Here is a 72,089-nt window from a genome sequence, read left to right on the forward strand (position 1 = left end):
AAGGATTTTTAGTTTTAGTTGGACATGAATGAATGTATAGAAAAATGATATCAAAAGATGGAAAAAATATCTCACAAGAATAAGAAACACAATTTGTTATGGCTCATATGACTTTACTTTTGAGACAGTCTAATGAGAAGTAGCAGCAACAAACATATCATTCCTTCAATTTCCCACTTTTGATCACATTGTATGTAAAGAAAAATGATTTAATGCAGTAGGTAAAAAGGATATGCATATTGCAGGCCCCTATTATATGTAATATCTTTTATAATTTTTGCCTACTGTATTATTCACTAGCAGAGCTTTGATGAAGATCTTTGATGATATGCATAAGTGGTGTTGGTGCAGCTTCTGGTGGAGATTCAGGATGTTGATGGTGATCTTGTTCGAGACTTGGCGGATTGGGATCATTTCTTTAGCGTGTGTGTGTTAGGCCCAATATGGAAAGCTAATGTACTGAGAGGGGAGGGGTGAATCAGTACTTCAAATCCTTTCTTCAACAATAACTTTACTATTAAGCATAAGCCCAAAACTGTTGTAACATAACATAAAGCTAAAACAAATAAATAACAATCATACATGATTCACTCCATAACACATATATTTTGGTTACGTGGAAATTCTTGGTTAGAGAGAAAAACTGCGGTGGGGATGGCACCCACAACTTCACTACTGCAATAATAAAGGTTGCTCGGTTAGAGCTACATGTTTAGCTATTTCTGATAGCTTACCCTGGTAGGAGTATCAAGATCGTTAGATCTACCTTGCTAAAGGATTTTACAGCACTTATTCTAAATGTTGCACCTAGTTAAAGGCTTTACAATTTATAGACTTTGTTAGAGTCTTTTACCCTGTTAAAGGTTTCTCTTACAACTCAAAATATTACAATAAAATCTTTACAAATATCTGCAACTTCACATCTGAAATGTTATAGCAGATTCTATGTGCTCAAAATGAGATTACCTTGCTTATAGCATACCTCGATAATCCATAAAGTAACTCGGTAAACCCTTCTGTTTACTTTGTTCCTTGACTATTCTCTAAAATCCTTCTCAGTGACCTTTGTGTCTCTAACAGTCACAATACTCAGTGCTTCCTTAGCTATTACACATGTCTTGCTTCATATTCCTCTCTGTTTGATCCTTAATTCATGTTGTATAAATAGATCTCTTATGTCAGTGATCTGTTCATTGCTTCGATCTTACAAACATGATTTATCGAATGAATAACCATACAAAATATTTCATTGGATAGATGACCTCAAGATCATACAAAATCTTTAAGGTGCAATTTCCTAAGTGATAATGATTCCCTGCTCCTCGATCTTGTAACACGTTTCCCATGTGTGTCTAGGTTCAATGAATCTGGTAACACATTTCACTCGGTGTGTGTTCACTCAGTATATCATTTTTACTACTTGGTAGACATAGAGTGTTACTCGGTAGATAGCTCGGTGTATACTAGGCTCTGTGACTACTTTCTTCTATAACCGACTGCTCTGTGCTTACTGACTCAATATTTCAGTAGTAGTAACAAACTAGAGTATATAGAATGACTTTGGACATAAAACTAATGGCAACTTAGTAAGTAGTAACAATCTACCCTTTTGACATTAGTTTTGAAATGTTTGACAAAACTCCTTTCAAAGTCATAACTCAAAAAATCTATATACTTACAAAATTTGACTATTTAGATAGTATATACATTTGTCAATAAAATAGTATATTCAGATATACTCCCCTTATCAATATATTGTGCAAAACTCTGATTATGCATGCATTGTGATCAATATTCTGTATTAACTATTCGGTTACACTGCTCGGTTCACTGCTCCCCCTGTCAAAATTAATTGTGCATTTGGATACTTTGTTCTGCTCGGTATACTCCCCCTGTATACTACACTCCCCCTTTGATACTTGGATACTATACTCCCCCTTTTTGACAAACATCAAAACTTAGTTACCATTTGGTGGAGGCAACTGGTCAAAAATGGATTTGTACTTTGTCCTTGCATCAGTAAGAGCAGCAAAGAGGGCATCCCTTACACTATCCATGAGTGAATTCTGAGTTGTAATGTCATCTAACAGTGAAATTAGTCCATCTAAGGTGCTTCCCTCTGGTTGAGTGGATAGGGAGGTGGCCTTGTTGATATGTTCTTGGATGGAGGACAAGTGTGGAATGAATAAGGTTTGAAGAGTCATAATGTCCATCCTTATTTTGTGCTCTTCATTCCTAAGTTCCAATTGTTGAGCCATGAGCTTTTGTAACTTTGTATAGAAATACTGAATAGAATTTGACTCAGTGGTCAACTTATTTGAGAGATCGGTGATCTCTTTCTCAATCACTTCTGTTTTATTTTTTATATCTTTAATGAATAAAGAGAATGTAAAGAGTTTCTGAAATAAATAAAGAATGTGCTTGAGTTGAGGGGACAACTTAGCAATAAATTTGACAAGTTTTACTTTGCCAATAGCAATGGCTTTCTATTCCTCTTCAATCATTTTTGCAGTGAGCTCTTTGTCCTTTAACTTGCTCAAGTATTCAGATGCGTCTACTCCAGATGTCTCGATCTGATTGAGGAGTTCATCCAGTTGAATATGGATGGCTGCATCTTTTGACACTGTAGCTTCAGGTAGCATATCTGTTAATAGTGCTTTCACCTTCTGAAGTACTTTGTTTTTCTTTTGAATAGCCATTTATTTTTCCTGATCTACTTTGGCTTTGCATAGTTCACCAAATTCAATGAGTGCTTGCCCTTTTAATTTGGATATGTCTACATTTGGCAACACTATTGGTTTTGACAAATCTAATTTGAAACTATGCTTTTTCATTTTCTTTTCTTTAGTTTTCATTGGTTGAACTAATACAATGGCTTGGGAGGCTTGTTGACCCTCGATAGGTTGCTCGGTAGAGGCAACACTTTTGTCAATTTCTTGAACCTATGATGTAGCCTTCGGTGAATCCTTGCTTGGGGTCTTAGTTGTAACATTTTTCAGTGCTAGAAGGAGCTTGAGAAGTCTGTTCCCTGGTGGCCTGAGAAGTAGCTTCTCCTTCTGTAGACTTGTGACCCTCTGTTCCTTGTTCAGTATCCTGAGGGGCCTCGGTTGAAACAGGCTGAGTGACCAGAGGATAGGGCTAAACTTGTTCCAAAACTGACTCATTGGATACCAGTTTGGCATATGCATTCCCTTCTATCATTTCCTGTTCTTGTGCCTCGGTGTCCATGATATCCTCATCAATTTGTATAGTGTCAGTAGGGTCTTGCTCGGTGATATCAGGATCTTGCTCGGTGACATCAACTATTTCAACTTCAACTTGCTCACCATCATTCTTGATTCGAAATATTTCCTACCATTTTTCCTTGGTCTCATTCTCTACATCTAGATAAAGGCCATTCATCAATTTCAAGGCTCTTTGCTTGACTAAGATGTTTGTCTGGTGGTTTTTCAGATGTTCATTGATCTCATCTATCGACATGTCTGGAAAGAGATGTACCAGACTTCTTTCTTTCATCTTCTTTTCCGAGTCCATGGCATATTTCCACCTATTATCAATATGCAAATACAATTATTTTGGAAGAGAATTAGTTACTTCTAATGGGGCCAATCGGAATTTCAGAAGAGTGCAGATTACGGCTTCTTCAATTTGTCTCTTTTCTGCATCAGATCTGGAGTCATATTTTACATATCTGAATGCTCCAAATCCACCATATTGCTTCAGATTAGCACAAAAATTATCAACACTATGTACATCTTCCTTTTTACTCTTGATAATCTGAAATTTACTTTTGTCTTCAGATTCGGTGTCACTGGACTCTTTAGTCAAAATGAGTCTCTGAGTAGATTTCTTATAAGTTTTTGTTACCTTTGGTGTGGCAACATACTTTGGTTTCTTACTCGGTGACGCTGCAGATGATCTTGTGTTTGGGTGCTTTACTGAAGGAGTCGGTGATACCTTTGATGTATCCTGTTTATTCCTTTTCAAAATTTTCCCTTTAGGCAACTCAGTGCTCAATGTAATAGCTGCCTCTTGGGCTTCAGATTCCTCCTTAGTAATGACTAGAGTTCCCTTGACAAGTGTGGAGGAAGAACCTTCTCCAAATTTCTCCGTTAATGCCTTGATCATTTTTGTTTCTTTCCTTGTAGCCTTTGGTACTACAATGCTCATCTTAACTTTCTCTTTAACTTCTTCATATGTATCGTATCTCAGCTCGGTAGCATGCCTTGGTAATGTAAGAAAATCATCTATCTGTTGTTGCGTGATGTCAAAATCAATCTCATAACCCATAGGTGGCAAATATTGAGTTCTCGGTTCCACAACATTGACATAGCAGTAGTCGGTGTCCACTTCAAAGCATATATCATCCTTGTATTTCTCTACTAATTTGGGTCGAATTCTATACCTGTTATGCATCTTTTCTTGAAACTTGCTAAAGTAATCATCCATAATATCATTGAAGTTATCACCTAGCCGTTTGATGAAGTCATTGATTTGATGGGTGATTGGTCGGTGTAGCTCCCAAACTACATTACCGACTGATGGAAAGAATTTCTCAAAATAGAAAAACATGCATACCAAAAGTGATCCAAAATTAAGTGTGTTAGCCGAGTTGTTCTTCTTCGGCTTCCTTATGGTGTTTAGATTCTCAAACAGGTTTTTCAACAATACTTCACATAGATCAATTTTCATTCCTTTCTTCACAATTTTATATGCTAAATCGACTGTTGCATAGGGTACATTGTTTTCCCTTGCCGATTGAAAGAAACAATAACCTATTACTCTAATGGCAAACTTCAGCTCTGCATCTGTCACATTGTTCAATTTCAGTCCTCTGCAATTAGATTCAACTCTAGTTAAAGTGATCAATTCCTTTTGTGATATCATTTTCTGAGCTCGGGCATGATCAAAAATAGGGTAACCAGTGATCAAGTGGATGATTTCCTTGGTGATCTTGAATGGTTGCTCCTCTAACCACATGAAGTCATCATGAACTCTTCTCAAAACAAATTTAACCCACTGGGGTTTGAAGACTCACGGGTAGGTTATGGCTTCAGTCAATCCCTTGACTTTAATGTGTTTAAACTTGTTATCTAATTTTCCATCAGTACACAATTCATCATATGTGTCCTTGATTTCAACATGACCTAGTTCCTCAACATGACACTTAGTGAAGAATATGACATCCTCAACTAGTAAAACCCTATCCAGAATGAGTAAAAATGCAGTTTTATCATCCGGTTCAGATGCTACTTTGGGAGTTAGAGAGTATTTCAGTGAGGGCTTTTCAATGTTCTCAACAACAACGGGCTTCTGGATCTTAGGTGCCATTTCAAATTTCAGATAATCACTTAACAAAAGATCCTTAGGGTTTGAAAACTTTTAAACGGCAGATGCTTTCCACTTAACAAATGTAAAACAGATATTCACAACTGATATGATCAGTAAACTAGCTTGACAATGCGTTGTGATTGATGTAAATACCTTGAATTTCACTTTGGAGGAGGTTTGATCGCTTTTGAATCGCTTTGCTCTGCTTTCTTGAAAACTTGATAAGTGTAAAATGACCATGCAAAAGCTTTAAGTACATAATATACCTTATCGGGCTTCATGCAGTTAGGTCAGAAAACATTAAATGCACTCAGTACCACTTCCTTTTTATGATTTTACCGAGTAGCCAGACTTCCTGTATTTACCGACTAGACAGGCTTCCAAAAGACTTGATAAAATTTCAAATTTCCTAATGCATCTTTAGTTATGCAGATTTTGAATTAAGTACATGATAAAATAGGAACTATTAATATTTAAGCTTGAGAGAATGCAGTCCCTTCATACCTTTACCGATTAATTTGGAATAGGTGCACCTAACTCAGTAGATAAGGTGCTTTCTTCATTTGACACAATTTCCTTCTTTTTCCAAATCATCTATAATTTGCCTTTTATTTCCTCAGTGTCTCCTCTAGGTTGATCTCTGCAATCTCTAGCCAAGTGTCCAACTTTGTGACAATGAAAACATGCCATACCAGGATTTCTCCATGATCTTCAGTTGTTCATTCCAAACCTTATAAAGCAATTGGCACTTATATGTCCATATCTTCAATAGCATTCACACCATATCCTTGTATTGTAATCCCATGGTACTGCAGCATATTGTCATTTAGGATCTATGTGAGTTCGATAGCTTCCAGTATTTGCTCGGTGTGCAGACCACATATAGTTCTTTTGCTTAAACCAACACTTCTCGGTACTATGTCCATATCTATTGTAGTTTTTACAAAACCCTTTAAATTTTGCCTTTTGATAATTGCTAGCAGACTTTGTCCTACATTGGTTAGATGTGTGACCATATTTATTGAAATTTTAATAATAACCATTAGACCTTGTGACATTCGGTTGCTTACCTTTTCTGATTTGGCACATGTTGGCAGTATGTCCTTGTTTTCCACAGTAGTTGCAAATAAGTTTCTTTCCTTTGATGTTCTTCTTGTTTCCAGCTTGCTTTGATGATTCTCCTCTCTCGGTAGTGTGGATTCCCTTCTTGGTAGAGTCTTTTCCTTTGTAACTGAGTCTTGCAACTTTGTTGGGTCTTTTTGTATTAAGTTGCTCATCCAACATCTTTGATGCTTCATAACTCTTCTTCAGTGTTTCTTTGGATTTCTTCTTTGTTTCAAGTTCATCGGTCAATCTTGATAGTTCAAGTTTTAATGCTTGATTCTCATCATCTTTCAGATTTGCTTCATGGTGTGCATAACCCAATTGATCTGATAGATTTTGTTGAATCCCAGTCAACCTTGTGATTTAATCATTCTTTTCAGATACTAATGCTTCAAGTTGTTGTTTTTCTCTTTCTAGATCTCTTGCTTTATCCTCGGTTGTCCTTAATGCATCAAGATTTTCAGTCATCTGTGTGCTAAAATGTTCATGTTCTCTTTTCATTTCTTTTAGCTGATCAATCAGTGCTTTGTTCTTTTCTTTTAGTTCTCCAATCATCTCTTCAGTCTCTTCAGATATACTGTTCTTAGATGATGTCTCAATTTGTTCCACTAACTCTTGAGAGTCTTGCAAATCATCAGACAATCTTCTTTTGACTTTCAATGATTTTTGCATTTGTCTTTGCATGTCTGCAATCACTTGATTAGCATGATCCAACTCTTCTTGCAAATACACAATTCTCCAAGATTGTTTATAGCCTTCCATTGATAAGATCTTTTTCTTTAGGTTGTTAATCCCTTTTCCAATATTGAAGCTCTGATACCAATTGTTAGGCCCAATATGGAAAGCTAATGTACTGAGAGGGGAGGGGTGAATCAGTACTTCAAATCCTTTCTTCAACAATAACTTTACTATTAAGCATAAACCAAAAAATGTTGTAACATAACATAAAGCTAAAACAAATAAATAACAATCATACATGATTCACTCCATAACACATATATTTTGGTTACGCAGAAACTCTTGGTTAGAGAGAAAAACTGTGGTGGGGATGGCACCCACAACTTCACTACTGCAATAATAAAGGTTGCTCAGTTAGAGCTACATGTTTAGCTATTTCTGATAGCTTACCTTGTTAGGAGTATCAAGATCATTAGATCTACCTTGCTAAAGGATTTTACAACACTTATTCTAAATGCCACACCTGATTAAAGGCTTTACAATTTATAGACTTTGTTAGAGTCTTTTACCCTGTTAAAGGTTTCTCTTACAACTCAAAATATTACAATAAAATCTTTACAAATATCTGCAACTTCACATCTGAAATGTTATAGCAGATTCTATGTGCTCAAAATGAGATTACCTTGCTTATAGCATACCTCGATAATCCATAAAGTAACTCGGTAAACCCTTCTGTTTACTTTGTTCCTTGACTATTCTCTAAAATCCTTCTCAGTGACCTTTGTGTCTCTAACAGTCACAATACTCAGTGCTTCCTTAGCTATTACACATGTCTTGCTTCATATTCCTCTCTGTTTGATCCTTAATTCATGTTGTATAAATAGATCTCTTATGTCAGTGATCTGTTCATTGCTTCGATCTTACAAACATGATTTATCGAATGAATAACCATACAAAATATTTCATTGGATAGATGACCTCAAGATCATACAAAATCTTTAAGGTGCAATTTCCTAAGTGATAATGATTCCCTGCTCCTCGATCTTGTAACACGTTTCCCATGTGTGTCTAGGTTCAATGAATCTGGTAACACGTTTCACTTGGTGTGTGTTCACTCAGTATATCATTTTTACTACTTGGTAGACATAGAGTGTTACTCGGTAGATAGCTCGGTGTATACTAGGCTCTGTGACTACTTTCTTCTATAACCGACTGCTCTGTGCTTACTGACTCAATATTTCAGTAGTAGTAACAAACTAGAGTATATAGAATGACTTTGGACATAAAACTAATGGCAACTTAGTAAGAAGTAACAGTGTGGACCTAAATTGGGTCCCGGTTTATCTAGGTTATGGACTACCTTAATGTAATGTGTGGATTGGACCTCTCAATGTGTTTCTGAGATGTCTTATGGGTTGGATATTATTTGTTTGGTCTTAGGCCGACATGTTTTGTAATTATGTAATTGGTTTATTGTTTGGTGGCCGACCTAATTGTTTATGGTAGAGGGTTTGTATATATATGATGTAAGATCTCCTTGTAGATCATCAAGATATAGGAAAGGGGATAATGTGAGGATGGCAATGTGCGAACAATGTAACAATCATTCAGGCAAAGGATTTGGTCAATCATTGGAGACCGAGTTGGGTTTATGTAAGAGGATTTAGTCCTCCAGTATTCAGCTTAACCGAAACTATACTCAGGCATAGGAGATGTTATCTTTGCAGTTCATTACTTCTTCTAGATTGTAGTCTAGATTTCTATGTAGTCAGTGAGACTCCTTTTGTGATGAGAAGTGGGCTCTAGGTTGTTGGCCTTCCTACAAGTGGAGGCCCCTCAATTGTAAATCACATACTTGTTGCAGAAGTATTATCTGACTGTGGGTAGGCTTCCCACCGTGGTTTTTCCCTTTACCGGGTTTTCCACATATAAATATTGGTCTCATGTGGATGGTATTTATTCTCTTAATGTTGTTTATGCTTAATTGGTTTATCTGCTATTTCGGTAATTTGTTTAAGCATTCTGGTATTAATGTTTTGGGTTCCAATATTAAAGTTTTAATTGCTTAAGGTTTCAGTAATCTGTGACAACTGATTCACCTGCCCCCTTCTCAGTTGTCTTTCGGTTATTTGAACTATCTAACAATTGGTATCAAAGCTCTGGTCCTCTATATAGAAGCTTAACCGCTTGAGGAAGATCCTATGGGGACTAACAGTTCAAGTTCATCCCCATCTGGAGCTATCTTTCAGAGAGATATTTCTAGGATTGATGGAACAAATTATAGAGTATGGAAGATTCAGATGGAAACTCATCTGAGACGTCTTGGCAAGGAGATTTGGGAGATCATAGAGAATGGTGTTGTTGTCTTGATGATGATTGTAATGTATTCATCATTTGTTGTCATTGATGAACCACTCTCACACACACATATGATTATATTGACTACCGGTGCAAATTCAATTGTTTACTCTGTCAACCAGTATGTTAGAGGTTATACTAAGAGGTTTATCTCTAACTGGTACTTTGTGTCAACCGGTATGTGCATATGAGACCAAGATGGAGATCAAGCGGAGATTTAAGGACAACGGTCCATATGTTTTATTCAAACCAGTATTTGGTTGTTCCAACTGGTATTTGGTAATTTTGTGATGAGTTACCACATTTTGTGATGAGTTTCCACATTTCATGATGAGTTACTTACACCGACTACTTAGCGATAATTTTTGTGATGAGTTATGATCACTTGTCCAGATACACTGCACCTAGGAAATTGTATTATGATTTCTTAAGGCCGACATGAAATCATAAGGTCTATATATTGACATCACAATGATTTATTTGATATAGTGAAAAGTGTTATGTTATGTGCGAAAGGAAAAAGAGTTAAGTTGCAGAGTATGGAGAAGAGCAGTGTTGAATATATTTAGAAGGATTTGGTTAAGAAAGTATTGTGCTACTCAGAATAGGTCAAACCATTCTTGTTGTTTTCTAACCATTAAAACAAAATCAAATCCCCTAACCAGGTAAGCTCTAACAAGCTGTGTGGGAGAAAAAGTGACACTAAGCAAACATGCCCTAATCTCACTTTCAACCACACACTTGTGGAATACGAAAGAGCCTAGAGGTATCACACAATTGGCTACTACTTTTTGTGAAAGAGAGAGCCACGGGCTACCTATTAGGATTTTTATTCCTTTGTTGTAATTGAAAGGTAAGATTATGCAAGTTCAATTCCTAAACCTAGAATGCAAGTATGAACTAATAATAAGATTGCAGAATTGAACTTAAACAATGGAAAGCTGTAAATACAAAGATAAGACAAGAATGCAAATGCATACCCAGAGTCAAAATATGAGTGGAAATGTTCGAGATGGGGGCGCGGGCACCACTGTCCTGATTATGCCTCTGAAACTGCACCTGAAACTGCTGTTTTGCACTCTGGAAAACTGTCGGAAATGTTGTCTGTCAGGAGGACCAGGGTGCCCAGCGCCCCTATCCCAAGGACCAGGGAGCCCAGCGCCCCTATCCTGGCAGGACCAGGGTGCCCCATGCCCCTGTCCTGGTCTTCTACTCTGAAACTTGGTGTGTGGTCCAGCCTCCGTCTGCTTCTTTCGGATCTGCAACTTGCGGCGTCGTCTGAATCCTAAAACCTGCACTTATATCTGAAAAGGTGTTTTGGGCGGCTATATAGGGTTTTGCCTTAGTCAAACCCCCGCTTCGGTGATTTCCACCTCCACGAATAGCCAAGTTTTATTGTAAAAGTAATGTGTGTGCAGACCTTGTGTGTGTGCAAGATCTAAAATGCAAGTAAGCAAACTAGAGCAACCTAGAAAGTAAACCCTAATTGCTTGTAAATGATAATGTAAATGCTCTCAATCAAGATGCAAAGTGATCTAAAGCATGGATAAATGATATATTGAAGCTTATGCAAAGACATGAAAACAACATGAAATCATACCCAACCCCCAAGGGAGGGGTACAAGCCAATCTTCAGTCGGTAATCTCCTATTGTTCTTCAATGTCTTCAAAGCCCTAAATGAATGAAATTGATGAATTCTTGATGGATGGATGTTGAATGTTGTTGAAGTCTTCAAAGATTTGCTCTTTCGCTGCATAGAAGGTCCTTGAAAGACAAAATTCTGGATCCTTTCAAATGAAGAAAGATAGCTCTTATATATGAAACCCTAGGTCTTAATTTCAACTTTTGACCGACCTAGAGATTGAATCTCCCGCCAATTTCTTGGGGTTAAGCTTTATTTTATGATTGGATTGCGCTCCTAAAATTTCGGGAAAAATGTGCGGGACCATGTGCACTCCAGGCGCCATGGTCCTCTCCGGGCGCCATGGTCCCGACAACTTTTCACCAAATTTTCAGGGTTGTCGGATATGATGATTTTAGAGAGAATCCTGAAGCTACAGCTGATTTCGAGATGTTTTGACCCCCGAAATCAAGCCCCCAAGTTCAAAATAGGACCTAATTAGGGTTTTAGGTTAAATGATGTATTGGAAGAATAAAATGAAAGGGGCACACTTTAATGAAAAGGGCCCAACTTTATGATATGGGAGATGATAAAATAGAACCTTAGACCTAATTAATTTGATTAATTAAGTGCTAAAGGGGAAATGCAATGCAAAATGCAAGATGCGCCAAGGCGGGTGCTAAACTAGGTGTGAAATTGTACCACCCTAGCAAGTGCGTACAATTTACAACGCTACATTTAGCCCCCACTTTAGCGGTCATATGAACACTACGTGCATATGCAAGCTAAAGTACAGAAAAGTAAACATTATTTGAAAAAGGATATATCCATAAGTTGTTGGACGAAGCCCCCAGCGGCATCTACAGTACACAGTTAAGAACCGCACCCTACAAAACACACATTAGATCACAAAATCACCTAATGCTTACTAAGGAAGGTGATGAAAATTCGAGGGTAGCTATATGCCCCCCCTGTTTCAGCTTGCTAATTTTAGTGAGTTGAAACAGGGTATCATGTTTACCACTTTGAATTGTTAAAGAATATTGATGACAAATGCTCACAAGAAGATTTGATATGAGATCAAAAATTAATGGAGAATCATTTGGTAAGAAAGAGGACTAAATCTCAATTCCAACACAACAAAGAGTGTGAGGATTTGAGAGTTCTCTAACACAAGATGAAGGATGTAAATGGAAACAAAATGCAAAGAGAAGAAAAGAAAGAAAAAAAGCATGAATACACACATTGGTGATCCATGAGAAGAATAGTGAGAGAGAAAACATGGACTTCTCGCCCCTAGATCTTGTCTAGGTGATCCATGGGAAAAAGGACATGGAAAACTAGCCCCTAGAGTCTGTCTAGGTGATCCATGTAAGGGAGGAGAGTGAGAAAGTCTAGCCTTATGCCACTAGTTCCACTCAACCTCGTGCATGTGTGTGTAAGGGAGGTTAGAAGCACCTCATAGGAGTTTATGCCCGAGTATGCTACAACCTGTATATGTATAGTACAAAAGCGTGACATCTCGCTCTAAGAGTCTGTGCTCTTGTTCCAAGAATGACCCATTGCTCAAAAAGTGTAGTGTTTATGTCATAAGCAAAGTAGAACAAGGATACCTACCTTCATCACAAAAGAAGATACCCCAAAAATGCAACAATGTCATAGATCCAAGCAAGAGAGTTTTGCACTCTTTAAGCAAGGATAAGATAGTTGAAAAGGGATATCTTGTAGTATGTGTAAAGGAGATCCTTAGAGGAGAAGAGATCTTTGTACAAAAGACACCTATCCCTGAGAGGAGTTATCTTAGACAAATATACCATCTTCTAGAATAAGACAAAGAAGAGAATAAGAATGCAATACTTCCATCTTTTGCAAGGTGAAAGTGATTCTTAATGAAGGATGACGCTCTTTTTAACCCAATTGGGAGAGTGAATTCATTATGGATGCATTTTACCAAGTGCAAAAGAGGTTGTAATCAAGGACTTACACCTCTTGTAAGAGAGAATCCTTGAACAAACAACAACAAATGCATACAAGGAATAACATCAAGTAATAAAGTTCACACCATCCACGAAATAGGAAAAAGTGGATCCTTAGATAAAAAAATAAGGAAAGATCATTGCCTCCCAAGGATAAGGACAATGAGAAGGGCTTACACAATCTTCTAAGGAGAGATTTAGACATAAGAAAAATGTACTACATACTCACATGAGTTCATGCAAGCAAGACATTAGTGTATGTAAAATGCTCCTCACAAGAAGTGGGTAAGGTAAGAAAGAGAATACACATCTTCTCCCATATCTAGGAAAAGAGGATTCTAAAGAAAAGATTATCAATATTTCCACACTATTACCCCAAAGGGAAATTTTAATCATAAAAAGAAGAGATGTATGAAATCACTCTTGTCCCCATAGGAACAAAAGATAACATAGAAAATTAGGCTATTATGTTGCTTCAAAAATATGATTGCACTTGAAATTGTACCATCATGAATGACAATGAGCCCCCAGTAAATGAGCTACCAATGTCACATAATGATGAGCAACATAATAGCCATTAATGTTATTTAAAGACATGATAGATTGAATGAGGTATTTGAATATGACATGCTAAATGCTCAACTATAAGTGAGATCAAAAACATGTATAAAATGATAAAAATTGAAGAAGAAATGTCACAAGAAATCTTAGAAGAGGGATGAGTGTAATTTATTAGAGCCTTATCCCTGGAGGAAAGGACTTTATGATGAATAGGAGATAAAGATTCATAAGTGGATTTAGAAATTTGAGGGGATTCATAAAGATATTTGTTCATCGCCAAGATTTCCTTATGAGGGGAATGAGAGCTGATAGAAGTAGAAGACGATTTAGTTGAAGTGAGATCATCATCACTACTAAATATAGCATTCACATTGAGAGATGGTCTTTTAGATGCTTTGGTGGGCTTAGAAAGATTATATCCAAGTCCAAATGAATATTCATGCATGTTATGTTCTAAAGGAACTTTAATTCCTTGTTCATTTGCGCCACAACCATTTCCACTACAGCCACTCTTAGCCAAAATATGGAAACCACGACCATAACGATTAGCCATTTCAGAAAGAAAAGGTGGTTTTTCATAAGGCAAAGAATCAAATTCTTCAGAATTAGAGGTGTGAGGAGAAGAAGTTTGAGAAGCAGCCACAAAATTATTGCTCATAGGTTCAGGTAAGACTGATTGATCTCTAGTTTCTTCCTTCTTTTTAACTTTAAGCTCTCTAGGAGGAACCCTATACTCACCTACAAAGGTGGGATTGAAATCAAGAGATCCCCAATCATCTTCTGTGAGAACCTTCTCAGGATAAAAAGCCTTTTCATGTGTAGATTCAAGTTGAGAAGAATCTTCTTCAGGAACTTCAGACTCATCCAAAGAATTTTGATTATCAAAGGGTGATGATTCATCCATAGGTATCTTGTTTAATGAGTCATCACTAGAAGAGGAAGGCTTAGAAGAACTCCCTTTGGAAGTGGATGTTTGCAAACAAGCTTGAGAATTAGTATCACCTATCAAGGTATATGTCTTATTGTTATAAATAAATTTAACTTGTCTATGCAATGTAGAGGGGATAGCTTGCATACTGTGAATCCAAGGTCTCCCTAATAACAAGTTGTATGTTAGATTTCCTGACATAACATGGATAGGAGTAGGAAAAGTAATGGGTCCCACTGTGATGGGTAAGGTGATAATACCTAATGAAGACTTAGCCACATTATCAAAGCCTTGAATGGGATGAGAGTCAGGCTCAATAAGGGATGTATCCACATTCATCTTATGCAATAGATTAATGCTACACACATTAAGGCCAGAACCATTATCTATCAGTGTTCGTCTTATAGTAGTGTCATTTATGATAACCACAATCATCAAGGGATCATATTGATGTTGAATTTCACTAGTAGGCAACTCATCTTGAGTAAACACAATTTGAGCTTTAGGATTCATCACAGAGTTAACCAAAGATACTATATTACTAGATGTATTAGGTGGAGGAACATTCAAATCGTTCAAGGCATCTTGTAACATTCCATGATGAGCAGAAGAAGTTTGGATCAAATCCCAAAGGGATATCTTTGCAGGGGTAGCTTTAAGTTGTTCTATGAGATCATATTCCTTACCAAGAACTTGTGAAATCCGTGGAGCTTGCGGAAGAATTGGTTGGGAAGGAGGAAGTGAAGTTGGGATAACTGGAGGAGGATTAGGTTGCCTATTGTTTCTAGTATTATAAGTATGGGCAACCGCATGATAACTCTCTCTAGTCATTTGCTTAGCATACTCATAAGGGCTCTTAGTAGAATAACCTCCTTGCACAGTAATAATAGGTTTCTTAGGAGTGCAAAAAGAATCATTAGCATAACCGCCTTGAACCACTAAGATAGGCTTATTTAAAGGTTGAGAATTTTGAGAAGGACAAGCACCTTGGACAGTGAAGAGAGGTTTGTTAGGTGTTTCATTCACATGTACCAAATTGATTGAGGATGGTTTAGAGGAATGAACAAAATTGTTGGAAGAATTATTGATAGTCTTCTCTTGCACTAAAATCTTATCACGGATTAAATCAATTTTAGGAGAGAGACAAGGGGTAGGCATTGATGTTCTAGTAGGAAAAGTAATACTAGGAAAGGTCATATCATCCTCTATCATCAAAGGATCTACATGGGGAATAAACTCTCTAGGAGAAGGATCAACATTACTCCCTAAAGTCTCACTTTTGAGAGGGAGATCTTTGAAAGAGATGTCAACCATCTTGCTTTGAACTAGGGTATCCTTATGAGTAGAACCAAGTTGAGGAGAGGGAGATGCTTTATTTTCAGAGGCAGAATAATTGAGATTCAAGGAAGGTGAGAAACTATCAAGGGAGTTTTTAATCTTGATTTCATCCCCTTTGACTAGGGTTCTCTCACAGGGTAGAGAATAATCTACACCTTCTTCTAATGGTTCATCCCAAATAGTGAAGTTGTTGAAAGGAATGTTTGAAGCATTGTCAATTTCGGGAGAGGAGATAACATTGTTTATTAATTCCTCATCCTTAGGAGGGAGAGCATCAATAGATGTGTTAAACTCATCCTCTTTCCTCAAAATATGTTCAATATGATCTTTAGGGGAGAGAGAATTAAAGAAATTGCTTATTATTTCATCTTCTTTCTCTAAGGGATGCTTATGGGTAAGACAAACTTTAGGAGAAGGGTAAGCATTTATCATTAATTCATCATCTCTAGTGGGAATTTTGTTGGAAAAGGAAATGCCATCACTAGGAAATGTAGGGATAATGTCATCTTCTTGCACAAAAGGATCCACATGAAGGGAGCATTTTTTAGGAGCCACAAAGTCATCAAGGGCATCATCCAATAAAGCATGATCATAAAAAGGTTTATCTTTTGATTCAAAAGGAGATATCTCTTCATAGAGGGGATCATTGAAAACAACCATGTTACTAGATTTAGTGGAAGAGTTGATAGGAATGTACCCTTGAGAGGAATCATTCGACTTATCTTTCTCATCACAATGAAATGGCATAGTAACAATGTTTATGAGTTTTTGGTAAAATGAAGGTTTGGTATCTTTAGGTTTCAAAAACTCATCTAAAGCTTCATCTAACTCATAATCATCACAAATATGAACATCTTGCAAATAAAAATCTGACATGTTCAAATAAAAATTGCACACAATGCAAAGAAACAAAACACACTCTTTCTTTTCCTTCTTTTTTTCTTTTGAAAATGAAACTTAAATGAAACACGCTAAATCTAGATTTAGATCTAACAAATGTAATGCAAAAGAAAGCAATAATAAGATTCACGTCGGGTTCACCAAAATGTGTTGGAGAAAAAGTGACACTAAGCAAACATGCCCTAATCTCACTTTCAACCACACACTTGTGGAATACGAAAGAGCCTAGAGGTATCACACAATTGGCTACTTCTTTTTGTGAAAGAGAGAGTCACGGGCTACCTATTAGGATTTCTATTCCTTTGTTGTAATTGAAAGGTAAGATTATGCAAGTTCAATTCCTAACCCTAGAATGCAAGTATGAACTAATAATAAGATTGCAGAATTGAAATTAAACAATGGAAAGCTGTAAATACAAAGATAAGACAAGAATGAAAATGCGTACCCAGAGTCAAAATCTGAGTGGAAATGTTCGGGACGGCGGCGCGAGCGCCACTGTCCTGATTCTGCCTCTGAAACTGCACCTGAAACTGCTGTTTTGCACTCTGGAAAACTGTCAGAAATGTTGTCTGTTAGGAGGACCAGGGCACCCAGCACCCCTGTCCCAGGGACCAGGGCACCTAGTGCCCCTGTCCTGGCAGGACCAGGGCACCCCACGCCCCTGTCCTGGTCTTCTGCTCTGAAACTTGGTGTGTGGTCCCGCCTCCGTCTGCTTCTTTCGAATCTGCAACTTGTGGCGTCGTCCGAATCCTGAAACCTGCACTTATATCTGAAAAGGTGTTTTGGGCGGCTATATAGGGTTTTGCCTTAGTCAAACCCCCGCTTCGGTGATTTCCACCTCCACGAATAGCCAAGTTTTATTGTAAAAGTAATGTGTGTGCAGACCTTGTGTGTGTGCAAGATCTAAAATGCAAGTAAGCAAACTAGAGCAACCTAGAAAGTAAACCCTAATTGCTTGTAAATGATCATGTAAATGCTCTAAATCAAGATGCAAAGTGATCTAAAGCATGGATAAATGATATATTGAAGATTATGCAAAGACATGAAAACAACATGAAATCATACCCAACCCCCAAGGGAGGGGTACAAGCCAATCTTCAGTCGGTAATCTCCTGTTGTTCTTCAATGTCTTCAAAGCCCTAAATGAATGAAATTGATGAATGCTTGATGGATGGATGTTGAATTTTGTTGAAGTCTTCAAAGATCTGCTCTTTCGCTGCATAGAAGGTCCTTGAAAGCCAAAATTCTGGATCCTTTCAAATGAAGAAAGATAGCTCTTATATATGAAACCCTAGGTCTTAATTTCAACTTTTGACCGACCTAGAGATTGAATCTCCCGCCAATTTCTTGGGGTTAAGCTTTATTTTATGATTGGATTGCGCTCCTAAAATTTTGGGAAAAATGTGCGGGACCATGTGCACTCCGGGCGCCATGGTCCTCTCCGGGCGCCATGGTCCCGACAACTTTTCACCAAATTTTCAGGGCCGTCGGATATGATGATTTTAGAGAGAATCCTGAAGTTACAGCTGATTTCGAGATGTTTTGACCCCCGAAATCAAGCCCCCAAGTTCAAAATAGGACCTAATTAGCGTTTTAGGTTAAATGATGTATTGGAAGAATAAAATGAAAGGGGCACACTTTAATGAAAAGGGCCCAACTTTATGATATGGGAGATGATAAAATAGAACCTTAGACCTAATTAATTTGATTAATTAAGTGCTAAAGGGGAAATGCAATGCAAAATGCAAGATGCGCCAAGGCGGGTGCTAAACTAGGTGTGAAATTGTACCACCCTAGCAAGTGCATACAATTTACGACGCTACACAAGCTTCAATGTATAAATCCTTTAACAGGGTGATCCATTAGTTTGGATTTAGAAATCCTCCATCGAGGTTACTCCTAATAGGGTACTACCTTTAACAGTGTATAAGCTTCTAATCAAGCTTTGGGATCTCTAACAAGATTCGCTCCTACCAAAGCACTTTGTAGACCTTAACCGGTCAGTTATCTATTACTACAGATTGTTAACTTGTGAGTTCCATCTCACTGTGGTTTTTACCTATTTGGGTTTTCCACATACAAACACGTGTTATGGTGGATGTTTTACTTTTTGTGGATGTTGTTATATCATTTTGGATTTCATGCATTGTGTTTAAAAGCTTTGTTAAGTTCATCTACCGATTAGTGTTTAAAGTAGTTTTAGTTTTGGTGTCACTAATTCACCCCCCCCCCGCCTCTCAGTGCTTTTCAAATCCATCAATTGGTATCAAAGCCTAACTTCTTTGAAGCCTAATCACTTAGAAGGGAGCCTTTAAACCACCATGGGGGACATGAGCTACTTAGAAATGGATAGAGAGCTAGAAGACAGCAAAAATGAACTTGAAACCCTTAGGGTCAAACTGAAAGCTTCACAAGTCAAAAGGAGAGAGATAACTGAATAACTATTAGAGATATCTAATAATAGTTCTTCAAATGAAGCCAATATTAATGCTTTAGCGGAGGAAGTTGAAAAGTTAAAGTGTGAGAAACTGAATCTGAGGAGAGAGCTAGAAGGTCTCACTATCCACATGAGTCGGGAACTGGAATCCAAAAGAGTTGTTGAAGATCTTATCAAGGAAAGAGATCAAGAGATTACAAAGATCAAATGGGAAAGTGTCACTATGCATGAGCATTTGATTGCTGAAAGAGAAGAAAAGGAGAACCTGCAGGTATATCTTGAACTGGCATCATCTCTGAGAGAGAACCTATCAAAGCATAATGAATATCTCACCAAACAACTTACTGAAGCCAATGAGAAATTAGAGAAGTTCAGCAAAAGTTATACCATGCTAAAAGAACAAATTCAATCACAAATAATGAAGGGTGATATCTCTGGACTTGGTTTTCACACAACTGAAAAAGATGAATCCTCTGGTACAAAGAGCAACAATCCTAAGAGAAAATCTTCTCCTAAGATCAATAAGCCTACCGGTAAGAAGGTCTTTAAACCTATTTGTTTTGTTTGCCATAAATCTGGTCACACTGCAAATGTTTGTAGAGACAAACCTAATAGAAATGCAAGTTACAATACTAATGCTAGGTATGTGTACAAGAAATTTGAAGGTCATTGCTTCACATGTGGAATGTATGGACATAGATCTATTGAGTGCAGATATGGAGCAAATAATCTTGTACCACACATGCATCCAAGATCAAATGGTGACCGGATGGGGAACTTTAACAACTGGGTAAACCTGAACTGGCAAAGACCCTACAGCAACCGGTTTAGTCCATTTGAGATGGAAAAGGTAGCAAATGTTATTTGCACCATCTGTAACAACTTTGGTCATGTGGCTATGAACTAGAGAAGAAGAACAGGAAGAGAAAATGTAGGACCTTGGAGATCATCTGGTATGGCCTGTTATCACTGTAACAAACTGGGGTACTTAGCAAAATTTTGTAGATCTAGAAATAGCAAACTGGTCAATTCTTCTAAGGTTTAGAAAGGAAAGTAGAAAGTTAATGTTGAAGAAACCAGAGAGGAAATGAATCAGATTTGGAAGAAGAAAAGTGATGACTCACCTGGAGAAGAAATTGTTCCTTCACCCAGTGAAGAGAACCCTGCACCGATGACTTAAGCCTTTTTTAATATGGCTAAGGGGATCTCAATGGTTAAAATACCTCCGAACCCCTTGTGAAAAATGAGTGGGAAAAGAATTTTGAAACATGAAATTTTGGTAACTTTTTGTCAATATGTTATCAACCGGTTTTCCCCTTGAGCGGTGAAATTAAGGTTTGTAACCCTAACGGGTGAGCATTTAATGCAGTAGGTAAAAAGGATAAAATTGATTTTTACTTTGTCATTTTTATCCTAATGCATTCTAGAAAGAAATTTGGAGAGCTTGCTGAGCTGAGAAAGATTGTTTTGCTGTTATTTGCCGAATTGTTTCATGATTTGTGAAATTAAGTTGAATTGAAGGTTGCAGAAGGTCGAACTGGTGTGGACTTGGGAATTTCAATCGGTAAATAGGGCAACGTGTGCCAAACAAGCTATTGCTTTGAACATACTACTTTGAATATTGTTCATCTGAAATGGCATCAACTTCAAAGACTGTAGAGAGGTTAATGATTACTTCTGAGCCTATGGAAGTTGTAAAGGCATAACAGATTGTGTCATATAATGCATTGTCACAAGTTCCAAGTGGAGTTTTGGTCAAAGGTGATTTGTCTAGTTACATTAACTACAAGATAGAAGATTTAGGATCTCTATACATTTACACACAGATGAAATCACTTTGTGATGAGAACGGTAAGATTAAGACAAAGTATGCTAGGATTTTTGAAAAGGGTTTTCATAATGCCGCTTATTTTATTGAAGATTTCGAAGAAGCGCATATCAGAATCATTTTGAGTTGAGTTCATGGAGAAAACATCTATTTAGAAAGAACTCACACAATTACAAAGGAAGCCATTCAGGTTGTGACTGGTTATTTCTCAACCGGTGAAGTACCTGAGTCAAGGAGAATTTCTAAGGATGTTGTCTTCAACTTAACTGGTTCTACATCTGATGGGCGTGCTTTTTTTGTTAACAACATTAAAGACCCTGCAGTAAAACTAGCAGCAATGGTAATAGGCTACCAAGTATTTTACTCTAGTAGACTTAACAGTGTCCCTTCAGCAGCAGTTCATACAGCTCACAGAATGATTGTTGATGATGCAAATTATGATCTCTCTGAAGCTATCAGGAGTCAATTGTTCTTGAATTTACAATCTATCAAGAAGGATAGAAATTTGAAATTCAAGTTTGGTCAGCTATTAGTTGGACTATTCTTTTATTTTCAGAACTTTCTACCAGGAATTGGAGACATTGAGTGGTCAAAGGACTCACCAGTCTCAACACAAATTAAGAACAACATCAAGGCTATAAAGAATACTTTCCCTGCTGCCATGAATAAGTATTTTAACGAGTTCCAAAAGAAAATGAGCATGAGAATGATACTACCTGAAGAAGTGGTAAAGCACTTTGAAAAGGATATAATCTTCACTGTTACCACTGATTTTTGCCTAATGCAAGCAATTGAGCCAAGAGAGGAAGAAATGGAAGACATAAGTTATGAGGTAAACTATGATCTACTGGTTGGTTATGCTAATACCCTATTAGCATCACCTAAAGATAAAAAGAAGGCAAAATTGGATATTGTGGCAGTCCAAGATGCACCTACACAAACCAGTACTGCACCTGCTAAAAGTGCAAGAGGAAAGAATAAAAAATCTGATGAAGCATCTACAGCAAAAAAGAGTACTAGGGTTACCTGGAGTGTCCTAACCAAAAAGGAACTGGAACCTAAAGTATATATTAAGAAGGAGACAAAGAAGAGAGCCAAGAAATTAATTTTGCAATCAGAGTCTCAGGGAATGGATTCTGATGAAGAACCAAAGAAGGCAAAAACAACAAGCAGAATATCCAAGAAGGTTTAGGAAGTGCCAAAGGCAACTATGCCTATTGATATAGCATCTTTCAAGCTAGAAACCCATTTTGAAAGAACAATGAAGACACTAAGGAGGAATAAGTTTGACAATGTAAAAAAGCATTTTGATTCCTTCACTGAAAATGAGAAAGAGCAAGTGATTCAACAGGTAATTACTCATTTGTGTCATTACAGTAGATATCCACATGAACTAGAAAAGGATATATCAAATTATTTGTACACTATTCTTTTGAATAAATGGAAGGAATCTATTAAATTAGAAAAAGAAATCATTGATGAGGTATTTGTACAATATTTCTTTGAATTTTCTAAAGATGATATTAGTGCCTTAGTTGCTCAATACAAATCTCAGTTTACAATCAAAGCAAGAAAACTGAAGTTACTCAGTGGAAAGAAGGCAATTGTTGAAACTGAGACCCATCAAATAGCCTATGAAATCAGAAAAATGGAAGAACTCATCCAATCCTCTATGAATGAGGATAATGTTGTTGATGATGTTAATCAATCGAAAATGGATGAAGAAGAGATTATTTAACCTAATGAGGTCTATCCTCTCAAGAAAAAGGATAACTCCATTATTCATGTTGTTGATGATGTTCAGGACACAATTGACCTATCTGGAGATAACACTGCACCAGATATGGAGCCTCCTGTAAATGTTGATGTACAAGTTACCTTAGTTGAGCAACCGGCAACTCAACTAAAAGTGGACAATCCACCGGCAACAGAACAACTGGAGAAACCCCAATCTCCACCGGTCATTCAAGTTATTCAGAAGGAGCCTACTAAAATTGTTGTCACACAGTCCTCTGAAGAGGAAACAGAGAAGAATATAGAGAAAACAAGCATTAAGGTTGTATCCTCTAAACCAGCAAAGCAGAAACAACTTGATGAAGATGATGATGATTTTCTAAGTATCTTAGGACCTATTGATATGAATAATTTAAGCACATCAGAAATAATGAAGATTGCAAATGTCATGCAATCTAGAGCGCATAAGAATAGATTGAAAGAGCAAAGGATTGAAGATGAAACAATTCAGATTGCAGTAGATATTTTATCTGGTCTACTACTGGAAACATGTACAACATATCTATCTACACCTATTAGCAAACTTGGTCAGTTAGTTGCAGATGCATCTAATCAAATCAACTCACTAGAAGATGTTGCTCAACTATATGTTGAAAAGATTTACAAGAAGAAATATGGAGAAAATTTGGCAAAGGATATTGATAGTGACAAAATGACTCTATCACAAAATAAAAGTATGTTGAGTAAAGCTATTGAAACAAGAGGAAAGTATCTTGCTTCTACCTCCAATGTTACTTTTTTTATTTTGACATTTCAAAAAGTCAAATTGAAATAGAGCAAGAACTTGAAAGGATATGCAAGGCATATGTCCCACTCCAGGACTCTATACTTTCCTTTAGCAAATCTGTAGATGATTTGCATACGGGACTGGACATCTATGATAATGAAAAGGAAAAGAGACTTCAATCTCTTAAAGAACTCAAAAGTCAGCTCACATCATAGGTAGACATACTTCAGAGAGCCCACTCCAATGCAGAAGCTATTCTTGCAACCCCTAAAACCTGCACACTGAACTCAATGGAAGAATTTCATTCATAGCTACTGTCTACATTTGAGTATACTAAGAACATATTGGAATCATGGGAAAATGTTTTGCCACCGAAGAAGAAGAGCTACAATGATATTTTTATGAGATTAGCTAATGCATGAACTTTTAAGTTATTGTTGTATATGCTGGATACAAATTTTCTATATATATATATATATATATATATTACTTTTTCAATTTGGCATTGTTGTCAAAGGGGGAGTAGAAATATGTATGTGTGTTTTTGAAAATTTTGTATAATGTATGCATTAAGGGGGAGCATGACTAAATGTGTAAATTTGTTGTGTATGCACACTTAGCGGTATTACTGTAAAATTTTCTAAGTGTTGCCATCAATGCCAAAGGGGGAGATTGTTGGCTTGATGATGATTGTAATGTATTCATCATTTGTTGTCATTGATGAAATGCTCTCACACACATATGATTATATTGACTACCGATGCAACTTAAATTGTTTACTCTGTCAACCGGTATGTTAGAGGTTATACTAAGAGGTTTATCTCTAATTGGTACTTTGTGTCAACCGGTATGTGCATATGAGACAGTGTGTGATTATACTAAGTCGGCATCAAGATGAAGATCAAGATGGAGATCAAGCAAATATTTAAGGACAACGGTTCATATGTTTTATTCAAACCGGTATTTGATTGTTCCAACTGGTATTTGGTACTTTTGTGATGAGTTACCATATTTTGTGATGAGTTACTTGCACCAACTTCTTAGCGGCAATTTTTGTGATGAGTTATGATCACTTGTCCAGATACACTACACCTAGGAAATTGTGTTATGATTTCTTAAGGCCAACATGAAATCATAAGGTCTATATATTGACATAGCAATGATTTATTTGATATAGTGAAAAGTGTTATGTTATGTACAAAAGGAAAAAGAGTTAAGTTGCAGAGTATGCAGAAGAGAAGTGTTGAATGTGTTTAGAAGGATTTGATTAAGCATGTATTGTGCTACTCAAAATAGATCAAACCATTCTTGTTGTTTTCAATCCACTACAACAAAATAAAATCCCCTAACCGGGTAAGCTCTAACAAGCTTCAATGTATAAATCCTTTAACAGGGTGATCCATTAGTTTGGATTCAGAAATCCTCCATCGAGGTTACTCCTAACAGGGTACTACCTTTAACGGGGTATAAGACTCTAATCAAGCTTTGGGATCTCTAACAAGATTCTCTCCTAGAAGAGCACTTTGTAGACCTTAACCGATCAGTTATCTATTACTGCAAATAGTTAACTTGTGAGTTCCATCTCACCATGGTTTTTACCTATTTGGGTTTTCCACGTACAAACACTTGTGTTATGGTGGATGTTTTACTTTTTGTGGATGTTGTTATATCATTTTGGATTGCATGTATTGTGTTTAAAAGCTTTGTTAAGTTCATCTACCGGTTAGTGTTTAAAGTAGTTTTAGTTTTGGTGTCACTGATTCAACCCCCCCCCCCCTCTCAGTTCTTTTCAATTCCATCAGGTGTTACACCTCATAATCCGGCATCTAGAAATCCTCCTCTGGAAAAATTGGATAAGGAGCTTGAGAATCATTGTAGAGCAAGAGAAGCCCTCTTGTGTGCACTTTCAAATCAACAAATAATGGGATTAACTGGGAAATCATCTGCAAATGCTATATGGGATAAGTTGGAGACTCTTAATGAAGGTGACCTTACTATGAAGATTGCTAAACTTGATGGTTATCGAGTGAGATATAAAAACTTGAAGATGGAAGAGGATGAAAGGATTACTGCATTCATGGAAAGGGTAAATGAGATTGGTATGGGAATTCAATGTTGTGGTGGAACTCTGAGTGAAGATGAAATAGTTCTAAAGTTCTGAGAACTTTACAACCAACTTACAAGATGAAGGCTACTGCTATTAATGAATTGAGAACGGTGGCTAATACTTCTATCAATAGAGATACCTTGGTTGGGAAATTATTTGCTTTTGAGCTTGAAGAATTTGGACCTTCTGGAGTTGTGAATTCTAAACCTACTTTTCATGCATTTGCATCATCAAACAATAAGAAAGATTGGAAAACTTTATATGCAAAGGAATTGGATGATATTGTTGACTCTTAATTTTACCTTAAACGTGAACAACCTTATGGAAAATTCAATGATGAGGGACCTATTGTGCAAAACTCATTGAATGACCTCTAGGTTTGAGAAGTCAGTTCTTCATATAATTGGGGGAGAAAAGGGGGAGGATCAAACTTTAAAACAAATGATCTACACTACGTAGGCGATATGCCAGAGCATTTCAGAAAAGCATTAATAACGTATAAAACCTAGAGACATGTGGTTTTAAAGCTCATTCAACAATTTACATGCTCAAAACCGTTTGAGAGAATAATTCAACATAAAATGAAATTTAACCATTCATCCAATAGATAACAAGTCTCAGAACATAGTTTAATCCGTGAAGTCTCACAACAAATATCATAGAAGTTATTGAGCTTGAAAATAGCACATAAGTCAATATATTAAGCTTCAAATAAAACCATCATAAAGGCCGCAAGCACAATCTGACATGTCTATCATTCACCAAATTTAATTAACATAAAGGCCTCTTAATGAACCAAAGTCTAGAAAAACTCTCTAAAAGTCTGAACCCTCTAAACAAGAAAAACATAAGAATAAATAGAGCTCTTGGCTCTTAACTAATAGCTCGCAGCATCAGCAACATCCTAGCAACCACTTCTGACAAGAAAACCTAGTGTGGCACAACGTGAGATCCTACCCAGCAAAAACACCTCCAAAGTTGTTATCTCCAGTGTATCTTGGCGATCCCTACACCTGACCAACAAGAAAATCATGATGCAAACCGTAGCCTGGTTCATGAACTACCATGGAAGACATGTGATGGCTCGGGGGACATCCGAAGTCAAGTGCAAAGAGAGAACCAAATCATGCAACGCAGGGACACCAAGTGTCTTTACCTTCACATGATGGATGGTGAGGCCGAGAAGAGTGCAACATCATGAAAACCTGAGCCACATGGCAGCTCCATGTTTTCTCAACTTCAAATGAGAAAAGCGAGTGATCAAAGGCAACACCAAGAAGCTACCTGTCTTGCACACTAGTGAACAGGAAGCATAGCTAAAAAATCAAAAGGAATGAGTGCCACTTGATCAAAATGCCACCTACAGAAAATCTCAAAATAATGTTAACATTTCTTGGCGACTAAATGGGGAATTATGCTTGCGGAATGTTAGAATCCAAAGTTGTTGGTTTGGAGACCAAACTTCATGCTAGAACAGGGTGGAGCAGATCAAAGACCTACTCCAATGGAAACCATTCATCCTTGGAGGGCAACACCTGCACTTCCAGATTCTAGTAGTGTTTATCTAAACAAATTACTTCATCAAACAGTAAGTTTGTTGGTTCATCATGGACCAGTTTCAAGAGCATGTAGAGCTGGGCTAGGGGATGCAAGAGACGCTCGACCTCTTCTGTCGAAATAGGATTGTTCAGGCATTGTAGAAAGGTCCTATCTTGCTGTAACTACTCTATCTAGCTTAACACTTGCTCGATCCCTAACACAGAACCATCCGCAGGAAAAGGAGAAGGTAGACCCAAGGAAACAAACCTTTCTATGCACTCCTTGATGTATGGAACAGAAATCTGTAAAGGCTTAAGCGTTGTTGATACATGCATAATCACCCTGTGCTAGTTGATGGAGACATTAGTCCTCCCGATTAATCACTTGCGGTCTGCAATCCCTTTTTCTCTCAACTCTTCATCTTGAGCTGCATACAACATCTGAATTAAGTCCTGGGCTACGAGGAGCTTGGGACCAATAATAAGCATAGAGTTGTTAATAAGGGCACCCACCTCAGCACAAAGAGATTGCGCTTCTCTGAGAAATCTCAGCACAGGTTGCAACAAAGGGTTATACTGCTTAATTCTTTCCCAATGGGAAACATACAACTCCACCAAAATTGGAGAAAAATCTTGAGAGACTTCCACAAGGGGAGAATAATCGACAACTGTGAGACTTCCTCGTCCTTTGTTGTTATCTCATGTTGCAGCTCCCTGCACTTGTCTTGTTCAAGGGCTACTGGACTCTCGAGAGTGAGGATCCTGGCGCTTCCATCTTGCACAGTTTGTTAGAGTCGCGACATGTGATCTTGTTCTTGCTACAACAAACCTTCCATATCCAGGAGTTTCTTTTCAGCTTGCTCCAGGCTACCCCTTTTTTCACGCAACTCTAATTTAAAATTTTCTTTCTCCTCTGAAAGCATGACCTATGCATCACTCAGTTACTGAGCATACTCTTCTTTTAGGCAGATGTCCTCACGTAGCTATGCATGCATTTGGGTAGCATCTCTGGAAGCTGCCTTTAGCTACTGAATTTCTTAGTCCTTCTCCTGCAATTATTTCAAGGCCACATTCCTTGTTGCATCTTGCCCTTTCAATTGATAACTCACATTGTTCAAGGTGGACTGCAACTTTCCTTTTTCAGAGTTAGCTTATGACAATAGTCCCTGAAAGCGGTTGATTTTAGCATTCCTAGCTTTGTCTTCTTTTCTCTGTTGGTCCAAATATTCTCATAGATTCGCATTCTCCGCTTGCATTTTCTCCAGACGACAGCTCTTTTTGATGAAATCTGAAGTCACAGCCTTCGAAGTTTCTTCCATCATTTCAACCTTGTCAGACATCGTAGCATTCAGGAGGTTGACCCCGATAGCGTGCAAAGTGTAATTGTTGGGTATCATTTGGGCCTTTGGCTTGTCACCCTTTGGTAACATGGTCGCAAAGAAAAGAATATCCTTCTCCTCGTTGAAGTGTGTATGTACGTGTGGACGAGCTGGGATGGCACCATCTTTCTCCTTTCTCTTACCGGTCTTGCCAATATGTGCAGTCTTGGAATAGGTAACTTGTTGTTGATAAGCATCTGGGTTGGCAATAGCTTGGCTTGCAAATGTTGCACTAGGAGGGATTGCAAAGGGGAATTGGGAAATAGGGCCACCAAAAGAGGTCTGAATGGGGCGTGCAAGCGTGGTTGGAGAAAATAATGGTACAAAAGGAGAGGCTCCTAAAGAAAATGGATTAGTGGACGTTGCCCCAACATTTGGGGGACGAGTGGATTCTCGAAAGCCAAGCCTACGCGAGATAGTGGCTACCTCAGACATCTGCGAGGAAAATGTTACAAGAATAAAATCAGGGGCAGGGAGTGAAATGGAGACCTGCGGAAATGCTTCTTGATGGTCATATGGTGCCCCGGCGAGCGCTAATGTGAGAGCGATGTGTTAGGACCCGGAGGCAACTGAGAGGGGGGGGTGAACTAGTTGTCTATTAATTTCAACCCAATTATAACTTAATCAAACTTGATACATAATACCGGTAAACCAAACTTAATGTCAGTTAACAGATTAATAGTTAATATCAATATCGGTGAAACTTAATGCATGAAATAGAAAGAGAAACAACATCCACAATACATAACACAAAGATTTGTACATGGAAACCCTGTAAGGGGAAAAACCATAGTGGGAAACCTTACCCATAATTAGATGATACTACTACAGATAGTATGTGAATACAAATGGGGTCTGCACATGCAAAAAGGCCAACTGCCTAGAGCTCATTGCTCAATCACAAAATAGGAGTCACACTGACTAGAATTGGATTATTAAATCCAATGATAATGTACTACTCAAAGTAGCATCTCCAATGCTAGATTCAATACCGGTTAAGCTTTGATTATCTCCTTCAAACCTTCCTTGAACCTTATCTATGGTATGCTCATATGATCTTCAATATTTGCACATACCATGTTACAATGCCATAACCTTACATACCATGTTCTTACATCTCACAAATGAGATCTTACATATATACCAAAACCTAAGACCAAATGTGCAGGCTGGCTCACTAAGAATATTATAATAAAATCATTTACAAGTAAGTCAAGATGTGATGCATCATTTCGTCTCAACAATAATACCAATTGATTAAATCATCTCCATAATGTGTCATTCTGATCTGGAATAGATAATGCATGTCGGTCCATAACCTAGACCAATTTGTCGGTAACAACAAATATGTCAACCCGATTAGACCAATAACCAAATCACCAAAGCCAAGTGTCCAAACCATGTCTTAGACATAACCAAGTGATCTCCAGATGATAACAAGTCATCCTCAGTGTCGGTGAACAATATAACCTACCAGTGAACCAAATACTGGTGACTATGCATAAGTCACTGAACTTGTCGATTTACATAACTAGAAGGATAAGTGTTGATAAGTGTTGACATCAATGACAAAAACAATGCAGCATATCAATAATACCAACAATCTCCCCCTTTGGAATTGATAGAAACACAAGATGGAAAAACCATCTAAGTGCCAAAGCAGAAATGCCAAAAACCAAAAACCAACAATCTCCCGAATAGATCAATACCAGAAATCAAAATACAAATGCAGAGAGTAAAAAAACTCTCCCCCAATGAATAATCTCTCCCCAAAGGATAATGTTTTTCCATAGATATCTCTCCCCCTTTGACATCAAATGCCAAAGCAATATAAATATAGGATACAACCAGTTCATATAACCAATTACAAATACCAACTGTTATAACCAACTACTCCCCTTGAGAAGTAGCTCTCCTCCATCAAAGCCGGAAAAAGGTTTCACTATAAATTATGTCAGTTTGATCCCAAGCATCAACTATCTTAAGTCTCTACCGATGAGGGTATAACCCCAAGCTACTCTCTGAGATATTCAAAATTTTCCTTAGGCAAAGGCTTAGTAAAGATATCTGCAATCTACTCTTTAGTATTCACATAAACCAATCTCACTTCTTTTGCTTCAACATTGTCTTTCAGAAAATTGTATTTGATAGAAACATGTTTAGTTTTAGAGTGAAATACTAGATTCTTAGATATATCAATTGTTGTTGAATTATCACAATAGATGATTATAGGTTCTTTGCATTTTACCTTTATGTCCTTTGATATTTGCTTAGTCCATAATACCTGAGTACAATTAGTTGTTGCTGCAACATATTCTCATTCTGCTGTTGATAATGATGTACAACTTTGTTTCTTGCTCAGCCATGAAATCAATCTACTACCAAGAAAGAATGCCCCGTTGGTGGTGCTCTTTCTGTCATCTACATCTCCTGCCCAATTTGCATTGGTGTATGCACATAAATGAAAACTTTCATCTTTAGGATACCATAAACCAAGATTTGTTGTGCCTTGTAAATACCAGAAAATCCTTTTCACTGCTGATTCATGATTTTCTCTAGGATTACTCTGAAATCTTGAAATAATACACACTGCATTCATTATATCAGGTCTTGTTTGTGTCAAATATAGTAAACCTCCAATCATAGATTTGTATCTTGTCAGATTAACAAGAGCTGAATCATCCTTCAATGATAGTTTATCAGTTGTAGTCATAGGAGTACTTACCAGTTTAGAGTTTTCCATACCAAATTTCTTCAGTAATTCCTTCAAGTACTTTGATTGACATATGAATATACCTTTATCAATCTGTGAAATCTGCAATCCTAAAAAGAATTTTATCTCCCCAATCATAGACATTTCAAATTCTTCCTACATCTTATTAGAAAAGTCTTTACACAATCCATCTTCTCCTCCAAAAAATGATCTCATCAACAAAAACTTCAATAACCAAGATGTCTTCATTACTCACTTTGAAATATAAGTTGTTAGCATTACCTTTAGTGTAACCAAGCTTCAAAAGATATTTGTCCAATCTAGCATACCAAGCTCTAGGAGCTTGCTTCAATCCATATAAAGCTTTCCTTAACCTGCAAACCATATCTTTATCATTTGTCAATGAAAATTCATCAAGTTGTTCAATGTAGACTTCTTCTTCAAGATCACCATTCAAAAATGTACATTTTACATCCATTTGATATACTTTATAGTTCTTGTGTGCTGCAAATGCAAGAAATAATCTTGCTTTGTTTATGATTACCTTACCATCTTCATTAAATTTATTTCTGAATACCCATTTAGTTCCAATTACATTTTATCTTTAGGTCAGGGAACCAATGTCCACATATTGTTCTTTTCAATTTGTTCTAATTCATCTTCCATAGCTTTAATCCAATGTTTATCTTCACATGCCTCAATAACATATGTTGGTTTAATTTGAGAAATTAAACATACCTCTTCATTTTCCAGTCTTCCTCTTGTCATAACTCCTTGATACTTATTTCCAATTATCTGACTTTCAAAGTGATTCAGTCTTACATACCTAGGTGTGTTCACTTGTTGTTGTTCTTCAATCATTGTGGAATTATTAGATGATGCCGGTGTGACTGGATCTACATTTTGTACCAGTGCATTCTGTATAGGTTCATTTGTGATTATCTCAACTATCGGTTTAGAATCCATAGACCTTGAATTTCTTCTAAAGTGTTCATCTATCTTCACATTTGCACTCTCAATGATTTTTTGCAATCTTTTATTAAAACATCTATATGCTTTGCTCTTAGATGAATAACCAAGAAATATTCCTTCATCACTTATAAGATCAAATTTACCAATATACTCATCTCTCCTAATGTAGCATTTGCTTCCAAATATTCTGAAGTACTTAAGAGTAGGAATATTACCAAACCATAATTCATAGGGTGTCTTACTGGTTTCACCTTTGATGTGAACTCTATTGAAAGTGTGAACCGTTGTATTCACTGCTTCTCTCCAATACACATGAGGTAGATTTTCTTCTAATATCATACCTCTAGCTGCATCCAGAATAGTTCTATTCTTCCTTTCCACAACTCCATTTTGCTAAGGTGTCTAGGGTGCTGATAGTTGTCTTCTAATTCCATTCACTTCACATAATGTATTGAACTCCTTAGATGTAAATTCACCTCCTTGATTTGATCTTAAACATTTGATTTTCTTACCGGTTTCATTCTCTACAAGTGCCTTGAATAATTTGAATTTCCCAAAAGCTTATGATTTCTCCCTGAGAAAAGTAACCCAACACATTCTAGAATAATCATCAATGATTGGCATAAAGTATCTATCTCCCTGTAGACTTCTTGTTCTTGCCGGACCACATAAGTCAGTATGAATTAAATCAAGAACATCATTGGATTTCTCAGAAATACTCTTGAAAGTTGTTCTAACTTGCTTTCCCATTTGATATTCCTTACATACCGGATTATGAGGTTTTATAATCTTAGGTAAATCCCCTACTACCTTAGATGAGCTAATTTTTACAATGCAATCAAAATTCACATGACAGAGTCTTTTATGCCATAACCAACTTTCATCAATATGTGCAATCAAGCATGTCTTTTCATTGTTATTCAAATGAAAGATATTACCTCTAGTCTGATTACTGGTTGCAATTTCCAAACCAGTTTTGTTCATGATTTTGTATTTACCATTCTTGAACTGTAACTAAAATCCCTTTTCAACTAATTGACCAACACTCAAAAGATTATGCTTCAAATATTCAACATAATAAACGTTGTCAGTATTGTGCTTACCATCAAAAGATATAGTGCCTTTTCCTCTGATCAAACAAGCTTTATCATCTCCAAATCTTACTAGACCTCCATTGTATTCCTAAAAAGATAAGAATCTACTTTTATCACCAGTCATGTGATGTGAACATCCAGGATCTATAATCCATTCATCCTTTTCTTCAATTTTAGCTTCCAGGGCCTGCTCTACCGGTGGAATAGTAGGTGTCGGTTGATCTTCTTTTATTGCAACAAAAGCCCATCCATTGTCTGTCGGTTATTCATCAAAATCATCAGTAACTCCTTCATCAGCATAATAACATGATTTGTCTCTATTCTTCTTAAATCTGTATCTCTAATATTCAGGGTTAGGCTTGTATGTTCTTTTAACTTCTTCTCTCAATCTTGCATGTTTGTCAGGACATCTAGATGCCATATGACCAATTTTATTGCAATGAAAACATTTAAAGGGTGCTTTACCTTCATACTTACTTTCAATAGGACCTTTAGGCATTTTCCTTGCAAATAGTGCTTCAAGCTCTTCAAGTTCTTCATTTTCCCTCCTGATGTCTTCAAGTTATCTTGCATAAAGTGCTTTCCAATCAGATTGATCAACTGATGATGAATATGTTGCAGATGATGATGCTTTGAAGGCTAAATCTATCTTGATTGTAGCAATAGGACCAAATTCCTCAAGCTCAAATGCTGAAAGTTTTCCACCCAAGGTATCTCTAGATGCTGATGTATTAGGCATTGCTCTCAACTCATTAATAGTAGTTACTTTCATTTTGTATGTCGGTGGAAATGCTCTTAAAACTTTAGAAACAATTTCATCTTCACTTAAGGAACCTCCACAACATTGTATTCTTAAAACAATTTCATTAACCCTTTCCATAAAAGCAAAAATTATTTCATCTTCTTCCATTTTTAGATTTTCATACCTGACCCGGAAGCATTCCAGTTTTGCAATTTTGACAGTGGTATCTCCTTCATTTAATGTCTCTAATTTATCCCAAATAGCTTTAGCAATAGATCGCTCTGATAATCCCATGATTTGCTGATCTGACAAGGCACTCAAAAGTGATTCTCTTGCTTTGCAATCATTCTCTTGATCCTTACTTAATGTAGGTGGATTAGATTAACCCGATGTAGGACCAACATAGTCATTCTGTGTAACATCTCATATGTCTTTTCCAATACAATTCAGATGTGTCTCCATTCTGATCTTCCATATACCATAGTTAGTTCCATCAAGTTTTGGACTGTCCTTCCTGAAAAAGTTAGTTGCCATAGAATCTCCTCAAGTTGTTAAACTTCTGCAAAAGAAGGACTTAGCTCTGATACCAATTGTTAGGACCCGGAGGCAACTGAGAGGGGGGGTGAATCAGTTGTCTATTAATTTCAACCCAATTATAACTTAATCAAAATTAATACATAATACTGGTAAACCAAACTTAATGTCGGTTAACAGATTAACAATTAATATCAATACCAGTGAAACTTAATGCATGAAACAAAAAGAGAAATAACATCCACAACACATAACACAGAGATTTGTACGTGGAAACCCTGTAAGGGGAAAAACCATGATGGGAAACCTTACCCACAATCAAATGATACTACTACAGATTGTATGTGTATACAAATGGGGTCTGCACATGCAGAAAGACCAGCTGCCTAGAGCTCACTACTACACTAATTACAATTAGATAATTAAATCCAATGATAATGTACTTCTCAAAGTAGCATCTCCAATGCTGGATTCAGTACCAGTTAAGCTCTGATTATCTCCTTCAAACCTTCCTTGAACCTTCTCTATGGTCTGCTCATATGATCTTCAATATTCACACATACCATGTTACAATGCCATAACCTTACATACCATGTTCTTACATCTCACAAATGAGATCTTACATATATACCAAAACCTAAGATCAAATGTCTAGGTTGACTCACTATGAATATTACAATAAAATCATTTACAAGTAATTCAAGATGCGATGCATCATTTCGGCTCAACAATAATACCAATTGATTAAATCATCTCCATAACATGTCATGTTGGTCTGGAATAGATAACACATGTCAGTCCATAACCTAGATAGTTTTGTCGGTAATAGCAAATATGTCAACCCGATTAGACCAATAACCAAATCACCAAAACCAAGTGTCCAAACCATGTCTTCAACATAACCAAGTGATCTCCAGATGATAACAAGTCATTCTCAGTGCCAGTGAACAATATAACCTGTCGGTGAACCAAATACTGGTGACTGTGCATAAGTCACTAAACTTGCTGCTGAACATAACCAGAAGGATAAGTGTTGATAAGTGTTGACATCAATGACAAAACCAATGCAACATATCCATAATACCAACACGGTGGGAATTTGGGTAGGCATAGATGTGGGATGGGGAGCAATAAAAGGAATAGCTTGAGCAGAGAGAAAAGGCAAAGAAGGGCATACCTGAACCGTGGAAGTCGTCGATCATTGAGGAACTAAGGGAACCTCTGGGGCTCAAGAAGATGAATCTTTCTTTGCATAACCTAGATACTGCTTCTTACTAAAAGGGGAGTCAAGCACTTGCTTCTCATCTTGTCTCTTGGTAGTTTGGGAATGGGGTGTTCAAATTGAGCCGATGAGAGAAAGAAGAATATTAGGCTCGCTCTCTTGCTCTTCTATACTTGTAACCTCTATCTCTTGCTGCTAGGCCACCTCGGGGATGACTTACCACATGGGGAGTCATTGCCTGTCTCTTTATCAGACTTGTTGTACTAGCACCATTCAATCTTGAAATGCTCGTCCAAAGGAGCATTTTTTATGTTAGCTCTGGGTTGATTCACTTATTGGCAGTAGATCCAGAAATCCTCCCTCTTTTTCTTAGGCCACAAATCTAACGTCATTGCTTCTAGCATACTTTGGGGAATGGACTTTGCTGAATTGTACTTTTGCATGATAGAGTAAAAATTCAACCACGAGGGTCATTTTAGAATAGAAAAATCATTGAGACCCACATAGAGATTTGGGTCATCCACTTGTGGGTAAGTGCGCCCTTCCCATGAGCTTTGTGGCTCATGATTCATTACATTCTTTATCCTAGACAAACACCCATCTGGGTCATAATTCCACATCATCAATCACTACTAAGCCAAGTTGCACCAATAGCTTTGTGGTCCTTTGTAATGGAGGTATCATGCTTCCCTGCCCCTATGGCTCTTTTTATTTTCACCAACTATCATGAAATTTTAAGGACGAGGGTCCTTTCTGTGACATAGGTAGGTAGGAAGAAGGGCCCTTCTGAGAAGTCATACACTCAGATAAAGGAAAAGTCACTACCTAAAAACCAGTCACAAGGAGGGCGCTCATTGTACATCCAATTCATCTAAATTTGAGAAAAATTGGTAAGAGGCTTCTCGGGGATTGAACCGAGGTCTCTAAGGACGAGAGTTAAGAAACAGTCCAAAAACTGGTAGGCGTCATAAGAAACCAACAGAATGGGTGTCCAGGCCGATACTGACATCTTGTTCCTTGACTCATCATAGGTAGCCAATCGCATGAATTGGCTGAAAAAAACATCATTTTGATGCAAGAAAAGGTGAACAAGGACTGAGGCGAACCTGAACTGCCAAAAATGCTAGAATTCAGCTAGCTTCTTTGCCATTTCTCTGGCTATAAAAATAGAGAAGTCAAAATGAAAAGGCCCTTTCTGCTTTTGACATTTGAACAGGAAGCCCATCATGGTGGCAGTGATCTCTCAGTCATTGTCACGACTGCATAGCCATGCAAGAGTTGAGAAAATATCAGTTGAGATGATCGTGCCTCAATTCACTTAAAGATAGAGGGAGCCTTGGGAGTCTGGCTGACGGACTTCGATTCAGCGCACTGTGACAGAAAGAGACAACATCTCTTTTGGTACTCCAATATTCCTCCATGGCAATTTCTGTGAACACCTTTGTCTTGTCCAAAATGGGACAACACATCATGTCCCTCACAGCCTCTAGGTTTATCGCCACTTTCAAAAAAGAGCCCTTAATTGAACAAGAGATGGGGTCGAACCCGTTAGCGCATGCAACCACGAACTTTGGAAAGTGTGGGACCATGGGGACCACAAACTAAGGGGCACCACTATTCTAGAAATTAACTGTTGTGGATTGTGGCTTCGTTCTGTGATGAATCATCTTGTTGCAGGCGACCTCTCTGAGGTTCTTGGGTTTCTTATGGAGCTCGGGCTCAATAAAATTCTCCAGAGAATCTATCACCGCAACTGGGTTGTGGGTGGCCGTCTTATATTTATCTCTAGTTCTCGGATATTCTGGCTTTGGTGGAATGACGTGAGAAGAATATGAGATCTCCCCAAAAACATCCACTCATAATATTCCCTAGACAGAACCTAAGGGTGTTGCTTTTGTCTCCATCCTCTGCAAGAGAACTTTTCTCTCTGACACTTCTAAAGTTTTTTGGAACTTTAGGTTGTAAAATGAGCAATATGATGGACATTTGGTGACCTTCTTCTTTAAATGAGTTGCATGCCTAGATCTTCGTGAATGAAGGCATTTAATGACGAGTACCAATTTTCATGTATGTTAGTTCATTTTCCAGTCGTAATTAATTATAAGGAGGATGAGTGTCATCATCTACGATTCCCAAGAGAATACTTATTCAGTCCACCGTTAATTGGAGCCACTCAAGGCGATTTGTGTCCCGACAAATCTCCCCATTAAGGAGAATATCGGCAGCCAACGGAGCTCACACAAGTTAAAAAAGACCTGCGGGGATTATGGTTTAAACATGATGTACCTATTCATACGTGTGGCATCTGAGGACATCACCTCTCTTCTCGAGGTACAGGGCATGACATTTGCCACCTTTGGGCTAGAATTCACCTACTTGCACGAATTGATGAGGGAAGACAGATGTATCAAAAATCGGGAGCACTGGCCTTTTACTTCAATTATCACCTGGAGCTGAGAATTCCCTATAAATATGTCTTTTCAAACATTCATTTTCCATAGTATCCAGCTTCAATGATGGAGTTTCTTGAGGAAATGGATACCCCAGTTAGGCTCACTAGCAATAAGGCTTAGGTTGCTTTCTTAAGAAATATTTCAGACTAGAGGCTACAAGGGATGGCATGACATAAAAATCCATTGATCATTTCTGCCATCAAATGGGTTCTTGGAGAGGATAATTATCGACGACGTGGACAAATACCATGTAAACACAGATATCTGCTCACGTTTTGTAGCTTTGTTACTAGATACTGGGATGACTGGTTACCTGACCTCATAGCTAACTAAAGCACTCTTCTCCTGGGATTATCTAGGGGGCTTAGAATATGTCGTGGCATACCACGTCCCTTTCAGAGGCTTACCTTTGGCCTCAAATTTACGACGTTTCATCACTTCTAGTGAGGAAGTGACCTGACACTTGCTTATCGACAATCTGAAGACCATGTCATTGTCATCTCATCGCTTTCGAGCAGAGCTTGTTGTAGAGTTCCTCCTCCTAGTCCATCTGATAGTGCTTGTTCTAGTTGGCACTGAATGGTACAGTGATTTCAAGGACTATATATTCCTGCGGATCTTGACGCTGCATGTCCAACCCAACCTGGTTCTCGTGTCAATAGCTCAGGATCCTGGTGACGATCCCAACCATGAGTGGTCGGAGGGAGAAGATGTTGAAGATGATGCTGATGACTTCGATTTCCAGATGGATGATGATGAAGATGAAGAAGATCCTTGAGCTAGCACCATCCTATCTTTACAAAGCTTTGTCTCCCTCTTTTTCTTAAAAATTAGGTTGCAGGCCTTCTATGTATATTGTAACAAGATACGCACAATATAATGATTTCTTTTTTTGGTTGGTCAAGGTGTATCTTGTGATTTCATTTTTACTTCGGGAATTCATGAGGAAATATAAATAAATAAGGCACATGGAAAAAATTTATTTACATTATGTACATTTAGGAAAAAGCTACTAGTGGAAAGGTTTAAGGTGGAACCCATTGACCGGGATTCCGAGAGAAACTCCCTACATATCTTCAAGATCAAAAGTATTGAAACCTTTGCAATTTGTAATGTGGAAGGCCCCCTCCCCAAAATCATCAAATTTGACATGTTGATCAGGCTTGGCTGCCCTCTCATTGTATTTCAAAACAAGGTTGCCTTGTTTGAAACCTGGGTTAGAACTTTTCTTATTATCAAACCACCTTTTGACAGTTCACTGACAGTTTTGAAGGGACAAAAATGCTGCTTCCCTTGCTTCCTCTAGTTCCATAATTTCCACTAGTCTCACTTCCATGGGACCATTTTTTGCCACCTCGATAGATTTGAGTAATTGTAAGGCAAGGATCTCCAAAGACACATGGAATAATGTGTCCTTGTCATAGACCAACTTATATGGATAATTATTTAGGACCTGTTTGGGTGTTATCTCATATGCCCATAATGCGCTCCTCAAGTGGTGATGCCACTCCCTTTAATTCTCAGATCCCATCCTTTTAATGGGCCTTATGAGATTCTTGTTAGTAGACTCAACTAGGCCACTTCCCTATGGATAATAGTTTGAGGAGGTCTTCGAGTAGATTCCTCTATTAAGCACAAACTGGGTGACCTGTGAGCTTATGAATGCTTGCGCATTATCCGATATTATGGTCTTTGGTGGACCATATCGACACACTAAGTCTTCCAGAAATGTTAATATTTTAGCCTCTGATGAATTGCTTAGGGGGACATCCTCGAACCATCTGGTGAAGTATTCAATCATAGTCAAGATCCACTTGTGTCCAATTGAGCTTGGGGGGTTGATCATCCCTATGAAATCGAGGCCCCACTAAGTGAAGGGCTCTTCCACCATTATGGGCCTGAGTGGCATTGTCGCCTTTCTAGTTCTACCACTGTAGTACTAGCATTCTTTGCACTCTCTACAGAGGGCCAGAAATACCCAGCACGAGTGATCTTAATGATGGTGGTTTGCGCTGAATAGTGGCCTCTTGATAGATGATGATGGAATTCATGTACAATTTTCCTGGCTTGGTCTTGGTCCATGCAACAGAGCAAGACTCTGTCAAAATTTCTTTTAAACAACACTCCTTCGACCAGACAGAAACCACTGTTTTGTATCCTGTAGAATCTCCTCTTTTCATGAGGGAGACTTTCTGGAAAAATCCCACTCCTCATAAAATGTTTCTGAGCCTTCACCCAACATGCCTCTGTTGAATTGGAAGTAACCATTACAAATTCCCCTATTTCAACCTCAGCTTATTGGGGTTCAAGCTCCTGGGCTATGTACTCACATAAACCTTTTTCGTGGATTACCTTAGTGGCCCTGACATGAATGTCATATTCTAGGATTTTAGTAATTCAGTTCGCTCTCTTCTCTGTAATTTTGCCTTCCATTATACAATCCCTGATTGAATGGTGGGTGAAATATATGGTAGTCTTATTACGGGTGATAAAATGCCTGAACTTTTTAAGCCCCTTGACGATGGCTAAAGCTTTATTTTCAACAAAATTGTACTTAGCCTCATATTCCTTCAGAGTTTTGGAATGGAAAGCTATGGGGTGTTCACTTCTTTTTTCTACATCCTTTTGGGTTAGAACCATAGTATTGTTGTAATTACTAGAGAAAACATACATTATAAAGTCCTTAGACATATCTGGGTTGGAGAGCATGGGAGTTGTAGAAATGGCATCTTTGATCTTCTCGAAAGCCCCTTTAGCTTCAGGAGTCCATTTAAAATGTGTCTCTTTCTTAAGCATTAGAGTGATAGGCCTTACCATCCCAACAAAGTCTGAGATAAATCCGCTAACGAAGTTAACCTTGCCTAGGAAGGATTGAACGCCCTTTTTGTTGACAGGAAGATGAAGCTCCTTTATTTCCTTCACTCGATCAGGATTGATGGAGACCCCTTCCTTTGACACTACGTGCCCTAGTAATTTTCCTTGTGGGACCCCAAAGATGCATTTCTTCAAGTTTAACGAGATGCCAAATTCCAAGCACTTCTAGAACATCAATTCAAGATGGTCGAAGTGATCTTCTTTGTGTTTTGAAAACACGGTCAAGTCATCCAAATATATGAGGATGATTTTGTTAATGAGCTCCCTAAAAGCCAGATCCATAGCTCTCTGAAAAAGTTTCATCGGTGTTTGACAACCCAAAAGGTATTTTCTGGTAAGCAAATGTTCCCCATTTGGTCATAAAGGTTGTCTTATGTTGATCTTTCGGTTTTACCAACACCTGGTTATAACCTAAGAAACCATCCAACATTGAGAACATCTCTAACCCTCCCACCATGCTCAACAATTGTTCCATTGGTGGCAACGGATAATGGTCATGTATAGATGTTTGGTTCAGATCCCGGAAGTCTACACAAAGTCGGATATCTCCATTTTTCTTCCTGACTGGAACCAAATTAGATACCCATGTACTGTGTTTGATAGGATAGATGATTTTTATTCTATCAACTTCTTCAATTCCTGAGCCATAAGTGACTCGATCTTGGGATTGATAGATCTCTTCTTTTGCCAAACCGACTTTGCCCCATCATCAAGCTCAATAGTGTTTTGAATTATGCTAGAATTATAGCCTTTCAAATCTTCATATGACCATGCTAGACCACCCACATATTCATCACAATATCGGGATAATCTCTCTGTCTCTTGAAGGAACTTCCTTCCCGACTTTGAGTATTATCCCATTCCCTAATGATATTTTGGCATAATCACCCTTATCAGTCATAAGTTTTCATTTGTCACTCTTAGCATCGTCATGGTGGAACAAATTTTCTAGGGTGATCAATCCATTTGGGAGCTTGTTGGATTTCAGTTGAATCATCTGATCTCCATAAGCTTCCTTTAATTTAGGTTGTAATTGGTCAGCAATCTCCCTTGAGTTTTGAATGAACAAATCGATTTGCTCGTCGCTCTCAAAAACTTGCCAGTGGGTATAATTATCAGGAATAGTTGGTCACACGATCACACCAATCACTTGGGGATTGACAAGAAAGTCCACAGCAAGATCGAATTGTGATCCAATAATGACCATCCAATCAGCAAATGCATTTGTCTTTCGAGGAATCCTCTGGATGTTGAAAGCATCGAATATTTCAATTAGATCCCATGTCCTATGGTGGTAGGATCTCATACAGACGTGTTTGGCACAGGATATTCCTCGGACCTGATGTACTATCATCTCGGAGTCAACCAAAACTTTCAACTGCTTTATAACCAACCTTTCTACCAAGCTTAGGCCTTGGATCAACCCTTCATATTATGCTTCATTGTTAGAGCAAGCAAACTGTAGGCGAAAAGACCTCAAAATCTATTCACCTAAAGGTGAAGTAAGGAAAATCCCAGCACCTGAACCTACTTTGCATCTTGCACCATCAAAGTGTAAGGTTCAAAGCGCAGAGGACAAATCTTCTTGGGTCAAGGGGTCTTTAACTAGTTTTGGGATAACCTGACCTTTGTAAAAAATGCAATAAGTAACAAGACTTGTGGCATGATAGTTGGAGTATGGATCAGAATCTATGAATTCATTGAGAAAAACCTCCTATTCTAGTGGGATATCTCCAGTTACCTCTTCATCTTCGAGAAACTCTATCATCTTTCTCTCTTTATTAGAGATGGAGGTATGAGTGGGCTCAAAGTTGAGCATGGCCTAATCCGCTACATGTTCGGTGTGAAGGGGTTCTGAAAGGATTTTGAGTTTTTCACCACGTTGAGTACAAAGGATAAGGTGAGACCAGTCTAAGGATAGGTAACCTCCTATTTTGGCAGTGAAGTCTTGAGAAAGGCAGAGGCCAAAAATGGGGGGAATGTCAATAATTACTACCTCTTGAGGCACAATGATACTAGGACACACAAACAACATTAGAGGAAGGCTCTTGATAAGACCCACGGTCTGAACCTTATTCCCATCTAGTTGCATAGCACTCCAATTTAAAGGCTCGTGTTTGATATTCAAAACCTCAACAATTTCCTTAGGCATGATGATAGCACTGGCACTAGAATCTATCATAGAGTTCTGTAAAATCTTATCTCCTACTATGAGGGTCAAATAGAAAGGATTGGGCTTAGGCTTACCCTCTTCTTGGGACTTAGGAGGTATGGCCTCATTCATCAACACCGTCAGTGAGCGCGATCTATCTATGGGAGGCTGAAATATTTCTTCACTGACCTATGAAGAATTAGCAGCATTTTTGTCAAAGGGTTTACCCACTTCCGACAAAGCTTCTTTCAAACAATTCTTTTGCTTCAGGATACTAAGAATATCCCATAAAGAGACATTGGCCAAGGCTTTTCTTAACTGCTCCACCATGTCTAATACTGATGGCACCAACGTCTTTATCTCTCTCGGCTTATAGGGGATAAATTCCTTCCTTGGATATGTAGCAGCGACTACGAATTGTTCAGGAACTTTATCTAGGAAGAATCTCCCTTGCATGCCTACATTCTCTCCCGTGAAGTGCCTCTTCGACCGGAGGTTGTAATTTGATTGCACTCGAGGAGCCCTTGAGCTTGATGAGGTTGTGCCATTGGTAAGCATGACATCTTCATCCTCCATCCAAGAGAATAGTGCATGGTCTGGAGCTATCTTTGTTTCCTTCTCCATTGACATGCCTTTCATCTGTGTAATGAACAACGCATTGTCCATGCTAGGGGGTGTGTAAACCAAGTCATCTGAAGCCATGCCTTGGCTATGTTGATCTACAACTTTTTGTTGTAAATTGCCTCTCACAAAATTTCTTGGGGTGTGGGCGTTGTTACATGGAAAACACCAAGAATTGGCATCATTCGCTAGATTATTTTGTCCCACTGCCAACTCTTTACTGGTGTTAGGGTACACAGTCTACAAAGGATTGGGTACCAGAACTATCTGGCCATTCGGCTGACTTGGGGAAGTTTGGCTATTTTTATATTGGTTTTGCTGATAAGCAGGCCTATTCCCTTGGAAATTTTGTTGGAAAGGGGGTCTAGCTGGTGGGATTTGGGACCTTTTCGGATTGGCAATTTCATTCGAGAAAGATCTCAATAATTTTTTCATATCGCTACCTCTGTGGCCAAGGATGAGGGAGGAGGCAGACTTTCTTGTTGGGGACCGGGATACACGTACATGGATTGGGAAGAAGATGAGATAGGCGCAGCTAGTTATGGGATCTGATTCGATAGCTCAGGAAATACTAGCATGAGCAGTCATGGCGTGAGCTTCCTAGCATCGATCAGATTATTTTCTACTTTGACTGCCAAATCAAGCACTTGTGGGAGGGTATTGCCTCCTAGAGATTGAATCATCACTGATATGTCAGAGTTGAAGGCCTTCAGATAGAAAACAAATGCCATATTAGCAGGGGGATGGGCAGACAATGGTATTCTTTTCCAAGTCCTCTGAAATCTTAAATTGAATTCTATCACTGCTTCCCGAGGGGCTATTTTTATAGTAATAAATTGATGCATCAAGGATGACCTATCAGCCTTGTTGGAGAATCTCTAAAAAAAGTGATCACCCAGCTAATCCCAATCGTCAATAGAACTTGGACCAAGGGATCTGTACCAGTCTAGAGCTCTCCCTTTGAATGATGCTAGGAGAAATCTCAAAGCTATATTTTTCTTAGTGATATTATGGACAGTGCAGACATTGGCTACATCTTGTAGGTGCTCCCTAGGGGTCTTGGGATATTCTTTGGTGAATTTAGGGACAACTTTCAGCATGGTAGAGGGAATCGGTCCCCATACTATAGGTGGAACAAGAGGAATGAGAGGGCTTCCAGTATTCCATGTCACAAAATTTCTAAGAGGAATCTGAGCCATTATTATTATAGGAAAAACCGTAGGGAAGATAGGTGGGTTCTGGGAAGAAGAGGCTGCAGGCTGATGGACGTTTACCAAGGGTGAAATAAGAAAACTGGGATTCAAAGTTGTCTGACTCCTGGTAATGGGTCTGTGGCTCATAAACTAGCTTAGGATTATTCAAAATTTGAGTACCACCAGACGTGCCAGAAAAAGGGCGTACATAAAAAGAACTGTTGACTCTTAATTTTACCTTAAACGTGAACAACCTTATGGGAAATTCAGTGATGGGGGACCTATTGCGTGAAACTCACTGAATGACCTCCGGGTTTGAGAAGTCGACTCTTCATATAATTGGGGGAGAAAAGGGGGAGGAGAAAACTTTAAAACAAATAATCTACACTACTTAGGCGATACATCAGAACATTTCAGAAAAGCATTAACAACATATAATACCTAGAGATATGTGGTTTTAAAGCTCATTCAATGATTTACATGCTCAGAACCGTTTGAGAGAATAATTCAACAAAACTCATTCAACATAAAATGACATTTAACCATTCATCCAACAGATAACAAGTCTCAAAACATAGTTTAATCCATAGAGTCTCACATCAAATATCATAGAAGTTATTGAACTTGAAAACAACACAGAAGTCAATATATTAAGCTTCAAATAAAACCATCACAAAGGTCATAGGCACAATCCGACATGTCTATCATTCACCAAATTTAATTAACATAAAGGCCTCTTAATGAGACAAAGTCTAGAAAAACTCTCTAAAAGTCTGAACCCTTTAAACAAGGAAAACATAAGCATAAATAGATCTCTCGGCTCTTAACTAACAGCTCCCAGCATCAGCAATATCCTAGCAACTGTTTCTGACAAGAAAACCTGGCATGGCACACTGTGAGATCCTACCCAGCAAAACCACCCCCAAATTTGTTATCTCCACCGTATCGTGGCAATCCCTGCACCTGCCCAACAAGAAAATCGCAATGCAAATCACAGCCTGGTTCATGAACTACCATGGAAGACACATGGTGGCTCGGGGGACATTCGAAGTCAAGCGCAGAGAGAGAACCAGATCATGAAACGTGGGGACACCAAGTGTCTTTACCTTCACGTGATGGATGGTGGGGATAAGAAGAGTACAACGTCATAAAAACCCGAGCCATGCGGCAGCTCTGCGTTCTCTCAACTTTGAATGAGAAAAGCGAGCGATCAGAGGCAACGCTGAGATGCCACCTATCTTGCACACTAGTGAATGGGAAGCATAGCTGAAAAATCAAGAGGAACGGTTGCCACTTGATCAAAATGCCACCTACGGATGATCCCAAAATAATGTTAATACATATGAAGAGAGAAGATGAAGAATTTGAGCAACTTGAAGCCCTATTTGCTAGAAGAGTACCTAAAGGACCGATAGAAAGTAAGTATCAAGGAAAATAACCTTTTAAATGTTTTGCATGTAATAAGATAGGTCATTTTGTATCTAGATGTCCTGAAAGGAATTCAAGATTTGAAGAGAGAGCTAGAAGATCTTTTAAGCCTAACGCTAGATATCAGAACAAGTATAAGTACAGGAAAATAGAGACAAATCATGCTACATAGCAGATGAGGAAGGTGTTACTAATTTTGATGATGAACCGACATAAGACTCTGCTAGTGGTTTTGGCAATGGCAAGGAATGGGTGTTAATGGCTATCAAGGAAGATGTTTTGGTAATGGAAGAGAATGCACCTAAAGAGAGGGCACTTGTGAAGGATGAATGGGTAATTGACAATGGTTGTTCACATCATATGACTGGATATAAACGGAAGTTTCTATCTTTGTAAGAATTTGATGGCGGTTTGGTTAGATTTGGAGATGACAAAGCATGTATGATCAAGGGAAAGGAACTATATCATTGGATGGTAAGAACAATACTGATAATGTTTATTTTGTTGAAGGTTTGAAGCATAATCTTTTGAGTGTGGGACAATTGGTGCATAAGGGATTTTAGTTACAGTTCAAGGATGGAAAATGCAAAATCATTAATAGATCTGGTTTGGAGATTGCAACCGGTACACAAACAAAAGGTAATATATTTCATTTGAATTCCAGTGAGAAGACATGTTTGATTGCACAAATTGATGAGAGTTAGCTATGGCATAAAAGGCTATGTCATGTGAATTTTGATTGCATTGTAAAGATCAATTCAACTAAGGCAGTTAGAGATATACCTAAGATTGTGAAGCCCCATAATCTGGTATGTAAAGAATATCAAATGGGAAAACAGGTCAGAACCTATTTTAAGAGTATACAAGATTAATCTAATGATGTTCTTGATCTTATTCATACTGATTTGTGTGGCCCTGCTAGAGTTAAAAGTTTTCAAGGTGGTAGATATTTTATGCTAATCATTGATGTTTATTCTAGAATGATGTGGGTTACTTTTCTAAGGGAGAAATTTGAGGCTTTTAAAAAGTTTAAAATATTTAAGGCTAAAGTAGAAACTGAGATAGGGTTGAAGATTAAATGTTTGAGGTCAGATCATGGTGGAGAATTCACATCTGATGAGTTTAATAACTTTTGTGAGAGGCATAGTATAAGGAGACAATTTTCTGCTCCACGGACACCTCAACAGAATGGAGTTGTAGAAAGGAAGAACATAACTATCTTGGATGCTGCTAGAACAATGATGATGGAAGCTAATCTACCTCATATCTATTGGAGAGAAGCAGTGAGCACATCAGTTTATACATTCAATAGAGTACATATCAAAGGAGAAACCGGTAAGACACCTTATGAATTATGGTTTAACAATACACCTACAGTTGAGTATTTCAAAATCATTGGTAGTAAATGTTATATCAGGAGAGATGATATCATTGGAAAATTTGATCCTAGATGTGATGAAGGCATATTTCTTGGTTATTTTAATGAAAGCAAAGAATATAGATGTTATAACAAGAGATTGCAGAGAATTGTGGAGAGTGCTAATGTTAAGGTGGATGAGCTGAATAAAGGTCAAATCAGAGTTTATGAGCAAGAACCGACAGTGAAAATGATCATAACTGAATCGGTAACATCTTTACTGGAACAACTAGTTACTCCAATAGTATTAGAAAATTCAACAGTAACTGAAGAACAGACAAGAGGAACGAAGAGTCAGAAGACTCCTAGGTATGTGAGATTGATTCATTCCGAAGATCAGATCATTGGGAATAAGAACAATGGAGTGATGACAAGAAGGAGATTGGCATCTAATGAGGTATGTTTAATTTGTCAAGTTGAACCGGTATCAGTAATTGAAGCATGTAAAGATGAATGTTGGTTGAAAGCTATGGAAGAATAATTAGATCAGTTGAGAAGAATAACACATGGACTTTAGTTCCCTAGCCTAAAAATAAGAATGTTATTGGAACTAAATGGGTTTTTATGAATAAATTGAATGAAGATGGTCAAGTTGTAAGAAATAAAGCTAGATTGGTTTGTAAAGGATATTCTTAGAAGGAAGGAATTGATTATGGTGAAACTTTTGCACCTGTAGCTAGGATTGAAGTTGTAAGATTATTTCTTGCCTATGATGCACATAAAAATTATAAGCTTTATCGGATGGATGTTAAGTGTGCATTTTTTAATAGGGATCTTGATGAGGAATTTTATATTGAGCAACCTAATGGTTTTTCAATTTCAGATGATAAAAACATGGTTTGCAGGTTAAGGAAAGCTTTATATGGATTGAAACAGACACCTAGAGCCTGATATGCAAGATTAGATAAATATCTTTTGAAGCTTGGTTTTACTATGGGTAATGCTGACAGTAATCTATATTATAAGGTCACTAATAATGATATACTATATATTGAGGTATTTGTTGATGACATTATTTTTGGAGGTGAAGATAAGTTGTGCATGGAATTTTCTAAGAATATGGAGAAAGAATTTGAAATGTCTATGATTGGGGAAATGAATTTTTTCTTAGGTTTGTAGATTACTCAGACTGACAAAGGTATTTTCATCTATCAAACTAAGTATGCTAGGGAATTGTTGAAGATATTTGGTATGGTATATTCTAAACCAGTAAGTACTCCTATGGTTACAAGTGATAAATTGACAAGGAAAGATGTTTCTACACCGGTAAATCCTACAAGATACAAATCGATGATTGGAGGTCTGCTTTATTTGACTCAAATTAGGCCTGACATAATGAATGTTGTTTGTATTGCATCTAGATATCAGAGTGATCCTAGAGAAAATCATGAGAGTGCGGTGAAAAGAATTTTTAGATACTTGCAAGGTACATCAGGATATGGTTTGTGGTACCCTAAGGATGATGAATTTACTTTATGTGCATACACAGATGTTGATTGGGCTGGAGATGTTGATGACCAGAAAATTACTTCCAGTGGAGCTTTCTTTCTTGGAAATAAGTTGGTTTCATGGATCAACAAGAAACAGTCATGTACTTCTTTATCTACTATTGAAGTTGTGTATGTTGTTGCTGCTACTAACTGTACACAAGTCTTATGGATGAAGCAAATGTTGAAGGATATTAAAGTGCATTACATTGGACCAATAGTTATTCATTGTGATAACTCTGCTACTATAGACATATCAAATAATCTGGTATTTCACTCTAAGACAAAGTACATATCTATCAAGTATAACTTTTTGAACGAGAAGGTGGAAGAAAATGAAGTCAGATTGGTTTATGTGAACACTAAAGAGCAGATTGCAGATATTTTCAATAAAACTTTGCCTAAAGAATCATTTGAGTACCTCAGGGATGGGTTAGGGGTTTCTGCCCCTCCGACATAGAACTTATTGTTGTTATTTGGCATCAGTCTGGTATGCATTATCAGAGATATTATTCATTCTGGCACGGATGTGGGGATGCTACTGCTCAACGGGAGTAGTTAGCCTTGTGATTTAGTGGTTTTCATTTTTGCTTTGATATTTTTGTCAGATTTATAGCATTGATGTCAAAGGGGGAGAGATATATGTGAAAAATAGGGCTTTACAGAAATATCATTCACGGGGGGAGTTTGATCTTTGTTGTAGAACTTCATTGTTGTATCTTTGAGTGGGAGATTGTTGGTTGTCTTCCATTGGGGGAGACTTGTTTGGCAATTCTTGGTACTTAGATATTTTTCACAACTAGTGTTTCCATCAATGCCAAAGGGGGAAATTGTTGGCCATTTGGAGGAATTGATTATGTGTTGCATTGATGTTTTGTCATTGATGTCAACACTAGCTGTTTTGGTTGCTTTACCGGTATCCTTCTGGTCCCGATAGGTTGTGTAGTTTCTGGTTGGATTGGATCTGGTATGATCCGGTATGCTCTAGTATGATTTGGTTATGTAATTGGCTTATTCATGCTACTCAGGTTTATGTTCAGTCGGTTGGTTTTGATCTAGTGATCGGATGCTATCCTGTTTTTCTAGAAAGCTTGGTTTGTGGTTCCGGCGAGGGTTTGACCGGTAGAGCTTTGATGAAGATCTTTGATGATATGCATAAGTGGTGTTGGTGCAGCTTCTAGTAGAGATTCAAGATGTTGATGATGATCTTGTTCGAGTCTTGGTGGATTGGGATCATTGCTTTAGTGTGTGTGGACGTAAAGTTGGTCCCGGTTTATCTAGGTTATGGACCGACTTAATGTAACGTGTGGATTGGACCTCTCGATGTGTTTCTGGGATGTCTTATGGGTTAGATATTATTTGTTTAGTCTTAGGCCGACATGTTTTGTAATTATGTAACTGGTTTATTGTCTAGTGGTCGACCTAATTGTTTATGGTCGAGGGTTTCTATATATATGATGTAAGATCTCCTTTGTAGATCATCAAGATATAGGAAAGGGGATATATGTGAGGATGACAATGTATGAATAATGTAATAATCATTCAGGTAGAGGATTTGATTGATCATTGGAGATCGAGTTGGGTTTATGTAAGATGATTTAGTCCTTCGGTATTGAGCTTAACCGCAACTGTACTCAAGCATAGGAGATGTTATCTTTGCAATTCATTCCTTCTTCCGGATTGTAGTCTGAATTTCTCTATAGTCAGTGAGACTCCTTTTGTGACAATCAGTGTGCTCTAGGCTATTGGCCTTCCTGCAAGTCTAGGCCCCTCAATTTTAATTCACATACTTACTGCAAAATTATTATCAGACTGTGGGTAGGCTTCCCACCGTGGTTTTTCTCTTTACTAGGTTTTCCACATATAAATCTTGGTGTCATGTGGATGGTATTTATTCTCTGATTATTGTTTATGTTTATTTGGTTTATCTGCTATTTCGGTAATTGGTTTAAACATTTTGGTATTAATGTTTTGGGTTCCGATAATCTATTACAACTGATTCACCACCCCCCCCCCTCTTAGTTGTCTTCTGGTTATTTGAATTGTCTAACATCCTTCCCTACCTACCTCTATTTCTCTAAATAAGTCTCCCTCCCACCATCTCTCATTTTTCCTACATCCCTCCTTTCCTCTCTCTACCTCTCTACTTATCCATATATTTGTACTCTCCATACCCTCACTCCCTTTCTCTATTTATCTCATCTCTCTCTCTATCCATCTATCTTCCCTCCTACTCTCTTTATCTCCCCTCTCCCTCTCTCTACCTACCTCTCTTTACATTCCTCTACTTTTATCTCCCCTAACTCTCTACCTCCTCCCCCCACCCCCCTCTCTCTCTCTCTCCCTACTTACCTCTCCATATTGTCTCTCTAACTACTTACTCTATCTGCCCTCCCTCTCTTTGAATACCTCTCCTTCCCTCCCTCGCTCCAATTCTCCCTTCTACTTCTGTCTATCTCGCCTATCTATCAATCTCCTCTCTCCACCTCTCTCGAACTATTCCCCCCTCTCAACATCAATATCTCTCATCTCCCTCTCTTTCTCTCTATATATCTCCCTCTCTTTCTCTCTCTCTCTCTATATCTCCCTCCTTGCAAGACCTCTATTTCTATCTTTCCTTCTATCTCCTAAACCTTACCTTGCCACTTCTATCAATCTCACCTTTCTCTGCACTCTCCCTCTCTATTATCTCTTTCTCAACCTACATCTATTTTGTTCCCTACCTATTTCTCTACCTTTCTCTCTTTCCTTTTCTCTCTACTTATCTATATCTACCTACCTCACTTGCACTCTCCATGTGCTATTTTTATCTAAATACCTAGAAAGATAGAGAGAGGTGAGATAGATAGAAGTGAAGGGGAGAGTTGGAATGGGGGAGGGAAGGAGAGGTATTCAAAGAGAGGGAGGGTAGATAGATACAAGTAGTTAGAGAGAGAGAGAGTATGAAGAGGGAAGGAGGGAGGGAGAGAGAAGAGAGAGAAAGGGATGGAGAGCTAGTGAGAGATAGATAATGGGGTGAGATAAATAGTGGTATGGAGGGAAGGAGATAGAGAGTTAGAGGAGATAAAAAGTAGATAGGGATGGGAAGAGAGATAGGTAGAGAGAGGGAGAGGGGAGATAAAGAGAGTGAGATAAAGAGAAATAGGGAGGGAGAGAGGTAGAGGTATGTGGAGAGAGGGAGAGGGGAGATAGAGGTAAGTAGAGAGGGAGAGAGTGGGAGTGAGATAAGTAGAAAGGGAGCATGGGAGGGATCAACACACACACACACACACACACACAAAGGGGGGGTGTATGTAAGGAGTGGGAGAGAAGAGGTAGAGAGAGGGAAGGAGAGGGAGTTGGGGAGGGGGAGAGAGAGGTGAGATAGAGAGGAAACAATGTGTGTGAGGTAGGTAGAGAAGAGAGGGGAGATACAAAGAAGGGTGAGAGAGATAGGTTTAAAGCTTGGAAAGAGGAGAGAGTGAGATGAAGAGATGGGGGAGAGAAGGGGAGAGAGAGATAGGAAGAAAGATAGGTCTAGAGATCGAGGGACACAAAGAGAGTGAAATAGTAATAGATAGAGAATGATAATAGGAACTTAGTGATTATGGGAATTTGAATGTCTAAGAAATTATATGATCTATATCTTGGGGAGAGAGGAGAGAGTGAGATAAAGAGAGCTAGCGAGGGAGGAGAAAGAGAGAGATAGGAAAACAGATAGGTCTAAAGCTTGGGGAGACAGAGCGTAAGATAGATAGATAGATAGATAAAAAGAGAATGATGATAGAAGCCCACTGATTATTTAAATTTGACTAAGTTTGAAAAATTATAAGATCTCCTAAAATCTAGAATCTGCATTATGACTCCTAGAGATCTGAAGCCATTCTCAAACATCCTACCAATATATACATAAAATATAACTTAAAGTATAAACAGAAAAGAGAAAATATAACTTATATCATGATGAAAATGTTATATAATTTTATGTATATGTCTTGATAAAAAAAAACTAATGGAAGGCAAAAAGAATTAGCATCTAAGGCCATGTTCCCTTTCTAGCTTAATGTCAGCAAAACACATACATGTTTTGCTTGTTTACCATAACATGTACATGTGCGTGTTTTTTTCTCATAAAAGAACATACACATTTTTATTTTAAATAACAAGTACATGTTTATAATTCAAAGAACATGTACATGTTTTGGCTCGGATTTTCCAAGCCTTAACACGTACATGATTTTTGAATTTATCAAAAACACGCTCGGGTTTCGTTCGTTTTAGGCATTTTTTTTGCTAGTGGCCACTTTTTTGTTCACCATCTTGGTGCACGTCTCTTTGTTCATCAAACAAAAAGTACTTTTGGGCATTTTTTGAGGAAAATTTGTATATGAAATATATTCCCCTTGGTCATATTTGTCTTCAAATGTTCTAAAGTAATGGATGACTCTTCATTGAAAAATTATGTCGACTTTTAAATTGGGATATGTTCCTTTGCACAAAATCAACCTATCATCATTCCTTGAGTTGGGTAGCTTGGACCCACCAGTGTTTTCATGTCTTATTATATGTCCCTTGTTGGTTTTTATCCCCTATGGCATGGGTTAGTACATGTGTTTAGCATTGTAAGCATTTGCTTGTGCCACCTTGAAAAAGACAACCTTGATGTCTTGTGTGTGTGTATGTGTGTGTTATTGTGCATTGCAACATGGTATTGTCATGTTGTATTTGTGTTACAAGTATTGTGTTTTTAAAATAAAATATATATTTTCCTAGCTAATGTCCCGTGTATCCTTGTTAGGGCATAACACTCCTCTTCCTAATAATTGATTACTAAGTGTAATATGAAATAATTAAAAAATATATCAATTTAAAACCTATAACAATGATACAACATATATGATCCAAAGTGTGAGTTGAATGTGTGTTGGCAAAAATTTCCTCATAGACCATGTTGTTTTGTTTTTGCTTCTTCTTTCAAATAGAGTATTCTCCATTATAGGTGGAAGAGGACCAAAAAAAATACTAGATACTTGGCTGTGAAAGAGACCAAAAATATTTGTAACTAAGATTAGAAATTGTAGATTGTTAAAAAAGAGCTTAGATGTTGCAAGTCAATGATAAAGTGTGTTCAAAACTATGTAGAAATTCATAGTTTGCAATTTTCGGATTCAATTGTGTGAGAGTTTTTGCATCAATGTTTCAGATCACACTCTGTAATCTATCATCAGAATTTGAGAGTGCATAAAACAAAGAAATGATAAATTACAAACCAAAACACATTTTAAAAAAAGAACAAAACACACAAGGAAGGGATGAAAGAAAAGAAGGAAGGAGACACATGTATGTAGAAGTTGTAGATGTTTATAGATGTAGTGCTTTTCTTTTGAGACCAAACCTACTAAAGGCTAATGGTTATTGAGAGGTCAAAGAATTTTAAGAACAGGCTTAGAGAGAGAGAGAGAGACAGCTCTCAAAGTTGCATTTGGAGTTGGCTCCACCGACAAGTGTCACATCACGACAGTTTACCTGGAACAGGAGCCCCCTACTTGTCCCATTCTGGAAAAGCAAAGGTGAGATTAAGTTTCAGTCCTCCAAACAGCAAGATTGGTGGTGTCTTCACACCATTCTAAGTTGAAACTCGCTGTGGACCCATTTCCTTATCATTTCTGGATTAATGCTATCCACAAATGAAGAAAGTAACTCTGATCTGCTTTCTCATTCACCTAAACCCCACCAAATAATATATTCTGATTAAGTTTTTGGCTTACAGATCATCTGAATATAGTAATGATAATCCCAAGATGGTCGTACTTGTGAGTGGGATAATATTAACTTGTCCCTCTGTCTTTCTTCTTTCTTTATCAAGAATTGAAATGCGCGCTTGCGGCGAAGGAGGGTTGAGACAGCATGCGGAATATAGTGTTTTTAAAAGAATTATTGAAAATTTGGTAAAAGTGCATCCAGCACGCTGGACAGTCACAGGTGAACCAAATTCCATATGAACAGCATATCTTTAAAGAGAAGTGCATGTACAAATTTTCTATACACAAGACATTGCCATGTCAAAAATTAGGGTTCTCTTCACATGTCAACATAACAGAGCATTCAAAAATAATCAATAGCCCATCGCTTCACTTTTTTTTGTATCTATTTATTTTTTCATTATTATCAAAATTTCCGGTACCTCTCTTCTCTAGAAAGTTTATTCATATAGGGGAAGAGCACCACTAGTCATTATAGTTTCAATAATTGTTCACACCTTGTGCACCCAACCCTCCAATTACTAAGTTTAAAGAAAGAAAAAAAGTGATAACTAAAATTTCATTAATAAATTTCACTTGTACAAATAGCCGCTCACTTTTTAGTTTTTTGGATCATAATTGGCCCATTTGTGCACAACTATTGGAGCATTTGTGCACAACTACTGGGCCATTTGTGCATAAGTATTGGCAATTTTAAGTGCATGGTTATTGGGGCATCTTTAAGTAGGTATCGAGCAACACTTTGAAATGCGTACTTTTTAACCCTTGCGCACATAACAGATCCCTTACTGTGTGTCATTATTACCCAGAACCCAGTACAATAGTTGTAAGCAGTTTTTTTTGTTTATTTTAGGTAAGTGCTATCTTTATGGGGATAGCTCCCTATATTATAAGCCAAATGCCCATAAGAGTACAAAGAGATGCACTGCCTATCCAAAACAAAATGGCAGTGATATCTAACTATCCACACCCACCCTAAAGATTCATCAACATAAAAAACAGTCCAACCCTCAAATCTACTCCTCTACCCACCATTCTAAACTATGCCATATCTAAAGTACATAAGATCAAATTTCTATAAAAGAATGCAATGCCTTTGCCAAGCAATAACAGTTTCCTTGCTTGGTTTGCAGAAAAGGGGGTTTTGTCAGTGAAAATGGCTTTACAGAGCTCGTTGTTCAAACTCCTGTCGTTGAATGCACCCCTAAAATATCCTCCAAGTAGCTTATGTCGCAAACTCTCCACTCCTCGATTCTAAACTTCATCACCTTCTCCCTGTCGATCCGACTCTTCATTTTCTTCTATCGAATGGCCAAAAAACAAAGATAAAGGCCTTCTCAGATTACCTAATCCGATTTCAAAAATTTGATCTGCCACTTTGGGCCAGAAAGCTTGGGCTACAAATTTGTTCCCCACTAGATAACCCATGTCTGCAAATTCAATGGCTTGCACTATCGCATGGAAGAAGACACTAAACACCTCCCCATCATGATGATGGCCAACACCCATACACAAATCCATAATCATTTGTAAGGCTTTAAGCATATGGTCATCACCTATCATAAAGAGCCTTCTATATTGATCCTATTGAGACTCTTCTTCGCATCTACAACCAAAAGCATCAAAGGCCATCTCCGCATCTGTCAAACTCTCTCCCTTGGGAAAAACCTACATCGAAGCTAGCCTTATATCTTCATCCTCCTCCAATCCTTATCTCAAAAAATCAGACCGCGAAGGTACTGCTTGCGAAACTCCTGTCGGTCGCCTACTAAAATCATGTTGTTAACAACATTACCTTTCGGCCATACCTACTCTGCCGACCTAGACAAGATCCTATGGAGGATATTTTTAGGAATGAGTTCTTATCCAACCCCTTGTCTTGGGAGCGATGAACTAGCCCCTCCCTCTATTTCAATAATTTTTTGTAATTGTACCCACAAATTGTCACCTCAAATAATGACTTCTTCCTCTTGAGTGTCCACCCCTCGATTTGCTAAAAGATCTGCTTCCTTATTACCTTCCCTATATGTATGGCCTAAACTATAGTCTGAGATTCTATCAAGCCAAATCTAATATTTTGTCCATCCACTGCCTCATCTTCCAACTACCGAGTCACCCTTTACTGATCGCATAAATATAAACCTGTGAGTCTCCTTCTATCTCTACTCTTGAGTAGCCCTTGGAGATGCATAGCTTAATACCTCTCAACATAACGTCCATCTCTGCATTATTATTAGTAGATACCCCCAAATAACCAAATGATTCCCATAAACAATTTCCTGTCACATCTCTAATCACACTTCTGAACCCGGACTCTCATGGATTTCCCTTGGCCACACCATCAAAATTGAGTTTCACCCATCCCTCTCTTGGCCTCATCCATCACACTTCATTCCTCTCATGCTTCTTTGAAAGTGTAAAGCCTACTAGGATTAAAAGATATTCCCATGCTTTTTGAATATGTTCATCCCACTTAGAAATGAAGTTCACTTTTTTGGATTAGACTTTCGCAACCACTACTTCGCATATACTTTTCTTCATGTCTTCAATAACTGGTGCAGGAGCACCAGGACATGTGTCCACATCATTTTTATTCATGGTTGTATTGGGAATAGAATGTGTGCGTGTGTGTTTGAAGGCCTATTGATTAGGCCTAGGCAATGTAATAAGCCCTAAGGCTCCAAGGTGTGTCAACTTGGTCAAAGGCCTTGTATGAGAATTCTATAGGTATTTTTTTGTTCTTTAGGGGTCTACAATGTGTAGTATGTTCATTCTTGACCTTTGGTGTGAAGGCAAGATCAATTTGTAAAAGGTTGTCAAAAGTTGCAATTGTTGTCAAGCAACTTTTTTTTGCAACATTTTCAAATATGGTTACTCCAACGGTTGGTTGGTTTCTTGTATGTGTTGAGGTATTTGGAGGAGTTCCTTGGAGTGATATAAGCCTGGAGGAACGATGCCTTCTAGTTAGAGAAGTTGGAGAAGTAATTTTGAACGAAATCTTTGTCTTCAAACAAAACGGTTACTAAGTTTTTCTGCATTTTCCTTGAATTCCAGTCCTTGCATGAATCCTAACGATTGGTGGGCATGAATTGAGCATTTGAAAAGTTTTAGTAGAGGTTTACCAATCATCTGGAGCTGATTTTACACCTTGAAACATTCGGGCTTGAAAGAAAGAGAATTTTCAATCCCACTGGTTTGGTAAAACCCTCAAACCAAGGGTTTGAATGCTAATAGGGGCACAAATCAACATCTCTTTATGGGATCGATCTAAAACCTGAGAGTATGTTGATTTGGCATGTATAGTAAATTTTTCTACTGGTTGTGAAGATGGGAGGTATCATTTGACTATCCTAAGATGAGGCCCTAGGCTTGACATTGGTCATGTGGCAATCCTAAGCAATAGAATAAGGAGATAGAAAACCTGAACAGTAGATTGGTGGATGGTCAAACTAGGCATGTGAAGGACCCTTTGTTATGTGCAAACCTTTTTCAAGTGTCATTCTTGCATTCCTTATTGACTGATGAATCTTTTGAGAGCTCAAACCCCAATACCGGCTAGAAGAGGCAAAATAGGGTTAGTAGGGTTTGACCATCCGTACTCAAAACCCAGATGCAGAAGTTTGGAATATTATAGAAGGCCCAAAAGGGTATCCAAATATAAAATTTATTCAAGGGGTTGTTTAGGTATATTGTGATGCAAATTGGGAAAATTATGAATGGAGGGCTAATTGCTTGTAGCCCTATTTCCTAGGTCTAATAGGGGAAACGTCACAAGAGGCTAATAAACACCCATCTGAGGGGTCAGAATCCATGAAAATGCCATATAACATATGTGTGAACATTCACATAGGCCAAATTCCACCTTGTGAGTAAAGATCCTATTGCTAAGGGGTGTGGATTGTTAGGTGTCTTTGGTTTGAGGGTTGGAACCTAAAGGGGTAGGAGACTCCTTGTCAATTGTGAGTTGTCCTAAGTGGAGAGATCCTTGGAAAGGATCTAGGGAAGACTCTAATAACCTTGGAAGGTTAAGGACATTTGTCCATTGGGTGATACCTAGTGGAGACCCTTAATGAGTAAAAACCAAAGAAGTGATTGAACATCCCATATCCCTCTGCATCAATAACACCCTGGACTGAGCGAGCCTTTTCTCTAAACACTCGGTTGTTTCTTTCTTTCCAAATTTTCCAAAAAATCATAGATGGGCTCATAATCCAAATATATCCCCAAAGCGAGTGTTTTCTCAATGACGACCAACCACTGAGAAAATTGAACAAACTTTGTTGCTTAACTGTCTACCATCCGACCGATTCTAGAAACCAATCCCAGCATAAGGTTGCAAAGTGACATTTAAATAACAAATTATTATTGTTTTCCTCTGCATTAATGTGCATTAATGCCTAATGGACAAATTCTAGGGCATGCTATACCAATCTTTTTTAATCTCTCCTCAGTAAGAATTCTATCAGGTAGAGCCACCCACAGAAATGCTCCAGCCCTTGGCGCCACCTTTTTGTTCCAACATAAATCTGTTGGCCACCCTGTTCTTGATCTCCTCTTCATAATCTCATATCCAATCTTGACATTGTATTTGTTGGTATTTTGGTATGGTTTTGTCATTGATGTCAACATCTACTAACACTTATCAACTCTGGCACTTAGAAGAATCGGCAATGTTCACCGGCAAGCAAGTGACTTATGCACAGTCACCGGTATCTGGTACACCGGCAGGATATAATGATCACCGGCACTTGGAATGATATGGAAAACACCTAGTTATGTCGAAGACATCGTTTGGACACTTTGTCTTGGAGATTTGTTCATTGGCATATTCGTATTTGCATATTTGTTGTTACCGGCAAATAGGTCCAGGTTATGCACCGACATGCTTATCTATTCTAGATCAGCACGCCATGCTTTGGAGATGATTTTATTGTTATTGTAAATGCATTAAGCTAACATGTTGAATCAGATATTGCATCAGCTATTGATTTACTTGTAATTGTTTTATTATAATATCTTTTAGAGCCGACCTACTAAAATTGGTCTTAGGTTATGGTATATATGTAAGATCTTATTTGTAAGATCGATATGCGATAAGGATAAGGAATTGTAAGAAGGAATATGCGAGAATAAGAAGATCTATACACACAAACATCAATTGAAGGTGAAGCAAGGTATTTGTAAAGACAATCAGAACTACACCGGTACTGAATCTAGCATATGAAGATGCTATTTTGAGCAGTACATTCTTATTGGATTTAACCATCCAATTGTAGTCAGTGTGACTCCTATTTGTGTTTGAGCAGTGAGCTCTAGGCGCTTGGCCTTTCTACATGTGTAGACCCCATTTGTATACACATATTATCTACAGTAGTATCATCTGATTGTGGGTAAGGTTTCCCACCGTGGTTTTTCCCCTCACAGGGTTTCCACGTACAAATATTGGTGTTATGTGTTGTGGATGTTATTGTCTTTCTGTTTCATGCATTAATCTTTACCGGTACTGTAATTAACTGATAAACTGTCTACCGGCATAAAGTTTGGTTTACCAATATTAAGCACAAAGGTTGGTTAAGTTGTTTTTGGTTTGAATTTATTAGACAATTGATTCAATTGATTCACCCCCTCCCCCCCTCTCAGTTGTCTCTGGGACCTAACAATTGGTATCAGAGCTTAGTCCTCTTTTTGCAGAAGTTTAACAGCTTGAGGAGATCCAATGTCTACTAACTATTTCAGGAAGGACAGTCCTAAACTTGATGGAACCAACTATGGAATATGGAAGATCAGAATGGAGACACATCTAAATTGCATTGGAAAGGACATCTAGGATGTTACAAAGAATGGCTATACAACTCCTACAACCAGTCAGCCTAATCCACCAAACTTGGCTAAAGATGAGGAAAATGATTGCAAAGCAAGAGAAGCACTTTTGAGCGCATTAACAGATCAGCAAAACATGGGATTATCAGATAGGTCTACTGGTAAAGCTATTTGGGATCATTTAGAAACATTGAATGAAGGAGATTCCACAGTCAAAATTGCAAAAATTGAAAGCTTCTGGGTCAGGTATGAAAATCTGAAAATGGAAGAAGATGAAAGGATTTCTGCTTTTATGGAAAGAGTAAATCAAATTGTTTTGGGTATTAAATGTTGTGGAGGAACCTTAAGTGAAGATGAAATTGTTTCAAAAGTTTTAAGAGGATTTCCACTGGCATATAAAATGAAAGTTACTGCTATAAATGAGTTGAGAACAATGCCTAATACATCAGTAACTAGGGATACATTGATTGGAAAACTTTTAGCTTTTGAAATTGAGGAATTTGGTCTTGTTGCTACTATAAAGATAGATTTAGCTTTTAAGGAATCAACATCATCTGCACCATCATTTGACAAGTCTGATTGGAAAGCCTTTTATGCAAGAGAACTTGAGGAAAGCAGGAGAGAAAATGAAGAACTTGAAGAACCTGAAGCACTATTTGCAAGGAAAATGCCTAAAGGTCCAGTTGGAAGTAAGTATGAAGGTAAAGCACCTTTTAAATGCTTTAACTGTAATAAGATTGGTCATATGGCTTCAAGATGCCTTGATAGACATGCTAGACTAAGAGAAGAAGCTAGAAGAACATACAAGTCTAACCCTGAATATTAGAGATACAAATTTAAGAAGTGTAGCGTCCTAAAATTGCGACACTTGCAATTTCGACTGCATTTGGGTCTTCACGATGGCGATGCAACACGGAACCTGAATGGAGACCCCGAAACTTGTTCATGACACCAAAAACTGCATTTCTCAGCACCCTTGCCTGATCCTCCTTGCACCCTGCTGTCCCGGGAGGTGGGACCATGGCGCCCAGCGCCCTGGTCCTTCAGAACTAGGGCGCCCAGCGCCCTGGTCCCCCAGGACCATGGCGCCCAGCGCCCTGGTCCCTGGCCCTATTTTGGGCCCGGTCTCTTATGGGGCTTTGGGTCTTTAAGTTTGCAAATTGGAAAATAATGTTTCCTGGTCGGCCTAAGGTCGAGAAAATCAGTCTATCAGCCCTAATTGACAAGTATATAAACTAGTTTTCCTCTCCTAGAAAGGGGGAGAAGGAGGAGGACATATGTGAGCAAAGGCGCGAAAGCAATATTCAAGCATTCAAACATTCAAGCATTCAAGCATTCCTTCAAGCAATTGAGCATTCTAAGTCTCCATTCAAGGCTAAGTGTTGCATTCAAGACAAGGATTCAACCATTGAAGAGGAGATCACATACAACATACAACATACAACATACATTACACCTTCATATGTAAGAATACAAACATTCTTACAACAAGGTATCAGTACTTGTTTACATTACAAACATTTACATTTACAACATTCTCATTTCTTGGTTAATTCCAAAACCGGGGTTTGACCTAAAGGCAAACCCCTCATCCCTAACCCCCCAATCGTCCTCTCTTTTCTGTGTGTAGGTTGCAGGTACGCAGCTGTAATTGAAGATCTGGAATCCTTGTGCAGAGATGAACAAATCCCCCTTCGTTTCGTGGATTTTTCGAAGGACCGTGTGCACGCCGGGCGCCATCGTCCCGTCAACTTTCACTCAAATTTGCAGAACAGCACTGTCTCGACATTTTACTGCTAATTTCAGGTCCGCAGCTTCATCCCATATCCCTATCTCTGTTTATAAGCGAATCTTTCCTACTTTACATGCATTCTTAGTTCAATCTTTCTATCTACATATTCTTTACAAAAGAGGGTATCCTTGATGTCACAACCCTTGAAACTCATTTAGAATCCAATCTTGCATTGTGTGGGATTGGATCTTGTGGGTTCCAACCCCTCTTTTGAATGTAAAGTCTCTCCTAAGTGAAAACCATCAACCCTAGTGACTCTCCCTTCTCTCTCCTTAGAGTTGGGGAGGGGAGAACAACTAGGGTTCGATTTTTCCGCTTTACATTTTGGTGAACCTGACGTGAACATCCTCATTCTGATTATTCATGGTTAGATCTGAAAATTTTGCTTTCCTAATTATATTTCCATGTTTGATCTTTTGCAAATTTTAGAGGTTGATTGCATAAAAACCCTAAAATTTTCTTTTTAAGTAATTAAGCTTGTGAAATGTTTAATTGTTAATGCTTGTTTCAGATCTACCCTTCTATTGCAAATTGTCAATTCATATTTGTGCTTTAATTCTGAAAATTAAGTGGTTAAATGTCGAAACCCTAATTTTTAAAACCTTCTTGATTCAACCTTTGACTGATAATTTCACTGATCAAAACACCTCCAAATCGGCTGTAACTTTGGATTCCGCAATAAAATCACAATATCTCTCATCCCTAAAAATTTCAAAAAAAGTTGCAAGGACCATGTGCACCCCGAGCGCCATCGTCCCCGACATTTTTTCCGAAATTTCGGGAGCTAGATCTTACTGTATTTTTCTGCTAAAATCCAGAATTTTGGCTAATTTTATCAAATTTAACACTTTCAAAATTAAAGTCAAAGTTGGTCTAGCAATTGCTTGGATTGAGGCTTCTAATCATTCAAAAATCATTGAAATTGAAATTCCTATCAAAATTGTGTTTCTTACAGTCCTAAATCTGAAAAGTGTGTTAGCATTCATTCGAAATTTCAGTGTTTTATTCAAATTTTTGCAGTTTGTGACTTTTGAAATTAAGTGTTTAATTGCAACAACTTTGATTTCCACTTTCAAATTTGAATTTTGCATGAAATCGAGTCAACTTTTAAATTTCAAAACCTGCATTGCTTTCAGTATTCCTTCTAAAATCATAAAATTCAAAATTTCAGTTTCCCTCTCTTTTTCAAAATTCAAATTTTACATTTTTCAACAATCTTGGTAGGGTTCAATTTCGAGATTGCAACTTTAATTTGGCCTATCTACAGATCGTAAAATCACTCAATTTTTTCAGATTAGCTTTAAAATCATCATAACTTTCATCCCTGAAAATTTCGAAAAAAGTTGCGAGGACCGTGTGCACTTCGTTCGCCACGGTCCCGGACATTTTTTCTGAAATTTTGGGAGATTGTCCTGATTGCATTTAACAGCTTAAATCTAGGAGATTGGCTGATTTTATTGAAATTTGCTACCTCTAAAATTCAAAATCTTCTCTCTTTCTTTAGTGCATGAGTTTTACAACAATAAGCCCTACTTACACTATTCCCGTTAGACGAAGCCTTAGAATTAAGTCTTTCCAAGGTGTAATTACCGAGGAGATGGAACCTAATTTGAATGGCCTTTTTAACGAGGACATGGGTAATTCCTCTAATCCTCTTAATGATGAAGAAGCTCTCCATGAGGTTTCTGTAGAACAACTTTCAAAATTGGATAACCAATTTGATGATTTTCGACAATGGATGTCTCAAGAATACCCTGATAGTGAAGCTCTTTCATTAATTGAGGGTCTAAAACGTATGGTTCAAAGTGATAAGAATGGAATTGATATTTTGCGTGGTATTGCACACATTGTGGATTCGAATGTGATGCCGATGAAAAGTTGTGCCGAAACCTTAGGTTATACACAACCTCCTACTCAAGTCAATCATTCTATTCCTTTGACAACTTCTATTGCTAGTATACCTACTTTTACATCAAACATAATGACTACTTCAACACAAGACATTCCACCTATGATCACCAGTCATGGGGGCAATCCCTCTTCTTCAATCAACCCTCTTCCTTCATTCAATCCGACTTCTTCATTCATTCCTTCAAAGAGTGTTCCTATTATATCTCCACAAATGAACATGACGCAAGGGGGCAATTCATTTAACCATTCCATTCCTCCTTGTAGTGTTCCTCCTTTCCAATCATCTCCTATGACTAACTATCATAGTGTCCCACCACCTTACTCTCTACCTTCTTTCAATAACATAACACCTCCATCACAATCTAACACATCTAATATGAACTCTTCGACTGAAGCGACCATTAACAATCTTGCACAAACTGTCTCTTCTTTACAGCAACAAATTGCCTCTATGAATCAATCTAAGTTTAGTGTGCCCACATTTGATGTTGCGAGCCCACTTTCTCTTGACATTGTTCGAGCTATCCCCCCTAAACATGTTGAAATTCCGCATTTGGAGCTTTATAATGGTAAGGGTGATCCTCTAACACATGTTAAGACCTTTCAAACAATATGTACCGATTTTGCTTATGACCAAAGGTTGCTTGCAAAACTGTTTACTAGAACATTAAGAGATAAATCCCTACAATGGTATTGTCGTTGCCTTCCTATTCTATTACTTCTTTCGAACAACTTGCCAATGCTTTTATTCAACAATTTCAAAACAATATAAGTCCTAAAGTTACTTTGATTGATTTAATGCATTGTAAACAAGGTGTTAAAGAAAAAGTGACTGATTTCATTGGTAGATATAAGCATTTGTATGCTCAAATTTCCTTTCCATTACCTGGCAATGATATTCAAAGAATCTTTATTTCTAATTTACAAAAAGATATTAGAGAAAAACTTATGTTTTCTGAGTTTACTTCTTTCCAACAGTTGTGCGCAACTCTTCACAATTATCAACTGACTGTGAGTCAAATGGAACAAGCAAATCCTATGGCTCCGAGTGATAAGGGTGATAGTAGTCAACAACCATTTGGGAAGTTTAAACCGAACAGAGAGTCCATTAAATTCAATGAAAACATCATCAACAACAATGTGAATGCGGCATCAGGTGTGCCTCCTATTTCTAAGTTTTTCAAGAAAGAAAGAAAGTTTACTCCTTTGAATGAATCATTGCATAGTATTATGAATAAGTTATTGGAACAAAATGTGCTTACTCTTCCTCCTATAAGGCAAATAGATCCTGCAAAAATTAATTCACCCTATTTTGATAACAAATCTTTTTGTCAATTTCATCATCATCCTGGGCATGATACTGAAAAATGTTTTGCTTTAAAGGGTAAAATTCAAGATTTGATTGATAATAATACTATCTCTGTTTCTGGTGTGAATAATAAAGGCAACACATCTGTAGCTCCTCCTAACCAAAATCTTCAGATTTTTACTGATCCATTGCCTTCTCATACCTCTAATGCGATTGATACTAATGATTCCTCTGTCTCACCTGATGATCTTGTGTCTATGACTCCGAATGTGATTAACTTTGTGGAGTAGCAGAAAATCCCTAAAGAACCTTCGATCACATTTGATTCCAGTGAAACTATCAAGGCACCTGATGGTCCTTTATATATAGTTGCAAAAGTCAAGAATACACCTTGCCGTGGAGTGCTTATTGATCCTTCTTGTATGGTTAATGTCATTACTGAAGAATTTCTTTTTACTTTGCAATTGAATCAAGTGATCTATGATGAAACAAATGTGGTTGTGAAACTATTTGATGCATTTTCTTCTCCTGCAATTGGTTCTATTACATTACCTATTGAGGTCCATAACAAATCCCTCGATGTGGACTTTGCTATTATTCCATCGTCCGAACAATTTCGTGCGAAGCTAGGCTATCCTTGGCTGTCTTCCATGAAAGCTATTGCTTCTCCTCATAAGTGTCTGAAATTTCCCCATAATGGTGAAGTTGTTACTGTCAATCATAGTCTCTTTAAACCAGCTGAAAGAACTTCTAGCGTTCCTATTGATTATTTTTGGCCTAAACAATTCCAATCTCTTCCTCCGCGAAGTGATCATCTTTTCAAATCTTATCAAAAGTGGAAAAAAGATATGATCCTATCTCTAAGTGAACCTAGAACACCCAAACTTGATATTCCTATCATTCTTGAGAAGGAAGTTCTTCCTTTGAAAGATAAAACTAATGTCTTTCCTCAAGAAGATTCCCAACCCATCCCTATGAATGTGACTATGCCTATATCTAATAAACTTCCTAAAAGTAGACCTATACCTCCTCGTCATGATGGGCTTGGTCTCCTTCCTAAACCAAATATTCCTCCCTTATATGGAGCAGTTCCTCCTCCTTCCTCTTATGGAGAGAAGAGACCTTCCTCTTCTCCTATTGTTCAACCTAAGAGACCACAACCTAAACACCCAAATGATAAGGATGAGAACATTCCTCCTCCTCAATCTTCTCAACTTCCTACTAAGACTAGACAGAATCGTTCTGCACGTGAACGCTGACGAAAGCGTCGTCTTAGAGCTCAGGCAGCTGCTTCTCAAAATTTGCAATTCCCAAAAACACCTTTAGCTAGTATTATTCCATTTTCTCCTCAGCCGACGATTGAGCCAAAATCTCCTAAACATAAGATGCATGATGGTCTTGATCCTGTGCGAGTTAAAGATCCTATTTTTATAAATCTTGATGATGATATAGATGAAAATGTTATTCATGATGAAAATGTTACTCCTATTCATTCTGATAGTGAATATGAATATGTTGATGTTGATAACCATTTATCTAACAAATTTTCTAAAGCACTTATCCTAGCTCCTAGACAAGAACAATGTGGCTTGGAACATGAACATAGCCCTTGTTTGGATCTTGTGATAGCTCCATCTGCTGTGTTGGATGTTCCTCCTCTAGCATGTTTCCTACCTTCCCAAAATATTGATCAGCAAGATCGGGGGGTAGATGACATGCTAGACTAGTTTCATTAGCATAGCAGATTCTCTCCTCCTCTCTTTATCTTTTGTTACTTCTTCTATGTGTTATTCTCATTCTTCTATTTGTTGTCCTAGTGTTGTCTACTTGAGGACGATGCAAAACATTGAGATCTCTTTTGGTCTCTCTCATGTTGACTCAAAAGACACATGTGTTCCCTTCTTCTAGGTGACCTTCCTTGATTGGGGAATGAAGAACAATTATGCATACATACATATGATATAAATGAATTATCATACAACATACTGACCCCGAGGAAAGTGAAGTCACCTCGTGCTTTGTGTTTTGTGTCTATTATCCTTGGGCTTATCTCACACTTGGGGGCTAAATCCTTGTGATAACGTGCTCCTTTCCTTTCTCATTTCTTATATGTATCACTACCTTAAAGCAATCACCCCCGATAAGGCGTGTACGATCACTTTGACGTAGGGGGGCATACATCCCGTCTATATCTTTTCAAGATACTTGAAAATTTCTTGACAAATTTAGCTTTGCCTTGAAAATTTTTGATATCTTTCTTGCATGACTCACAGTGAGGGAACCTTACTACTGACAGTCATGGTTCTCCCTCGTGATCTTCCCTTTTACTTTGTCAATTGAAGTCGTAAGATCCTTAGTCCACTGGGGGCTTGGTGTATCTTGCCTCCTTGACGTGGTGAAAGTTTTTCAATGTTGTTTCCTTGTACTTTACCGAAAGTATGAGCGTACGCTTATACTCCCGCTAAAGTGGGGGCTAAATGTAGCATCCTAAAATTGTGACACTTGCAATTTCGACTGCATTTGGGTCTTCACGATGGCGATGCAACACGGAACCTGAATGGAGACCCCGAAACTTGTTCATGACACCAAAAACTGCATTTCTCAGCACCCTGGCCTGATCCTCCTTGCACCCTGCTATCCCGGGAGGTGGGACCATGGTGCCCAGCGCCCTGGTCCTTCAGGAATAGGGCGCCCAGTACCCTGGTCCCCCAGGACCATGGCACCCAGCGCCCTAGTCCCTGGCCCTATTTTGGGCCCGGTCTCTTATGGGGCTTTGGGTCTTTAAGTTTGCAAATTGGAAAATAATGTTTCCTGGTCGGCCTAAGGTCGGGAAAATCAGTCTATCAGCCCTAATTGACAAGTATATAAACTAGTTTTCCTCTCCTAGAAAGGGGGAGAAGGAGGAGGACATATGTGAGCAAAGGCGCGAAAGCAATATTCAAGCATTCAAACATTCAAGCATTCAAGCATTCCTTCAAGCAATTGAGCATTCTAAGTCTCCATTCAAGGCTAAGTGTTGCATTCAAGCATTCCTTCAAGCAATTGAGCATTCTAAGTCTCCATTCAAGGCTAAGTGTTGCATTCAAGACAAGGATTCAACCATTGAAGAGGAGATCACATACCACATACAACATACAACATACATTACACCTTCGTATGTAAGAATACAAACATTCTTACAACAAGGTATCAGTACTTGTTTACATTACAAACATTTACATTTACAACATTCTCATTTCTTGGTTAATTCCAAAACTGAGGTTTGACCTAAAGGAAAACCCCTCATCCCTAACCCCCCAATCGTCCTCTCTTTTCTGTGTGTAGGTTGCAGGTACGCGGCTGTAATTGAAGATCTGGAATCCTTGTGCAGAGACGAACAGATCCCCCTTCGTTTCGCGGATTTTTTGGAGGACCATGTGCACGCCGGGCGCCATCGTCCCGTCAACTTTCGCTCAAATTTGCAGAACAGCACCGTCTCGACATTTTACTGCTAATTTCAAGTCCACAGCTTCATCCCATATCCCTATCTCTGTTTATAAGCGAATCTTTCCTACTTTACATGCATTCTTAGTTCAATCTTTCTATCTACATATTCTTTACAAAAGAGGGTATCCTTAATGTCACAACCCTTGAAACTCATTTAGAATCCAATCTTGCATTGTGTGGGATTGGATCTTGTGGGTTCCAACCCCTCTTTTGAATGTAAAGTCTCTCCTAAGTGAAAACCATCAACCCTAGTGACTCTCCCTTCTCTCTCCTTGGAGTTGGGGAGGGGAGAACAACTAGGGTTAGATTTTTCCGCTTTACAAGAAGAATAAAGATAAATCTTGTTATCTCACTGATGAAGGAGTCACTGATAATTTTGATGAAGATCCGGCAGACAATGGATGGGTTTTTGTTGCTATAATAGAAGATCAACCGGCACCTACTATTCAACCAGTAGAGTAGGGCTTGGCACCTAAAGTTGAAGATAAGGATGAATGGATCATTGATTCAGGATGTTCACATCACATAATTGGTGATAAAGGTAAATTCTTGAACTTTTAGGAATATAATGGAGGTCTGGTAAGATTTGGAGATGACAAAGCTTGTTTATTCAAAGGAAAAGGTACAATATCTCTTGATGGAAAGCATAATACTGACAATGTTTACTATGTAGAAGGTTTAAAGCATAATATTTTGAGTGTTGGTCAATTAGTTGAAAAAGGATTTCAATTACAATTCAAGAATGGTAAATGCAAAATTATGAACCAAACTAGTTTGGAAATTGCAACCGGTAATCAAACTAGAGGTAATATCTTTCATTTGAATAATAGTGAAAAGACATGCTTGACTGCACATATTGATGAAAGTTGGCTATGGCATAAGAGACTATGTCATGTAAATTTTGATTGCATGGTAAAAATCATTACTACTAAGGCAGTTAGAGATTTACCTAAGATTTTCAAACCTCACAATCCAGTATGTAAGGAATGTCAATTTGGAAAACAAGTTAGAGCATCTTTTAAAATTATTCCAGAAAAATCAAATAATGCTCTTGACTTAATTCATACTGACTTATGTGGTCCAGCTAGAACTAAAAGCTTACAAGGTGATAGATATTTCATGCTAATCATTGATGACTATTCTAGAATGTGTTGGGTTACTTTTCTCAGAGAAAAATCAGAAGCACTTGGAAAGTTCAAACTATTCAAAGCAATGGTAGAGAATGAAACCGGTAAGAAAATCAAATGTCTGCGATCAGATCAAGGAGGAGAATTCACATCCAAGGAATTTAATACATTCTATGAAGTGAATGGAATCAGAAGACAGTTATCAGCACCCCGGACACCAAAGCAAAATGGAGTTGTAGAAAGGAAAAATAGAACTATCTTGGATGCAGCTAGAAGTATGTTATCTGAAGCAAATCTACTACATGTATATTGGAGAGAGGCAATAAGCACAACGGTCTACACATTCAACAAAGTTCACATCAAAGGAGAAACCGGTAAGACCCCTCATGAACTATGGTTTGGTATTACTCCTACTCTTAAATATTTCAGAATATTTGGAAGTAAATGCTATATTAGAAGAGATGAGTATATTGGCAAATTTGATCCTAGAAGTGATAAAGGAATATTTCTTGGTTATTCATCTAAGAGCAAGGCATATAGATGTTTTAACAAGAGATTGCAGAAAATTGTTGAGAGTACAAATGTGAAGATTGATGAACAATTTAGAGGAACTTCAAGGTATATAGACTCTGAACCGGCAACATAGATACTGACAAATGAACCTACATTGAATCCACCAGTACAAAATGAAGATCCAGTTACACCGGTATCATCTAAAAATTCCATTGTGACTGAGGAACAACAACAAACAAAGACACCACGGTATATAAGACTGAATCACTCTGAAAATCAGATAATTGGGAACAAATATCAAGGAGTTATGACAAGAGGAAGACTGGCAAATGAAGAGGTATGTCTTATTTATCAAATTGAACCATCATCAATTAATGAGGCATGTGAAGATAAACACTGGATTAAAGCTATGGAAGAGGAACTAGAACAAATTGAGAAAAAAAACAAATGGACATTAGTTCCCCGGCCTGAAGACAAAAATGTGATTGGAACAAAATGGGTATTCAGAAACAAACTTAATGAAGATGGTAAGGTAATCAGGAATAAAGCAAGACTAGTGCGTAAGGGATACTCTCAAAAAGAAGGAATTGATTATAATGAAACCTTTGCACCAGTAGCTAGAATTGAGGCAGTCAGATTATTCTTGGCTTTTGTAGCACACAAGAACTACAAAGTATATCAAATGGATATTAAATGTGCATTTTTGAATGGAGATCTTGAAGAAGAAGTTTATATTGAGCAACTTGATGGATTTTTTTGACAGATAACAAAGATATGGTTTGCAGGTTAAGAAAAGCTTTGTATGGGTTGAAGCAAGCTCCAAGAGCTTGGTATGCTAGATTAGATAAGTATCTTTTGAAAATTAGATTCTCTAAAGGTAAT

The sequence above is a fragment of the Cryptomeria japonica genome, chromosome 10 (assembly GCF_030272615.1).
Source record: "Cryptomeria japonica chromosome 10, Sugi_1.0, whole genome shotgun sequence".
Taxonomy (NCBI): domain Eukaryota; kingdom Viridiplantae; phylum Streptophyta; class Pinopsida; order Cupressales; family Cupressaceae; genus Cryptomeria; species Cryptomeria japonica.